General features: G+C 44.1%; 3 protein-coding genes across 10 annotated transcripts in view; 2 read left to right on the top strand and 1 right to left on the bottom strand.

Moving 5' to 3' along the window:
* The first annotated feature begins 33,200 nt into the window (after positions 1 to 33,200).
* On the top strand, positions 33,201 to 45,507 carry LOC115114681 (RING finger protein 212B). 8 transcript variants are annotated; one of them, XM_029643125.2, is made up of 14 exons: positions 33,225 to 33,336; positions 33,657 to 33,783; positions 33,897 to 33,949; positions 34,091 to 34,165; positions 34,295 to 34,401; positions 34,500 to 34,560; positions 34,690 to 34,718; positions 34,824 to 34,867; positions 35,027 to 35,051; positions 35,204 to 35,267; positions 35,402 to 35,465; positions 35,718 to 35,748; positions 37,347 to 37,435; positions 41,134 to 44,409. In XM_029643125.2, the coding sequence occupies exons 2-13, from the start codon at positions 33,678 to 33,680 to the stop codon at positions 37,429 to 37,431; spliced, it is 744 nt and encodes a 247-aa protein (XP_029498985.1). In that variant the 5' UTR covers positions 33,225 to 33,336; positions 33,657 to 33,677; the 3' UTR covers positions 37,432 to 37,435; positions 41,134 to 44,409. The 8 variants fall into 8 exon arrangements, with proteins under 8 accessions (XP_064869648.1, XP_064869651.1, XP_029498985.1 ...); XM_029643124.2 differs by lacking the exon at positions 41,134 to 44,409 and adding an exon at positions 45,003 to 45,092 and having other exon boundaries at positions 33,228 to 33,336; XM_029643123.2 differs by lacking the exon at positions 41,134 to 44,409 and adding an exon at positions 37,627 to 39,015 and having other exon boundaries at positions 33,228 to 33,336.
* On the bottom strand, positions 39,443 to 41,650 carry LOC115114680 (homeobox and leucine zipper protein Homez-like). The gene has a single exon (XM_029643121.2). It carries the CDS (start codon positions 41,648 to 41,650, stop codon positions 39,569 to 39,571), a length of 2,082 nt encoding a protein of 693 aa, XP_029498981.1. The 3' UTR covers positions 39,443 to 39,568.
* A 24,263-nt stretch (positions 45,508 to 69,770) lies between the features above and the next one.
* The window catches only part of LOC115114676 (putative leucine-rich repeat-containing protein DDB_G0290503), a 23,977-nt gene continuing 21,658 nt past the window's right edge, over positions 69,771 to 72,089 (top strand). Inside the window, 5 exon segments of the mRNA XM_065013573.1 lie at positions 69,771 to 69,904; positions 70,066 to 70,196; positions 70,592 to 70,621; positions 71,630 to 71,654; positions 71,936 to 72,004. Of these exon segments, the coding sequence (XP_064869645.1) occupies positions 69,829 to 69,904; positions 70,066 to 70,196; positions 70,592 to 70,621; positions 71,630 to 71,654; positions 71,936 to 72,004 (331 nt within the window). The 5' untranslated portion in view covers positions 69,771 to 69,828.

The raw sequence follows: 72,089 nt of genomic DNA, 5'->3' as shown, positions 1-72,089 counted from the left end.
GATGACCGCAGCTGCTTTCCAATCTTTGGGAATCTCAGACGACACGAAAGAGAGGTTGAACAGGCTAGTAATAGGGGTGGCAACAATTTCGGCAGATAATTTTAGAAAGAAAGGTTCCAGATTGTCTAGCCCGGCTGATTTGTAGGGGTCCAGATTTTGCAGCTCTTTCAGAACATCAGCTGAACGGATTTGGGAGAAGGAGAAATGGGGAAGGCTTGGGCGAGTTGCTGTTGGGGGTGCAGTGCTGTTGACCGGGGTAGGAGTAGCCAGGTGGAAAGCATGGCCAGCCGTAGAAAAATGCTTATTGAAATTCTCAATTATGGTGGATTTATCCAGTGCAGTGGGCAGCTGGGCGGAGGTGTTCTTATTCTCCATGGACTTTACAGTGTCCCAGAACTTTTTTGAGTTAGTGTTGCAGGAAGCAAATTTCTGCTTGAAAAAGCTAGCCTTGGCTTTTCTAACTGCCTGTGTATAATGGTTTCTAGCTTCCCTGAACAGCTGCATATCACGGGGGCTGTTCGATGCTAATGCAGAACACCATAGGATGTTTTTGTGTTGGTTAAGGGCAGTCAGGTCTGGGGAGAACCAAGGGCTATATCTGTTCCTGGTTCTAAATTTCTTGAATGGGGCATGTTTATTTAAGATGGTTATGAAGGCATTTAAAAAAATATCCAGGCATCCTCTACTGACGGGATGAGATCAATATCCTTCCAGGATACCCTGGCCAGGTCGATTAGAAAGGCCTGCTCGCTGAAGTGTTTCAGGGAGCGTTTTACAGTGATGAGTGGAGGTCGTTTGACCGCTGACTCATTACGGATGCAGGCAATGAGGCAGTGATCGCTGAGATCTTGGTTGAAGACAGCAGAGGTGTATTTAGAGGGCAAGTTGGTTAGGATGATATCTATGTGGGTGCCCGTGTTTAAGGCTTTGGGGAGGTACCTGGTAGGTTCATTGATAATTTGTGTGAGATTGAGGGCATCAAGTTTAGATTTTAGGATGGCTGGGGTGTTAAGCATGTTCCAGTTTAGGTCGCCTAGCAGCACGAGCTCTGAAGATAGATGGGGGGCAATCAGTTCACATATGGTGTCCAGAGCACAGCTGGGGGCAGAGGGTGGTCTATAGCAGGCGGCAACGGTGAGAGACTTGTTTTTAGAGAGGTGGATTTTTAAAAGTAGAACTTAGGGAGGAGGCTTCTGGGGCGGAGCTAGCATGTTGGAGTGAACGGCTGTGCGTGAGAGGCTCCTGCAACTTTTTTGCGAAATAATCTAATTTAACCTACTTTATGGCACTTTTTACAACAAACGTTTCTTTCTAATACAAGATTGTAACTTTTTATATGAAAATGCCGAGTAATAAGCGACCAAAGGACAATAAATCCACAGCGGAGGCCTACTCCCCACTAAACAACGAGACAGACATGGCGGGAGGCACATGCAACAACGTGACACTTACAGAACTTACCCGGGCTTTGGGGGAGCTACGTGTTACTATAGCTGAGGATCTTAAGGCCACTATTGCTGAACTGGACACCAAAATCGAGAGCATCATTCGAACGGTCGCTTCGCATGGCCAGAGTATTGTGGACCTTGAGAAAGCTTCTGAATTCAACGCTGGTAGGATCGACGAGTTAGAGAAGCTATGCACGTTATTGCAGGATACTGTGCAGAGGCTTTCTGTGAAAGTGGTGGACCTGGAGGGCCGATCCAGACGTAATAACCTTTGCGTTGTTGGTCTGGCAGAGGGGATAGAGGCGGGCTCTCGCCCCACCGACTTCTTCGCCAAGCTATTGAAGGATGCAATGGGATCGGGTGTTTTGGATTCGGATTCCCAGCTGGACCGCGCACATCGCTCCCTTGTCCCAGTGCCTGGACCGGGCCAACGTCCTCGCCCAGTAATCATCTGTTGTCACAGTTTCAAGACCAAGGACCTTATCCTGCGTGAAGCTCAAATGAGGGGCAACCTGTCACATAAAGGGCATCCATTCCGTGTCTATGAGGATTATGCGCCCGATGTGGCAAAGCATCGCGCCGACTACAGAGACGTCATGACCAAACTCTACAAACTCCATCTTCACCCAGCCTTACTCTTCCCTGCAAGACTAAGAATTACCCTGCCTTCCGGTGAGAAGATTTGGCTCTCCTCGGTTTTGGACGCAGAGAAGTTTATCCGGGGATATACACCAATCGCCCGTACAGGTTAGAGTGCCTTGTTATTGCGTGTTAGGGTCTGCTCATGGACTCGAATCCATACTATACCATATTGGGTGAAAACGTATTAAACGGGCTCAACAAGGGCTACCGAGCATGTAAGACGCTGAGCAGACCAATGGATGGCGGTCAGAGCTCTCATTTAACGTTAAATTCACTTTCATCCCGGCTGTGCTCAGCGATGCATATTTTTTACTTCCATGTTTGATCACTGACACCTTCGGACGGATATACTTATATTCCCCCACCTTTGTTTTGTTTCGTTATTTATTTTACAATCCTTACATTACTCTTACTACCATACCATTTATTTATTGCTTGCAGGGGACTGGGGTGGTGGTTGGGAGGGGGCAGACACCTGGTTAGCAAGTTGATGTTTTGTGCCGTTCTGCCTTTGTCTAGCCGTGGGCCTCTCTCCAGACTAGAGTCCCACCAGCCCTCTGTAGTGCTTATGTATGTGTAGGTGTGCGTACATATAATTACTATTTGTACTTTATTACTATCTTCTCTTAGACATTTACATTACATTTAAGTCATTTAGCAGACGCTCTTATCCAGAGCGACTTACAAATTGGTGCATTCACCTTATGACATCCAGTGGAACAGTAGTGCATCTAAATCTTTTAAGGGGGGTGAGAGGGATTACTTTATCCTATCCTAGGTATTCCTTAAAGAGGTGGGATTTCAGGTGTCTCCGGAAGGTGGTGATTGCCTCCGCTGTCCTGGCGTCGTGAGGGAGTTTGTTCCACCATTGGGGGGCCAGAGCAGCGAACAGTTTTGACTGGGCTGAGCGGGAACTGTACTTCCTCAGTGGTAGGGAGGCGAGCAGGCCAGAGGTGGATGAACGCAGTGCCCTTGTTTGGGTGTAGGGCCTGATCAGAGCCTGGAGGTACTGAGGTGCCGTTCCCCTCACAGCTCCGTAGGCAAGCACCATGGTCTTGTAGCGGATGCGAGCTTCAACTGGAAGCCAGTGGAGAGAGCGGAGGAGCGGGGTGACGTGAGAGAACTTGGGAAGGTTGAACACCAGACGGGCTGCGGCGTTCTGGATGAGTTGTAGGGGTTTAATGGCACAGGCAGGGAGCCCAGCCAACAGCGAGTTGCAGTAATCCAGACGGGAGATGACAAGTGCCTGGATTAGGACCTGCGCCGCTTCCTGTGTGAGGCAGGGTCGTACTCTGCCGATGTTGTAGAGCATGAACCTACAGGAACGGGCCACCGCCTTGATGTTAGTTGAGAACGACAGTATTATGTATGTGTATATTTTAAATCAGTGTAGATTGTTATTCTGGGGTATGAATGTTTGTATGTGTATGTGTGCATATGGATGTATATACATATTCTTTAAATATATATATGATTTTTTTGTGTGGGTATGTATACATGCATGTATATGTATGTATATGTGTGTGTGTGTGTGTGTATGTATATATATGTATATATAGGTATGTGTATATGTATGTGTGTGTATGTATATGTGTGTGTGTGTGTATATGTGGGTATGTATGTGTGTATGTATGTGTGTGTGTGTATGTGTATATGTATATGTATATGTATATGTATATATATATAAGGTATATATTTTTATTTATTTTTTATTAAACATGTTTTTTTATGGGGGGAACGTTTAATTTAACAAATCCTTGTTCCGATCTCCTGACCCACAGTATGTAAAGGTACGGCTGACTATGTCGGTTGCGGATGGTTTATTTTTTCACCGGCAGTGCTTAGCAATATAATCTTGAGGCTATATCTTGCTTATCTCTGGGATTGACCCAGGATGACGCTTAAATGCGCAATATGTTTAAGTTGAGTTATTAAGTTAAGTTATTTTTATTTTTCCTTTTTTTTCTCTCCTGTTTGTACATGCCTGTTAAATGTGGGTTGATGGGGGGGCTAAGTGTTGGGGAAATTAGGGGAACAGGGTGGGAAGTAAAGGTGCTTGCAGGGGGAGGGTGGGTTGGATACTGCTCGGGTGTAGGTGCTACATATGCTGATCGTGATGGTTTGGTGCGCTTTCTTACCTTTTTATCAAGTTACATGGTATGCAGGCCACCATAGGAACTACAAACGAGAGGAGGGCGGGGCTTACATTCACTTCCTGGAATGTCAAGGGTTTAAACGAACCAATTAAGAGGGGCAAGGTCCTAGCCCACTTGAAAGCACTCTCGTATGATATTATATTTTTGCAAGAAACCCATCTGAAGAATAACTCTCATAGCAGACTTAAGTGTAGGTGGGTGGGGCAAGTGTATCACTCTAACTTCTCTGCCAAAACGAGAGGCACAGCGATTCTGGTACGGAAAGGAATTCCCTTTCTACATAAAACCACTATTGCGGATAAAGAGGGTCGGTATGTGATCGCAATAGGAGAAATCCACTCTACCTCAGTAACTCTACTAAATATCTATGGGCCAAACATTGACAACCCCTCTTTTTTCAAAAGAGTCCTTGCCCTGATTCCAGATATCTCCCATACTAACCTGGTCATTGGAGGGGACCTTAACTGTGTGCTAGACCAATATTTGGATAGATCCTCTACCCGGCGAACCCCTACCTCCTATTCAAATCTGCAAAATTGTATTATTCGCCTACCTCCTCATGCCTTTTGCACACATTGTATATAGACTGCCCATTTTTTTCTACTGTGTTATTGACTTGTTAATTGTTTATTCCATGTGTAACTCTGTGTTGTCTGTTCACACTGCTATGCTTTATCTTGGCCAGGTCGCAGTTGCAAATGAGAACTTGTTCTCAACTAGCCTACCTGGTTAAATAAAGGTGAAATAAAAAAAAATAAAAAAGCGAATTCTTGAATACCTACATAAAAAATTCAAACATATTTGATATATGGAGGATTGCTAACCCTACGGGTAGGGAATACTCCTTTTACTCTCATGTTCACAAGGTTTACACTCGATTTGACTACTTTTTGTTGGATGCTAGACTACTCCCCTACACCTGTAATGTGAGGTATCATGATATTATAATCTCGGACCACAGTCCACTCACCTTCTCCCTGAGATTGGGTGACATTGTACCAAACGAGAGGGTCTGGAGGTTGAATCCTCAGCTCCTCACAGAACCAACATTCTGTGAATATCTTAAAGACCAAATTACATTTTTCTTTGATACCAACGACAACACAGAGACCTCCCCAGCATTATTGTGGGAAACACTGAAGGCTTATCTGAGAGGCTGTATCATCTCCTTTCAGGCTGCCAGGAGTAGGCAAAACAGAGGAAAACTGGAAGAACTAGAGGGACAAATTCACTTACTGGATAGGGAGAATGCTAGCCACCCATCTATGGAGAAACATTAAAAAAATACCTCTTTAAAATGTGAATATAATCAGATTCTCTCAGCTAAAATTGCTAAATCTTTTCTCTATGCCAAGCAAAAATATTTTGAGTTTGGTGACAAACCACACAAATTACTCGCCAGACAACTTCGAAAAAATGTGAGTGACCGAATGATTCACAGGGTTAAATCTGCATCTGGGGAATTACTCTCTTCCCCCAAAGACATCAATGACAGATTTCGGCAGTTTTATGAGACTCTATATACATCTAAAGTGGATCCTAACCCCTTAATTATGCAAACATTTTTGGAGGACTGTACCAAAAATGCCCTGAACCAGGAAGATTCCAACTTCCTGAATAAGGAAATATCTCTTGATGAAATTCGAGAAACAATTAAATCTCTAAAGAGTGGCAAGACCCCGGGCCCAGATGGATACCCTGGTGAATTCTATAAAACATTCAGCAACATGCTCTCTCCCTATCTGCACAAAATGTTGATTCAGGCCAATGAGGATGGAGCTCTCCCTTCTACTTTGGACGAAGCGTTCATTACAGTTATACATAAGAAGGGTAAAGATCCAGAAGAGGTAGGGTCATACAGACCAATATCTCTCCTTAATACAGACCAAAAGATTTGAGCAAAAACTCTGGCTAACAGGCTTAGCACTTTAAATGGCAAATTGGTCCATTCGGATCAGACCGGCTTTATCCCTAACAGAAACTCATTCTTCAATCTCAGGCGCCTCTTCAATATTATGTATTCTCAGAGGTTACCCAACGTGGACCTTGCCGTCATATCTCTTGACGCCGAAAAGGCCTTTGACCAAGTTGAGTGGCCCTATCTATTCAAGGTCCTACAGAAATTTAATATTGGAGATAGGTTCATAAATTGGATCCAGCTTTTATATAGGAACCCCTGTGCCAGAATACTCACTAACCAATCATTGTCGCCCGATTTAACCTCAACAGGGGGACAAGGCAGGGTTGTGCGCTGTCGCCTATGCTCTTTGCCCTAATTATCGAACCGCTCGCTCAGACGATTAGATCTCATGCAGCAATACACGGCTATAATACTAAAGATACTCTAAATAAGATCTCCCTATACGCAGATGACATCCTCCTCTATGTAACAGAACCCCAGGCTAGTATCCCAGCTATTCTTGATGTGATCAATTTGTTTGGTACCTTCTCGGGATACAGAATAAATTGGAACAAGAGTGAATTAATGCCCATACAGTCGCAAAATACCTCCTGGCTAGAACATCTCCCATTTAAGTTATCTTCAGAAAAATGTACCTACCTAGGAATTGTAGTTACCAAACAATACTCCTTACTATTTAAAGAGAATTTCCCCTCTCTGATACAAAAACTATTAACTATTTTGGAGAACTCTCCCAATTTCTCTGCTTGGAAGAATTAATGCCATTAAAATGGTCTTCCTCCCACAACTGCTCTACCTATATCAGAACATCCCAGTATTCATACCTAAATCCTTTCATAAACAACTGGACTCAATAATCAATCCTTTCATCTGGGATTATAAAACACACAGGATAGGTAAAAAACACCTCTGTAAATCCAAGATGGAAGGAGGATTGTCTCTCCCAAATTTTATATTTTATTACTGGGCCGCTAACCTCCGCATTGTTACGTTTCTGTTGGATGACGTACTCCCGGCATCCAGCTGGCTTAGTATGGAGCGTGAGGAGTGTCACCCCTTCTCTATTGGCGCTGTGATTTTGTCGCCTGTCAATCTGGAGATGTCACTTTATTGTAACAATCCTATTATACATAGCACAGTCCGAATCTGGAAGCAAATTAAAGTCCACTTTGAGTTTAGACCAATGTCATTCATGCTCCCTGTCGCCAGGAATCCCTCCTTTGCCCCTTCTAACCTTGATAACACCTTTGAGCGATGGGGAGAGTTGGGGATAAGTACCATAGGGGATTTATACATAGAAGGGACCTTTGCTTCCTTTGAGTTGCTGAGGGAAACTTATAATCTTCCCAGAAGTAATTTTTTCAGATACCTACAAATTAGAGACTACGTTAGAAAACAGCTCCCAACATTTGGGAATGCTAAACCTTCCATGTTTGACGGATGCATAAAAATATGCCCCACCTCAGATAAACTGATATCGCGTCTATATGATGCTTTTCAATCTGTTAGCACACCTTCTACTGATGCCATCAAGGCAAAATGGGAGGAAGAACTAGGGACTGACATCTCGGTGGCAGACTGGGAAGAGAGCTTGGAGTATATCCACACATGCTCCATTAATTCCAGACATCGTCTCATACAATTCAAGGTATTACACAGATTACACTATTCCAAAACTAAACTGCATAGGATATTTCCTGACACATCCCCTACATGTGATAAATGTCAGGCTACGCAGGGTACACTACTCCACTGCTTTGCCCTATGCTCTAGCTTGCATGGTTATTGGTGTGGAATGTTTAGGATCCTCTCTGAAGTTTTGGAGACTTCAATAGATCCAGACCCGCTTCTGATAATCCTGGGAGTATTTGAGTCCCTAAACGGATTAACCAACCCCCAAAAACAACTAATCTCGTATGGTCTCATCTCGGCAAAAAAACTAATCTTGTTGTTTTGGAAAAGGAGGGAAGCGCCCTCTACCAAATTATGGCTCAGAGAATTGGCAAACACTGTACACTTAGAAAGAATTAGATATATTCTGAACAACAAATTATCAACATTTGATCAAATCTGGCAGCCTTTCCTCTCCTACTTGGACGAGTCGGCGCTGTGAATTTGTACTTATTAACGCACTCTCAATTGTAATATTTTAATCTACCTTTGGGCAGCATGTGCTGGCCCTGTCACCCGAGCAGTTGGGAGGGGGGGGGGGATAGGGGATGGGGGGGGGCATCTTCCCTCTTTCTTTCTACGTGTCCTTGTTTTGTATGTCGTGTTTTGTATTATTTGTTCTGCACCCAGAACTCTGGGTCTTGTTGTTCCTGTATGCTCTTTTATGTTTAGATAAGAATTGTATACCTGTCATGTATACCTATACACCATTCTTGTGTGTGTTTAATAAAAATATTTGAAACAGGGAGGAGGCTTCTAATGTTAACATGCATGAAACCAAGGCTATTACGGTTACAGAAGTCGTCAAAAGAGAGCGCCTGGGGAATAGGAGTGGAGCTAGGCACTGCAGGGCCTTCACCTCTACATCGCCAGAGGAACATAGGAGGAGTAGAATAAGGGTGCGGCTAAAAGCAATAAGAATTGGTCGTCTAGAACGTCTGGAACAGAGAGTAAAAGGAGGTTTCTGTGGGCGATAAAATAGCATCAAGGTATAATGTACAGACAAAGGTATGGTAGGATGTTAATACAGTGGAGGTAAACCTAGGTATTGAGTGATGAAGAGAGAGATATTGTCTCTAGAAACATCATTGAAACCAGGAGATGTCATTGCATGTGTGGGTGGTGGAACTAATAGGTTGGATAAGGTATAGTGAGCAGGACTAGAGGCTCTACAGTGAAATAAGCCAATAAACACTAACCAGAACAGCAATGGACAAGGCATATTGACATTAAGGAGAGGCATGCTTAGTCGAGTGATCAAAAGGGTCCGGTGAGTGGAGAGGTTGGTTGGGGGTCACGGCGATTTAGACAGCTAGCCAGGCCATCTGTAGCAAGCTAGCATAGGATGGAGGTCTGTTATTAGCCACCTCTTGCATTACGTCAGTAGATTAGTGGGGTTCCGTGTGGTAGAGGGGATTAATCCAAATCACACAACAACAACAAAAATAAAAACAATAGATATAGTTATAGAGGCCCAAGAAGAAAACATAATAATAATAATAAAAATAAATAAATTGTCCGATTGTCTATTCAGATAGCAGCCGATAAGACAGCTAACGGTTAGCAGGCCGCAGATGGGCGTTCAGGTAACGTCGCGACGGAGGAGCCAGCCGGATAACTCCTTCAGGTAGATAACGTCGGCGGTCCAGTTGTGAAGGCCCGGTGGGGCTCCGCGTAGGCAGTAAAACGGGTCCGGATAGGTGACTGCAGCCCAGGAGTGATTGATGGAACTCAGGAGTGATTGACGGAGCTGGCTAGCTCCGGAATAATTGATGTTTGCTCCGGAATCGAGGAAAGCCGATAGTCACACGGATAGCAGCTAGCTAGCTGTGAGATCCAGGTATGAATGTCCAGAGAGCGGTTGAAATCCAGGGACATGGAGAGAAAAATTGGTCCGGTATGTTCCGTTCCGAGCCGCGCTGCGCTGCGCCGTACAAAACTGGCGATAGATTTTCGAGCTAAAGGATAGCTGATGACCACAAACCGTGGTTAGCTGAATACTAACGATTTGCCAGTAAAGAAGCTAACTAGCTTCTGAACTAGCTTCTGATTATCTTCTGGATTAGCTTCTGGGCTAGCTTCTGGCTAGCTCCTGGCTAGCTTCTGGCTAGTTTCTGGCTAGCTTCTTGGAGGATTACAGATTTGAGGTAAATAATACTTTTTTATAAATATAAATTGGTGAGGCGGGTTGCAGGAGAGTGTTTTGAAGATGAGTTGATGGAAAATGTAAAAAATGTATGTGAAAAAAAGTTGTAAATATATATATATATACGGGACACGACAAGACGAGTTCAAAGCACGGGAATGCATCCAACTAGTTAGGACTTCACAACTGGTAAATTCAAATCTCCCACTTGGTTACAAACGCAGCATAAGTGTCTGATAATTAATTGCAAGCCTGGAATGAGTTCATACTAATGATTTCCAGATCAGTGATTGATTTCCTGTGTAACAGGTGTAAAATGTACTTGATGTATCTCACCAAAAATCCCTCTTATTTATTTAATTTATTATGCAAAGGTTATTTTAAGATGTATTACATTACTTTCAAGAGTGAATTATTTTTATTGTATTTCATTTCTAAATTGTGTTAATGCTGTGATGTCATCAACGGGAGCCATGCTCTTACTCCTCAGTTTGCTCAGAGCGTGATGAGGAGAGGCAAATATACTTGTATGGAGTCCAGACTGCAGCAGTAACTTTTGCCTTGTATTTGTATCCGTTCCATGCAGTCATTAAAAGAGAGACAACTGGCTGAATTGTGTCCAAAGCCTTATCTTCCACCTACACCTTACCAGAACCCAACGCAGAAAGGTACCGGTGCAGAACCGGTTACATTGGTGCCGTGGCCCGGATCAACGTGGATCATTGTGAATCGCCGTTGATCAACACCAGCTTGGTCACCAGGTGGCCAGTCCTGACTTTGGAAATCTTATCACACAACTAGTCCATCAGATAGGACAGTCTATATCATCTCAAATTAGGAAGGAAGGTGAGAAGAAGGAGGACATGCTCAGAGCTCCACTGCAGGCCAGACATTCACTGACACACCCTCCCTTAATTTATCCGGTATGAACTTGGTCATGCAGTCTGACGTGAGAGAGCCTCCATGTTTCAGAGGGGATGGGTCTGACAAGTACTCAGTACATGAATGGGAGGAACTCATGGACGTTTCCCTGAGAAAGAGGGGCTTGCCGGTCATAGAACAGTCACAGGAGATCATGTCCAAGCTTATGGGGAGCGCTAGAGACATCATAAAGATAACACTCAGCAGCAATACATCTCTGAAACCTCACGAGACCCCCAAAGTGATAATAGATATACTGAAACAACATTTCAGTGAGTTGACATATTCATCCATGCCTCTTGACGATTTTTATAACACTTTGCCAGTACTAGGAGAAAATGCCATGGAGTACTGGATCCGGTTGAACAAGGCAGTAGATGTGGCCGACGAGTGTTTGAGGAGGCAGGGTCGGAGCACCGAGGACTCCAGCCGAGAGGTAATGATGATGTTTGCGAAACACTGCCCAGATCCTTCTCTTTCTGCGGTTTTAAAGTTCAAAAAAGCTGATAGGTGGACAGCAGCTGAGATACAAAACGTCTAGACGAGTATCAGTCTGAAATGAAAGCCCAAATGTTGACCAGGTCAAAGCACCCTGCTGCTGTGAGACAGGTGGTCACACATGTCCAGATGCCTGAACTTGAAGATGAAGTGACATCTTGTCCAGTGTCTCCTAACCAGAGTGAGGTAATTGTCACACCCTCTAATCAAACTGAAGGAAACTGCATGCAAACCTTGATAAGCTTACTTGATCGCAGAACACTCAGACAACAGTAAGACCGCAGCACCCACCTAACCAAGGGTACTCTTACAGGAAATATTGCAAGGTGTGTAACGGTTCAAACCACTCTACACTTGCACACTGTAGAAGGGAGGGTCTGTGTTGGTAATTATTTGAGTCAGGTCACTGGAAGAAAAACTGTCCGAAGTCTGGGCCTAGATACAGTGAGGAGGACACACGAGCAACCAATGGAGCGGCGCCGTTAAACTAGCGGGCCCGCATTTGGAGGGGGGATATGCGGGTGAAGAGAAACAAACCCTCGAGTGTGATGAAGATTTAGAACGACAATATGTGAACGCATGTAGTACAGCACCAGAAGGGGTTCGGGTCATAGCGCAGAATATACAGAGTAGCGCCATTTGATGAACTGTTTTATGCCCCAGTCACTGTAAATAACCAGCTCCAATTGAAAGGGATGCTTGACACTGGCTCCATAGCCTGTTCTTGTCATGTGTTACGAATCCCTTTTGGCCCGACAGTCTAGGGGGGATGGTAATGAGACCCGTAACATAACTCATGCAAATTATTATTGTGACAAAGTAAAAGTGTGAACGAAATAACCACGACAACAGAAATCTACCGTCAAACTCTAGGTTTATTTATAAACACACGGTAATGGGGGGAGCAGGAAAAGGGGCTGAGCTGGACCCAAGGAAAGAAACAATAAGTATTCAAAAACACCCCTAAGCTAGACTAGCCTACTTTAACAACAGCTAACTAACTAACCAAAAATACAGTGGGTGGTCCGCCCAGTTCTAACTAGTGTATTTAACAAAGTTCACCTACGGGTAGTGTATGCCCATGGGCGACTTGTCTTGGTTTCCCCCTTTTCCCACCAGCAACAAACACAAACACCATAACCAAAAACAATACTCACAGGTGATGACAAAGTGCTATGGAGGTGCTTAAACAAAAGAGAGGTTAAGACAAAAAGCGAGAGTGAAACACAGAGACCTACAGACATGGCATTTACAGAGAGATTGAGCTAGAGATTGAGCTAGAGATTGCTCTAGAGCAAACAAATGATGGGTTTTTTTAAACCATGGGGAAGGAACTGTGATAGGGTAGGAAATAGGAGGAGGTGTGTCTTCTGATTGATGATTGATTGTTGACTGATTGGGGAGTGATGGTTTTCACCTGTGAGTGGAGAAGGAGAGAAAAGAAACACACACAGGATACACACACACACAGGATAACTGTATCCATAACACTCCCACCCTTAAAAGAGCAACCCTAGGGGTTGCGACTACAGTATTTCAATGAATACTCACAACCTTGCAAAACATACAGAAATCATTTTCACACACGAGACAAAGCATCTGCCAACACATTATCAGAACCCTTTTTGTGGCGGATCTCCAAATTATAATTTTGTACAATCAGCGCCCAACGCATAAGGCGCTGGTTCTGGTTGTACATTCGGTGGAGAAAAACTAAGGGGTTATGGTCAGTATATACAATCACGGGTAGGGCACTGGAACCAATATATACTTCAAAGTATTGCAGAGCCAACAACAAAGCAAGAGCTTCTTGTTCTATTGTCGCATAGTTTGTTTGACATTTATTACATTTACGTGAAAAATAACAAACGGGATGATCCACTCCACTCTTGTCCTGCTGCAGTAGAACAGCACCAGCACCTCTGGCACTAGCATCTACCTCAAGTTTGAACGGTTGTTCAAAATCTGGAGCAGCAAGTACAGGTGTACTACATAAGAGTGCTTTCGCTGATTCAAAAGCTCTCTTACAATCAGGGGACCACACAAATGATCTAGCCGGACTAAGCAAATCGGTCAATGGAGCAACTACCGCAGAGAAATTTTTACAGAAGCTACGGTAGTAGCCAACCATCCCTAAAAAGCGGCGTAGCTCTCGTCTGGTGGTAGGTGCAGGGAATGCAGTTATAGCCAAGACCTTGGCCTCAACAGGGCGCACCTGTCCATGGCCAACCTCTTTACCGAGATAGGTAACAGTAGCCTTCCCAAACTCGCACTTTGCCAAGTTCAGGGTTAGAGAAGCAGCTGCCAACCGTTCACATACTACCCTTAGCGAGTCAACATGATCTGACCACTCAGACGAATAAATCACTAGGTCATCAAGGTATGCACTACAATTAGGAACGCCAGCTAATACGGAGTTAATCAGTCGTTGGAAAGTGGCTGGTGCATTTCGCATCCCAAAAGCCATGACTGAGTACTGTAGGAAGTTGTCTGGGGTCACAAAGGCAGAAATCTCAGAAGCACGTGAAGTTAACGGAACCTGCCAGTAACCTTTTAAGAGGTCTAACTTGGTTACATACTTAGCAGCACCAATAGTGTCGATACAGTCGTCCAGTCGGGGTAACGGGAACGAATCTGGCATTGTGACAGAATTTACCTTTCGATAATCCGTACATAACCTGGACGTACCATCAGGTTTAGGAACCAGAATGCAAGGAGAACTCCAAGGGCTTGAACTTGGCTTAGCCAGGTCATTCTCCAACAAATATCTCACCTCATCCCTCATTATCTTCCTCTTGGAAGCATTGATACGATATGGGTGTTGCTTGATAGGTGTAGCATTTCCAACAATAATGTCATGTTCCAACACATTTGTGCGAGTAGGAACGTCATTAAAGAGACATGGAAAACTGTGTAGTAGCCTCACAATATCATTGGCCTGTCCTTCCGTTAAATGAACCAGACCGGATTGGAAAGACAGCAACATTTCTGAGTTGGGCAATCTAACACACTGCTGCTGAGTATTGCGCAACTCCAAGCCATCAACATCATCAATATGACAGTCCACTATCATAGCAGTAGTAGCAGAGGAGACAGCAGTCCCTTCCTCTGTTTTTGAACTCTCTAACTGTGTGATGGGTCGGGTGTGGTAAGCTTTCAACATGTTAATGTGACACACACGAGATTGGCGTTGTCTATCAGGAGTTTGAAGCACATAGTCAGTTTCACTTATTTTCTTTTCAATTAAATAAGGACCCGAGAAACGAGCTGACAGTGAAGATCCTGGAACAGGTAATAACACCAGTACTTGGTCACCTGGCTGTAGTGGACGAGAAACAGCCTCTTTATCATAGTGTCTTTTCATGCTCCTCTGTGAGGAAGACAGAGCTTCCTTTGCGAGAGCACAAGCTTGGTGTAGGCGCTCACGAAAGCGACTAACGTAGTCCAATACATTCTCATCTCTGGTACACAACTCTTGGGACAAGAACTGTTCTTTAAGGACTTTCATTGGTCCTCTCACTGTGTGACCAAACACCAGTTCAGCCGGGCTGAAACCTAGGGACTCCTGCACAGTTTCACGAGCAGCAAACAAAACTAGAGGAACTCCCTCATCCCAATCTTTCTCAGATTCCAAACAATATTTACGTAGCATAGACTTCAGTGTCTGATGCCATCTTTCAAGTGCACCCTGAGACTCTGGGTGATAGGCGCTTGACACACGGTGCGTAATTGACAAGGATTTTAACACCTGCCTGAAGAGCTTGGATAGGAAATTGGTTCCTTGATCGCTTTGTACCACCCTAGGTAACCCGAATGTCGTGAAGAATTTTATTAAGGCTTTACTCACTACCGGGGCTGTAATCCTTCTCAGAGGAATGGCCTCGGGGTATCTTGTAGCCATACACATTATCGTTAACAAAAACTGGTTACCCGATTTTGTCTTCGATAACGGTCCGACACAATCAACCACCACATGCTCGAATGGTTCACCTATGACAGGTATGGGACAAAGAGGAGCGGGAGGAATAACCTGATTTGGTTTTCCTGTTATCTGACATGTGTGGCATGTCCGACAGAACTGAGCCACATCTTGTTTTAAACCCGGCCAAAAGAAATGTCGAAGGATCCGATCATAAGTTTTTGTGATTCCTAAATGACCAGACCACTGGTGATCATGAGCAAGGGATAACACATTTTGTCGAAAGGCTGTAGGAATCACTATTTGGTAAACAGCATTCCAATCTCCATCCGCGTCAACATGGGATTTCCATTTACGCATGAGGAGATTACCATCAATGAAGTAAGCCACGTTCTTCTTCTTCACATCTTCCAATGAGACAACACTAGAAAAACATTTAGCAAGCTTGTTGTCAACCTTTTGGTTAGCAATCAGCTGCTCACGAGTGACTGGTAACTGTATTGCATCAGCAATAAGTTCAACGTTCTTTGATTCTTTCTTGGGCTGTTTGTCAGAGGTGATCAGCTTCTCAGAGGTATCACACAATCCATCTTCTTGATCAACCTCTTTGAACAGAACAGTGTTCGACAAATCTATCACGTCACCCTCTTGTAGTGCCTGAGCACGAGTGACAGCACAAGCGGGGAACACATGTGGATAACTCTGTGCCAGCTCATTAGAGAGAGAGTGGTCACTTTTATCCATTACTTCCAATACGGGTACTACCTTTCCTCCGGCAATATCGTTACCCATTATAAAGGTCACACCTTTCACTGGCAACATAGGGCGTACCCCCACTCTGAATATTCCACTGATTAACTCAGAGTGTACTTTCACAAAGTGCAATGGCACTGGGACAAAACCCATTTCAATACCCTGCACTAACACACTGGAACCACAGTATGTATCGTCAGATAAGGACAACACATCTGACAATATAAACGACTGCGCCGCACCAGTATCTCTAAGGATTTTAACCGGTCGTTGAGACGCTTCGTCATTCGTTAGGGACACAAACCGCTCGAAAATGAATGGTTCATAACTGCGGTCGGGGATTGAGACTTTCAAACTACAGTTACCCTGAGGCACCTGTTTTGTTGCAGACCTCACAACCGTACGAATTAGAGCAACACCTGTTGGTGGCTTGGCACGAAGAGGCATCCCTTGTTTGCGTTTAAGCAGGAAGCAATCATTAATCATATGTCCTACTTTATGACAATAGAAACAGGGACGCTCATTCTTCTGGCGTGCTTGATATACTACTGCTGGCCGACTAGGGCTAAAGGTAGGAAACTCAGTGGCTCTACTCTCAGTTTGAGCCGAAAACACACTCTTGTGCGTCAACACAAACTCGTCTGCCAACACAGACGCTTCTGCCAGGGAGGATACTTTCTGTTCGTTTAGGTAAACTACAATGCGTTCGGGTAAGCAATTTTTAAACTCTTCCAACAAGATTAACTCCCGGAGAGAGTTGAAATCAGTTACCTTACTAGCAGCATGCCATTTATCAAACAGATTTCCCTTGTCTCTAGCAAATTCCACATAAGTCTTACTAGAAGACTTTCTATGAGACCTAAATCTCTGTCGGTATGCCTCAGGCACAAGCTCATAGGCACGAAGAACAGTAGCTTTGACCACTTCATAATTCAAACTGTCCTCCAGAGGTAACGCTGACAAAACCTCTTGGGCTTTACCAGTTAATTTACACTGAAGTAATAGGCACCATACCTCTTCAGGCCATTTCAATGCTACGGCTATACGCTCAAATACACAAAAATAGGAGTCAACCTCTGACTCTCTGAACAAAGGTACTAAGGCAATCTGCCTACTAATGTCAAACGTGTTTGATGACACAGTAGGTGAGGACGGCTCACAAACAGGCACAGTAGGACCGGAGGCTAGCCTCGCTGTCTCTGCCTCCAGTTCCATCTGGCGCATTTTGAACTCCAACTGCCTTTGTTCTCTGTCTGCCTCAATTTTACACATCTCCAAATGCCGTTGTTCTCGTTCTTTTTCTGCCTCTATTTTACATATCTCCAACTGGAGAGTCTCTCGCCTAATTTGGGCTCTCTCTTCCACCTCCAGTTGGAACTGTGCTAAACGGACATCCCTCCTGGCATCACCATTTGACAGTGGGGAGAGTGGATCAAAACGGGACAATGTGGCTGGTGTTTTAGCCTCTCCCTCATTATCAGACACCAATGGGCTTACAGGAGCAGCAACATCCGCTACAGGGGTAGTAGACTCAGGCAGCGGTAACACAAGCACCTGCTCTTCCAACAATACATTTAACACTAGCTGTTTAACCTCCGCCTTAACTAAACTCTGCGGAATCGATACTGAATAATGGTCAGCCAAGGTCATTAAATCAACTCTACGACATTTGTCAAAAACCTCCCACGAAGGGTTATCCAAAAAGGATTTCAAATCAAAAGTAGTCATTTTACACTACTTCACAAGTGCCAAAGAAAATAGCAAACACTAATGCTACTTCAGCTATGACGCTCAACACTGAACTATACCACTACAACAATCTACATGAGCGGCATGGGTGTCAGTTATGACAGATCCCGGACGAGGCTCCACTTATGTTACGAATCCCTTTTGGCCCGACAGTCTAGGGGGGATGGTAATGAGACCCGTAACATAACTCATGCAAATTATTATTGTGACAAAGTAAAAGTGTGAATGAAATAACCACGACAACAGAAATCTACCGTCAAACTCTAGGTTTATTTATAAACACACGGTAATGGGGGGAGCAGGAAAAGGGGCTGAGCTGGACCCAAGGAAAGAAACAATAAGTATTCAAAAACACCCCTAAGCTAGACTAGCCTACTTTAACAACAGCTAACTAACTAACCAAAAATACAGTGGGTGGTCCGCCCAGTTCTAACTAGTGTATTTAACAAAGTTCACCTACGGGTAGTGTATGCCCATGGGCGACTTGTCTTGGTTTCCCCCTTTTCCCACCAGCAACAAACACAAACACCATAACCAAAAACAATACTCACAGGTGATGACAAAGTGCTATGGAGGTGCTTAAACAAAAGAGAGGTTAAGACAAAAAGCGAGAGTGAAACACAGAGACCTACAGACATGGCATTTACAGAGAGATTGAGCTAGAGATTGAGCTAGAGATTGCTCTAGAGCAAACAAATGATGGGGTTTTTTAAACCATGGGGAAGGAACTGTGATAGGGTAGGAAATAGGAGGAGGTGTGTCTTCTGATTGATGATTGATTGTTGACTGATTGGGGAGTGATGGTTTTCACCTGTGAGTGGAGAAGGAGAGAAAAGAAACACACACAGGATACACACACACACAGGATAACTGTATCCGTAACATCATGTATTGTCATGTTATGTCTTGTTCCTGTTCTTTCTCTTCACTTCGTTTCCCCCTGCTGGTCGTATTAGGTTACCTTCTCTCCCTTTCCTTCCCCCAGCTGTTCCTCATCTCCTCTAACTACCTCGTTTACTCTCTCCCACCTGTTCCCTTTTTTCCCTCTGATTAGGTCTCTATTTCTCTCTCTGTTTCTGCTTCTGTCTTTGTCAGATTCTCGTTTGCTTCACCCTTGTCCCGTCCTGTCGTAATCTGCCTCTTCATCAGATGCTACGTGTGATCAGGTACCTCTGTCCTCTACAACCCGCGCCTACCCGGAGAGACCAGCAGTCTGTTGCCGCTAACCCTGCTATTCTCCTCTGCTGCTAGAAGGGGACTCTCCTGTAAAGATCAGAGGACTTTATGATTTATTTGTCGCCCTCTCTGCGGGTTGTCTATTTTGTCAACCGATACATCTGAAGAGGATTTATGTCTTCCCTGTGTTTGGACATTAAAAGACTCTGTTTCTGTTAAACCGCTTTTGGGTCCTCACTCACCTGCATAACAGTTCTTTAAGCGAAGCAGCAGAACAAAGAATGCTGGCGGAAAATATTAGTCTAGAGAAGAAGCCACTATCAGAGCCAGTCATTCTCGTTGGTTTAGGGGGAAAACAAAATGCATGTATGAAGTTGACCTTGATGTGTATGGGATTAGTTGTTTAGTCCCTGTGCTCATAGTCCCAGGTCAGCATGATGATCTTATCCTCGGTACAAACTTGATAAAACACCTTTTGCATCAAATTAAGGGTACTGACGAGTACTGGAGCCTCATATCAGAATGTGCTTCGCAGCCATCATCTGCAGGTGAATACTTTTTGAACATGATGACTAACCTGACATGTTGGCAGAGTGAAGAAATGCCCAGAAAAATAGGGACAGTCAAACTCAACCAGGCTGTCACACTCCTCGCTAAACAAGAGCAGCTAGTATGGGGAGGCTTCCCAACAGCGTGCCAATGTCTACAGGGAGCACCATGCCATGAAATATCATGGTGGGTCGAGTCATCACACCCATGTGGGGCGACAAGGGGGTGCCCATGAAAGTCACTAACCTATCGGACAAACTCTAAAGACAAATTGCAACCTGGCTGATGTGTCTCCCTGTCTGGCTGTGGAGGACTTCATCGTTTTCCAAGGCTCCTGCAAAATGGAAGGGGGAACTCTAGGAAAGCAGCCCATTACAACCGACTCCGTGGATTTGAAGCAGAAACTACTTGATGTAGGGTTGGGAGAGATTGACATCAAACCCTGTAAAACCAGTCAAGCATCAAGAGAGGAATTAGTTCAGTTACTTCTTAACTACAATGATCTGTTCTCCAAGAGCGCACTGCATTGTGGCAAAGCCAAGGGCTTTGAGCATTGCATTCGACTCACAGATGACAGACCATTTCGCCTACCATATCGGAGGGTTCCGCCTGCCCATTACCAGAAACTACGACAAGTGTTGGTGGAAATGGAGGAACAGGAAATAATCAGGAAATCTGTTTGCGAATATGCTTACCCTCTAGTAATGGTGTGGAAGAAAGATGGTGGGCTTCATATATGTACAGATTTCAGATGGCTAAATGCAAGGACACACAAAGATGCACATCCACTTCCACACCAATCTGACGGTCTTGCAGCTCTAGGGGGCTACACCTACTTCAGTACGATGGACTTGACATCAGGCTTTTACAACATACCTATGTGTGAGGAGGACAAAAAGTATACAGCCTTCACTACCCCACTGGGTCTGCATGAATACAATCGAATGCCGCAGGGCCTATGCAATAGTCCAGCTTCATTTATGAGGATGATGCTTAGCATTTTTGGAGACCTAAACTTCAGTAGCCTGCTGTGTTACCTAGACGACCTCTTGGTGTTTGCACCAAGCGAAAGACAAGCCTTGGATAGATTGGGCTGGTGTTCCAGAGACTGAGACAGCACAACCTGAAACTGAGTCCAAAGAAATGCAATTTCTTGCGGACGTCTGTGAAAGTTTTGGGTCATGTCATTAATGGTGACGGGGTGGCTGTGGACCCAACCAAGGTGGATGTGATATCCAAAATGACGAAGTCGGATCTAATGGAGGAAGATGGGTGCACTCCTTCAGTACGAAGGATCAAATCTTTCCTAGGAATGATATTCTACTATCAACATTTCATTCCAAACTGTTCTGCTATTGCCAAGCCACTCTTCGCTCTCACCGCAGGTCAGAAGAGAATGGGGAAGGTGAAGCCTGAGAAGCAAGCTGGCAGCTTCAGAAAGTTGAAACCTACTGACTGGACTAATGGGTGTGATTCTTCACTTAACAGCCTTAAGGAGAAGTTGTTAAACTGTGCTATTCTTGGTCATCCGGATTTAACAAGGCCATTAATCCTGGCAATTGATGCTTCCCTGGACGGGTTGGGCGCTGTACTGTCTCAAATACCTGCGGGTAAAGATAGAGCACGTCCCATCGCTTTTGCCAGTAAAACATTGAGTGGCTCACAAAAAAGATATCCTGCCCACAGACTTGAGTTTCTGGCCTGTGTGTGTGAAAAGAGTGTGTTTGAAAAGTTTAGCCACTGGCTCAAGGGACATTCATTTACAGTTTGGACTGATAATAATCCCCTCACATACATAATGCCGAAACCAAAATTTGACGCCTGCAAGCAACGATGGGTAGCCAAATTGGCGCCCTACTCATTCGATCTGAAGCACATAGCAGGTACAAAGAACGTTGTGGCTGATGCCCTCAGTAGGGACCCATTTGCCAAGTTAGTTAGTCACAGGCTGATCAGTGAGAGCTATGTCAGTCTGCTTGCTGAAGACGATGCTATAGGAGAAGATGGGATTCAAGATGTGTTTCGCTTGAAGGTCCAGAGTCACATAGTGAAAAAACAAGCAGAGACAATCTCTACGAATCAGTCTGACAGTTGTCCTTTAACCTGTGGCTCTGCAGTAGTGTAAGGGAATAACCCCCTGTATTGGACAAAAATTAATGGGATGTCATTGGCATCGGACAAACCATATACACATTGTCCAATACCACCCAATTCGGCGTTGATTCATCCAAAGTGTATTGCAAATGCCATATGGCAATTGCCAGTTGTAACACTTTAAGAATCCGCTCCACCTTGGTTTTTCATATTGGAAATGTAACCCAAGTCAACATCCAAAAGCAAAATTTTGAAAAAATTGTTTTTTTGTCAAAAACTTATCACCCCTTAAAAAAGTGCTTTCTGGACCTTTTTTCGAAATTATTTCGAATTTTGTGTCAATTACACACGTATAAGAACTGTATCAACATACTTTTGTCCAATTTTATTATCATAATTGTTTTTTTTTACATGCGCATAAGGAATATGTTTTGTCCATTTTCAATATGATTTCATAGGAAGTCAAAAGTCAAAGTCAAAAGTCACTTTTTTTGGGGCCAAATGCCATAAGAAATTTGACATGCTCAAAAATCCTGCAGAAATGCAAAATTGACTGGCCTGATGAACACAGGATGGCCTGGCAGTGATAGTTGCTCCTTTCCATCGCTCGTTGTGTTGACTTCATCATGTCCATTTTGTGATGTTTTTTCACTGTTGAATCATATTGCAAGTGCACGTGCATTTGCAATATGGTTCAATGGGCATTTACCATAAGAAATTTGAAATGCTCAAAAATCCTGCAGAAATGCAAAATTGACTGGCCTGGTGAACACAGGATGGCCTGGCAGTGATAGTTGCTCCTTTCCATCGCTCGTTGTGTTGACTTCATCATGTCCATTTTGTGATGTTTTTTCACTGTTGAATCATATTGCAAGTGCACGTGCATTTGCAATATGGTTCAATGGGCATTTACCATAAGAAATTTGACATGCTCAAAAATCCTGCAGAAATGCTAAATTGACTGGCCTGATGAACACAGGATGGCCTGGCAGTGATAGTTGCTCCTTTCCATCGCTCGTTGTGTTGACTTCATCATGTCCATTTTGTGATGTTTTTTCACTGTTGAATCATATTGCAAATGCACGTGCATTGTTGTGCAACTGGTAACCCAAAAATAAAAATATGGTGATTTCATTATGTCCATTTGTTTATGTTTTCTTACTTTTGCAAAGTCACTGTGCATTTGCAATATGGTTCAATGGGCAGGTACCATCACGAATTTGTCATGCTATAAAAATCCTGCAGGAATGTGAAATTGACTGGCCCGATGAACTCGGGATGGCTGGGCAGTGATTCTGGTTCATCTCAATGGCTCGTTAGGGTTGATTTCAGAATGTCACTTTGGTGATGGTACCTCACTGTTTAAACATATTGCAAATGTACAAGAGTCACCAGCAAGTCACCGTCCATCAGTCAATTAGATATCATTCTGACACCAAACTGATACAAACTGACACCAAACCCACTTTTTCCAACTCGTTTAGTAGCCAACTATCACATACTTCAGAGCTGGCCCAAAATTCACAACGCCTTCGGTTCAAACCATAAAAAAAACATAAAACACGTAGTTACGTTCTAGCTGCGGGTCCATTCCTTATGTTATGTGTAGGCCTAGCTGAGGCGACCCCGAATCCCAAGTTTCGGCTCGATCGGTCATTTGGTGTCCGAGCAAAATCCTAATTGGTGCAGAAAATCCACTTTTTTCCATGACTTGCTACGGGGTCCTTGAATGAGCTATCGGACAGAAACGTTGGGGTCTGTCTATATGGGCCGAGACGGTCGGAATGCACCTAGTCTTGCGACTCTGGGACATTTCTAAATGTCGTCATTTTCGCGATGCAAAAATGAATTGAAGTCATTGCAAATGTACGAGGCTGTTTCTCGGTCCGAGAACCTTCTAGAGCCACCTAACTAACACTATCGACCTGAGGTCTAGAACAGGTTTCTAAAGTTTCGGAACTCTAGGTCTGACGGTTCTTTAAAAGTTCCAACAAGGTTAACTAATGCAGGCAGTGTATGTCTCTACGCACCCCAATGGGTCCCTACTTCCAAGCTGTGTGTGTGTGTGATTGCCTAATCACATATATGAAGTTTTGGAAAGATCTGATTTTTTTAACCCCTCGAAACAGCCCCTGAGACACCAATTATGGCACTTCCGGTTGGCACAGGAAGCTATAAGTCAACACATATCCTCATTGGGGTATGCTTTTACAGAATCCTGAGTTTTAAGTCCTTATGTTAAGAACTGACTGATTTACACAGGGTTGAATGCACTATGTCTATCAAACTGCAGGCAGGGTATGGATATACACTTTTAGGGTGATTTTAACCACTTCCGGTTGGTCCAGGAAGCTTATAATCAACACAGGTAGACCTCGTAGTGGCCTGATGGACTGTCATCGAAGACAGGTTCATACGACATTCATAACCCACATAGGCTTCAGGTTGAATTTAGGGGTGCAGGCAATGTATTCCTATGGGGAGAGAAGTCAATTCTCACCCTAACGGTTCTCTCACTGTCACCCAAAAGCAAATGACATTGAGGGCCAGCCTTCATTTTGGGCCTACTTTTCTAATGGTCGCTGTGCTTAGACCGAGCGAGCTACGGTCAAGCGGGATATCTCGTTGAACTCGGCACGGCCTAGAGAATATGGAAATGCCATTGTAGGCTTTGTGTGTCTTTAAGCATCGCCCTTTGTCACTCCATCCTTGCTGTGTGTGTGTGTTTCTGTGTGTGTGTGTGTGAGAGATTTTCATTGACATCTGTTGGGAGAAATGACTGACTTACAGTTTATGGGGGTTGCCTAATCACACATATGAAGTTTTGAAAAGATCTTTTTAACCCTTGGAAACTGCCACTGTGACACCATTTAAGGCACTTCCGGTTGGCACAGGAAGCTATAAATAAACTCATATCCTGATTGGGGTATGCCTTTACAGAATCCTGAGTTTTAAGTCTTTACGTTAAGAACTGAGTTATTTACGGAGGGTTTAGTGAGTGTGTGTTATTTCAGAAAATCATAGAAAATCACAGAAATCTCGCAGAGCTCCGCAGCACACTTTAAAAAGATTCGTAAGAACACCCTGCAACTGGATCTGTAACCGTTGAAAAAAAAAACACCTATCCATGAACATCACCAATCTGTCATTGTACGATTTCTCTTAAATGACGATAGATAAATGGCTGGTTCTTTTTTTATTGACACCGGAGGCTCCTTGACTTTGACGTGAAGTTGAAAAATAATTTCTCTATTTTCATTTTGGACTTTTAATCCCAGATAAATGGCCATAACTCAGAAACCGTTGAGGCCTAGACGCCATCTTGTTCGGGGCCAACTGCCCATTATGCCAAACCTACGCTCACCGAGTTTCGGCTTCGAAATATTTTACGTTTTCGAGATAAGGCCCCGTCGTGAATCGTGATGTTTTGTCCAATAGCAATATGATTGCTTATGCCCTCTTGTGGGATTTTCCGGGACAGCGGAAAAATGACCAAAATGTGATTATTTTTGTAAAACGGAAACCGAATGTCCGACAAAGTTCATTTGATGACTTCCCGGTAGGTCCGGCCCTGCCGCTCGGCCCGACGCCGTCCGCGAATTTTACAAACGTTTTCGGACGTCTAGTAAGGGACCGTACATTTGCAATATGGACTTTCTCACTAACCATACAGCAACTGCCGAAATGTTCCCTTAAGGTATGAAAGCGATCTGTGAAGTCTATGATCAGTGTGATGTAGCGACCGAAGCTCGAGCAGTACAGTTAGTGCAGTCTGTGCAACTACTCATATCTCCAAGCCATGAGTCCCTTCCTGCGATCTCTTTTGAGACGCTTCAGCGGAGTCAAGAACTTGATCGTATGATTTCTAAGGCTATCCTGTTTGTCATCCGCAAAAGATATCTTTCAAGACGAGAGAGGGATGGATTTGATTCACAAACCCTTGCACTCGTCAAGCAGGGGGAAAGGCTCAGGGTCCAAGATGGATTTACAGGGTGACAAAGGATCCCCTGAGCAAACAAAAGAGTGTGTGATGCCCAAAAATATGAAGGAGAAAGCATTGAGTGGTGTGCATGACCATGCTGGCCACCAAGGGCAAGCTAGAACTCTTCATTTGGCAAGGCAGCATTTCTTCTGGCCCAAGATGGAGTATGTCAAGTGCTGTCGGAGATGCATCCTGGCTAAGTCTCCTGAGCTGTCTGCTCGACCTCCCCTGGAAAGCATCAGAACCTCAGCTCCTATGGAGTTGGTATGTCTCGACTTTTGGCGTGCTGAGGACAAGCTACGCTCAGTGGATGTATTGGTTCTGACAGATCACTTCATCAAGTTAGCTCACGCCTTTCCATGCTCAAATCAAACGGCAAAGCAAGTTGCCAGAAAGATATGGGACAAGGTATTTTGTGTTTATAGATTTGCTGAGCATATCCACACGGATCAAGGTGCCAATTTTGAGAGTGAGCTAATCACAGAACTTCTCAAGCTCTCTGGTGTCGCCAAGTCACACACAACTGCGTATCATCCCATGGGGAATGGGGGAACGGAAAGGTTCAATTGAACTCTGGGAAATATGCTTCGCTCACTCCCTCTAAAAGCTAAATAGAAATGGCCGCAGCAGATACAAACTCTAACGTTTGCCTACAATGCTACTGTACACGAAACCACTGGCTATGCTCCATTCCAAGTCATATTAGGTCGCATTCCGAGACTCCCTGTTGATATAATGTTCAAGCAAGTTTTGAGGGATCCTGTGCTTGTTGACTATAGTAGCTATGTTAACTATAGTAGCACATATATAAGGTGGTGGATGATAAAGGAAACACCAAGGTGGTACATCGGAACCTTCTTCTAGACATCAGCTTTCTGCCGGTAGAAACACCTAAGGATGATTCACGTTTATTTTTTTATTTCACCTTTATTTAACCAGGTAGGCTAGTTGAGAACAAGTTCTAATTTGCAACTGCGACCTGGCCAAGATAAAGCATAGCAGTGTGAACAGACAACACAGAGTTACACATGGAGTAAACAATTAACAAGTCAATAACACAGTAGAAAAAAAGGGGAGTCTATATACATTGTGTGCAAAAGGCATGAGGAGGTAGGCGAATAATTACAATTTTGCAGATTAACACTGGAGTGATAAATGATCAGATGGTCATGTACAGGTAGAGATATTGGTGTGCAAAAGAGCAGAAAAGTAAATAAATAAAAACAGTATGGGGATGAGGTAGGTAAAAATGGGTGGGCTAATTACCCGATAGACTATGTACAGCTGCAGCGATTGATTAGCTGCTCAGATAGCAGATGTTTGAAGTTGGTGAGGAAGATAAAAGTCTCCAACTTCAGCGATTTTTGCAATTCGTTCCAGTCACAGGCAGCAGAGAACTGGAACGAAAGGCGGCCAAATGAGGTGTTGGCTTTAGGAATGATCAGTGAGATACACCTGCTGGAGCGCGTGCTACGGATGGGTGTTGCCATCGTGACCAGTGAACTGAGATAAGGCGGAGCTTTACCTAGCATGGACTTGTAGATGACCTGGAGCCAGTGGGTCTGGCGACGAATATGTAGCGAGGGCCAGCCGACTAGAGCATACATTTCGCAGTGGTGGGTGGTATAAGGTGCTTTAGTGACAAAACGGATGGCACTGTGATAAACTGCATCCAGTTTGCTGAGTAGAGTGTTGGAAGCAATTTTGTAGTTGACATCGCCGAAGTCGAGGATCGGTAGGATAGTCAGTTTTACTAGGGTAAGTTTGGCGGCGTGAGTGAAGGAGGCTTTGTTGCGGAATAGAAAGCCGACTCTTGATTTGATTTTCGATTGGAGATGTTTGATATGAGTCTGGAAGGAGAGTTTACAGTCTAGCCAGACACCTAGGTACTTATAGATGTCCACATATTCAAGGTCGGAACCATCCAGGGTGGTGATGCTGGTCAGGCGTGCGGGTGCTGGCAGCGAACGGTTGAAAAGCATGCATTTGGTTTTACTAGCATTGCAGGCCTATTGCATTTTTAATTTGAACTGTACTAGACCAAAAAGCAGCAGATGTTAGTTTGTAAAAAATATTTTAAACAATTATCCTACCAGATATGGCAGAAGCCCTGATTCAGTCACTCCGATGCAGGGCAGCCAGGTCACAGATCGATCCCTCACTCCTGTCTGGGAAGTTGTTAGCCTCCCCAGCAGAGACACTGGAGAGATATGTTCCATGTGGCACTAAATGACCACCTTCAGGAGGATGGTAGGCTTTAGCAAATGTACCCATGTGTATTTGGTAAGATTTTAGGGTTGTTTAACTCTCCTTCCTCACTACTGGGGACACACTGATGTACTTGAATGAGCTGACCTATGTCTACTCCCAAAGCTCACCTGAACTCTGACTTTCAGTCTTACCCAGTTGTTTGTCTATGACAGGTGAGATGTGGCTGTTTGTGTACCCCTAAGGAATATAATAATTGTTCTGTTGTATCATGTATGCTAATGCTGGAGAACTCTTCCAACCCTGAACTTGCACGGTCAGCTACATGTTTAATGTATTTCCTTTGTACTGTAGATTGAGCACCTCCCATACTTGACCTAGTGCTGTTTCATACAAATGGTGAAGGAGATGTGGTCTACCACATGGGAATTATGACGGATAGGTTTCTGAGACTACTAGTAAGCTTGATGTTAACAGATGCAAGACTGCCCATATGATGTGTATCCTGCAGATGACTTCTCTGGATCATATCTGTCTAGGGAATACCTCCTTGGCGCCTTCATCCACATCTTGGCAACAGTGGAGCAGAAGGACCATCAGCCCTTGCTGCTGAGTGTGTGGCGACCAACACCAGAGCTGCATCCGGTGGGCTCCGTGTACCTCTTCGCCAAGGAGTTTTACAATTGGGTTATACAGCAGGATGTGACTGGTGCTTTTGTGCGATGTGGATTCATGTGGCGAACCATTCCTGATGGATGGCAAACCATTTGACATGTCTGGTGGATAGCATGACTTCAAACTCAATTTGAACCAAGACAAGACATTTCTGAAATCCGTCTCTCTGCAAGCCTTCAAGTTTACCGTTGCAGTGGTAAACTTATGTGACTTACATTTTGACACTGATGAATCTGAGCACTGATCCCTAATCTCTTCTCAGGTCTATATACACAGCAAACTTTTGGCCTGGAACCCCAGCGGCCTTGATACCAGCAGGAAGGCCTGCCATTATGTGCAAGGGCATGGGTAAAAAATATTGGTTACGCCTATTCAATTGAACTACTTTTACTGAAAGGAGGGACCTCAACTTGCCCAAAGTATCTAATTTGGAGAGAAACCGTGCCATTCAAATCTTGACTTAATTTTTTAAAAATCAGTTGGGACCTCGATGACCCCTCCCATAGTAACATCTGTAGCTGCTGTGACTTCAGCTGCAAGTCCCAGAAGGGGAGTAACATCAGGTTTTGCATGACTTGAGTGGGGTGCAGAAAGATTAATTTACTTATCGTCCCAGGGCACTAGAATGGGATGTCAGGGGGTAAAAAAGGCATGTCCAGCCACCCTTTTCAATGCTTAAACTCTTTTTTTTTTAGGTCAACTCAAAATGCTGTCCTTGGACCACTTATAACCACTGACAATTCACTGGCCTGTGATGTGAACCTGGTTTTGTTAAACCCCAAATGATCATGTCAAAGTTCATTTTTGTATATTCTGTTTCATTGACATGTTAGCCGAACTGTACTTGTGTTTGTTTCAGGTGTGACCCTGAGTACAGCTGGGTTTCCTGGGAGATGGGCAGCCATCTACCGTGCATGTCCTAACTCTGGAATGGCTGCCGTTGATGTGATTTGAGATAATGTGTCGCTTTTTCTTGGTTTTATTCTCACTTGTTATCTAACAAGAACCTAAGGTCAAGCACATTAAACTTGACTGTGCCATGAGTTTAAACTCTATTTTGCAAGCAGGTCATTGTGCCGATGTGATACAAGTAAATGGTTTGAAGCCTTTTATTAAACCAAGCGCGCGCTTAGGCAATTGTATAGTTCAACTATGCTTAAAAGGAGATCAGAAATCCATGGATTGTACTAGACTTGTCTTCATGATCTCAAACCAGATTACTTGTTTCAAGGCTCACGTAATTCTCTCTCCAGTTGTAGCACCACTGCATTGTTTGTAGTCGCCAGCGTTTTGATATTCATAGATGCTGTTTCTACGACAGCCTAGATATGTGCTTCATAACCGCCGCTATTGACTCTGCAGTACCTTCACTGTCTGAAAATGCCTGTATTTGTGAAATAATTGAGTGCCGTTGTCTTGGTTATTACAATGGTAAAAATATGCAGATGAGTCTGTAAGCGTTGCAGTATTTAAGCTGTTTCTGTAGGTCAAGGTGATGTCCTGATTGGCGGGCCTATATTGACCTAGCAGAGAAGGCAACCTTTTATGAACTGAGGTATTTGTTACAGATCACTAACCAGTCACGGGAAGCCGGAGCCAAAGTCACTCCAATACACTATTTTGAAAAACAAGTCTCACTTTCAGTCGGATGAATGTTTATTTTAATAGTAGCTGAGCTTTCAGTCAGTTGCTCTGCAGAGCATATCTCTACAGTGGGACAGAAATAATTTGACACCTGTGGTAATCTGAAGTACCCAAAAAATCCACTCACACAATCAGAAATAGAAATACTAGATGAATATTTCCACTACAAATACTAGAAAAAATGATTTGTATAAGGAACCCATGCTTTCAAAAAGAGCAATAGCGCAACAATGGAAGAAACAAAATATGCCTTTTCCCACTATTGTTCTGATGGTTTACTACCTGAAAGTTCAGCTACTATTCAAATTAATTTAGGATCTTACTGGAAGTGTTCTGAGGTGTTTTGTATTTTGCCTCCTGCACCTTCACTAATCGGTTTTGGGTGTGCTGGAGATTCTGCCTATTATCCACAAAATATTTTACCTTAATTTGCTCTCCAGTTCTTCTGCTAGGTGTTCACTTGCCTGTAGTCTGGCCTCAATGGCTTTCAGTTCAACATCTTGTGCTTAAACACGCAAGCAAAACCAATCAATATCACACAAAGGCTATTTAGTTGTAATGCAGTGTGTAGGCATGTAGCTCAGCAGCTGTGAGATCCCCTACCTTCATTCTGTCTGATCAGGTCTGCCACCTGGTTTTCAGGCTGACTTCCACTTCAGCAAGTTCCATCTTGGTGTATTTCAGTTCAACCATTTGCTCTACCAACATCTCATCTGTCTCAGCTCATTCCAGATGTCAGGCATGGGCTGCTGCCAGGTGATATCATTCACTTTGTCTGCCACTGACAGACGGCAGCACAGTACCAACAGAACTACGGTGGTCTCCATACTATAGTAGGCCTATACCTAACCTCAGTGGTGTAAAGTACTTCAGTAAAAATACTTTAAAGTACTACTTAAGTAGTTTTCCAGGGTGTCTGTACTTTACTATTTATATTTTTGACTACTTTTACTTCACTACATTACTAAGGAAAATACCCGTTACATTTTGAAAGCTTAACAGGACAGGAACATTTTCCAATTCACATACTTTTTTGAAGAAAACATCCCTGGTCATCCCTACTGCCTCTGATCTGGTGGACTCACTGAACACAAATGCTTAATTTGTAAATTATGTCTGAGTGTTGGTGTGTGCCCTTGACTATCCGTTAAAATAAAAAACTTGTGCCATTTGGATTGCATAATATAGTAATTTGAAATTATTTATACTTTTACTTTTGATACTTAAGTATATTGTTGCAATTAAATTTACTTTGATACTCAAGTATATTTTAAAACCAAATACTTTTACTCAAGTAGTATTTTACCAGGTGACTTTCAATTTTACTTGAGTCATTTTCTATTAAGGTATCTTTACTTTTACTCAAGACAATTGGGTACTTTTTCCACCTCCACCTCACTTAAAACCTTTTGAGTCATAGCATTCCTTTATACAGTGTATTCAGACCCCTTCACTTTTTCAAAGGAATTCTCCGTAGAGCTCTGAGACAGGATTGTGTTGAGGCACAGATCTGGGGAAGGCTAGCAAAAAATGTCTGCATAATTGAAGGTCCCTAAGAACACAGTGGCCTCCATCATTCTGAAATGGAAGAAGTTTGGAACCACTAAGACCCTTCCTACAGCTGGCCAAACTGAGCGATTGGGGGAGAAGGGCCTTGGTCAGGGAGGTGATCAGGAAACTGATGGTCACTCTAACAGAGCCCCATAGTTCCTCTGTGGAGATGGGAGAACCTTCCAGAAGGACAAACATCTCTGCAGCACTCCACCAATCAGGCATTTATGGTAGACTGGCCAGACGAAAGCCAATCCTCAGTAAAAGGCACATGACAGCATGCTTGTAGTTTCCCAAAAGGCACCTAAATGACTCTCAGACCAAGAGAAAACAAGATTCTCTGGTCTGATGAAACAAAGATTGGACTCTTTGCCCTGAATGCCAAGCGTCACATCTGGAGGAAACCAGGCACCGCTCATCACCTGGCCAATACCATCCCTAAGGTGGAGCATGGTGGTGGCAGCATCATGCTGTGGGGATGTTTTTCAGCGGCAGGGACTGGGAGACTAGGCAGGATTGAGGGAAAGATGAATGGAGCAAAGTACAGAGAGATCCTTGACGTAAACCTGCTCCAGAGCGCTCAGCACCTCAGATTAGGATGAAGGTTCACCTTCCAACAGGACAATGACCCTAAGCACACAGCCAAGACAACACAACACAGGAGTGGCTTAGGGACAAGTCTCTGAATGTCCTTGAGTGGCCCAGACAGAGCCCGGACTTGAACTCGATTTAACATCTCTGGAGAGACCTGAAAATAGGTCTGGAAATATGCTCCCCATCCAACCTGGCAGAGTTTGAGAGGATCTGCAGAGAAGAATGGGAGAAACTCCCCAAATACAAGTGTGCCAAGATTAGTGTCATACCCCAAAAAACTTGAGGCTGTAATCGCTGCCAAAGGTGCTTCAACAAAGTACTGAGTAAATGGTCTGAATACTTATGTAAATGTAATTTGTACTTAAAAAAAAAAATAATTATACATTTGCAACATTTACTAAAAACCTGTTTTTGCTTTGTTATTATGGGGTATTGTGTGCAGATTGACTAGGGGAAAAAAACTATTGAATCCATTTTAGAATAAGGCTAAAATACTTTACCAATGCGCTGTGCAGGCCTACACAATGTGAAAGACTAACAACAGGATTAATGATTAGTCACTGTTCTTAGTTTAGTCATTTTTCCTGGTTAAACTGGGATATTTTGGAAATTCAAGGTGAAATTGAGCAAACAATGACCAGGGTATTGATACTGTTGTGACAAGTACATCTGTTGCGCACCTGTTTTTGCTCAGTCTTGTCATACAATATTGACAATGGAATACACTTTTAATATTTTATAAACCATATAGTTATCATCAAAGACATATCTTAGCGGGAGTCCAGGACATTTTGTTCACTGGGATTTCTCTCTGTACGGTTACCGTATCATGTGAAGGGATGAAATTGGGCAACCATCCAAACGTCTACTAATTTAGCGCGCTATGGAGGACTCGACCAATCAATGACGCGCGCGCATTCAACGGTACCAACACCCCGCAGTGCAGGAGAACAGGACTAGTAGCTACAGTAAAAATATAAAATAAAGCAGACTTTTCAGCTCCTCATCTTCGGTTGATGGTCAACATTTCAAAACTAAGGTAGTCAATATTTGATTGTGTCTGACGTGTTTTCTCTCCCCTGCATCACTTTACAACCTTATACTAGCTAGCTGGTTTGCTAGGTAACGTTAGCTGCTAAGCTAGCATTACTGGCTAGTCAGACTAGGTTTCAAACCAGTCATTGATCATATATAATGTTAGCTAGCTGGCTAGTTTGCTAGCGACACAAAAGTCCAATTGATACGCAAATTTGAGACAATAAACCTGGTTAAAATGCGTGAACATAACTAGTTAACTTTATCATGATGGAATCCAGTCATCCTGAATTCTAACCTTTCTCTCCGCGGTTTTGTGTCAAGAGTCAAGAACAAGGCATTAGGATGGACTGGTTCCACTGTAACAGCTGCTTCCGAAGAGAGGGGCAGAACTTTGCTGTCTCCAGCTGTGGTCACATCTGCTGTGAAGGCTGCATCAACCCTAATAAAAGTATGACTGTTGTCATTTCCCTGTCCCCCGCCCACACCCATCCTATGGTCCCAGATCTGTTCTTATTTCATACTGTTGTGTTGTCTCGAAATGTTGCCTTTTTTCCCCCTCAGAACATTGCACTGTGTGTGGAGCCAGCTGCAATTACCTGGCTATCTCAGACCAGGTTGGTTTAATTTGTTCAATTCAATGACTGTCACTGATTCATCAACAGCAACATGTAGCCTACCCAGTAAATCAAGTGTCCCTCATCTCTACATACTTATAACACTTTCTTTTCCCTACATCACTCTTCCTATATTGGAAGATGAAGCCTCAGGAGCAGGTGTTCTTCAAAGACCCTGTTAAGCTCATTCAGTCTCGTCTGGAGCACATAGCACAGGTTCAACTCTGTTTTACATTTTGTGTTAGGTGTATTTGATATAAAAGTTGCAGGGTAAAGTTAAACACATGTTTATTATGGGCCTACCAGCGCAATACCTATTTGAACAATGATATATCTGCCTGTCAGATTGCTCTATTCCAGCGAAGGCAGAAGGAAAGGGTCATTGTCTACTTCAAAAACAAATCTATGGAGCTGGAGAGGAGATTGAAGGATGTCACAGATCAGTGTTACAGGTTCAGTAACAACAACTGATAGTATGTTACTATTATTCTTCTGTCTTACTTCAGTCAATTACAGTGACATTTCTTTCTCTCGCATAACCTTTATGCAGGCAAGTTTTAGAGCTGAAAAGAGAGAATGCCGAGTTGAAGAAACCTCTCTCTCAGAGGAGGGTATGATTTTCAGTGTGTTTAGCATCGAATGTCTTTGAGCATTAGTAAAGACTGTCTTTTGACTTTGATTAATCAAGTACGCTATTGCTGTCACAATACTCATTTTAGACTTTCCTCTTTTTTTCACAGGCATCACCTGGACAATTTCAAACAAATGGGTATAAGTCTAAAATATTTATCACATCTGAGAAATATATTTTCGATATGTTGTCATTATCTCATTAGTTCAAAGCGTTGACTGACAACTGATCTGTTTCCCCTAGCAGTGCCCAAAGGATGTCTCTCCCAGTGGCTGTTACCTCCCCAGGTAAAGATGAATGTTGATGGGTTGTGGTCAGAGGCATTTCAGAGATCTTAGCAAGGTGATACAATTGAAATGAATCCCCAATAGGATAAATTCCAATCCATTTTAAACCTCAGATGAGCAATGGTGTGTAACTTTCCTTATCTGTTTTTACACTTACAGTCACCCCTCGCTCACGTCCTGTTAGGTAGGAGATATATGAATGTGGTTGCACAGACAAGTATGTATGCATACACACATCACACTGACTGTCTAACAGCAGTCTTTCAAACACAATGTCCTATATTCTCTCAATTTATTAAATTCAGAGATATTTTCACCTGTCAATAACTGTTTCAGCCACCAAGGCTTTGCTGAAACCCAGGAGAGATTCAGAGATAGAAACCCTAGGCTCACCCTCGCAGTGAGTTTTCATTCCTTCTTTGCTAAAGCAGTTTTAATTTCCCTTCTCTGTCTTAACTGTAGCAGACTGAGAAACCCTCCTCCAGTAAGTGTATTTTCTTATGGTCTCTGTTTCTCTCCTGCTCCCGCTCTCAGACTCCGCCTGGTTCTGCCACATCAATCTCCAGCCTTGGCTCTCTGCACGAGCGTGGTGGCTTCAGTGAGTGGCACACAACAGATTAACTTAATGTCATGAAAAAAATAATCATTGGCACATTTTCATGCCAAACATTTTTGAAAGATGTCACAGAAACATATCAACAATCCACAAACAGATGGTTACAGATTGGCATAGAATTGTCTTAGCATACCATGGTAGTTCATTCAAGCAACACAACTATTTTTCTGTAAATCACTTTGAACATCAAACTGTCTAATGTGGGACTGATTTTTTTTCTCTCTCTTCTCATAGGGACTCCCACCATTATTAGCACTCCCACCCGGTAAGAATTTATGCATATCAGTTGATTTCCATTTCCATGGTGCATCGTTGAAAGTAGTGGTAAGGGTGGATTTACATTAGTAATGTTGTAGTAAGATCGCTCTTCAACATCAGATTTGCTACTTTTCTGTTTTCACTATCCTTACTTCATCCTTTGGATGTTCTGTGACCAGAGCCACGTTCCTGCTTCATGCATGTGTGTGCACCTGTTAGCGTACCGTAAATACCATAGTATATAGACAAACAAAATAAGGAACGCACATCAAACTATACAGGAGCTTCTCATCTAAACCATAATGTTGCACTCTTGGTTAATGCAATGATTCACAAATGTGTTAATATTTTAAGCCTTTAATTAGCAATTTGGCTAACAGCAAAAATGCTATCTACTGGTATTAAGGTAATTCTTACAGGTACATGTAGTGTGGGAGATTCTCATTTGGATAAAAGTCAGCCAGAAACTGATAATTGGTTGAGTGTCAATTACACTGAACAAAAATATAAAAGCAACATGTAAAGAAATTTTCATACGCACAAAAAGCTTTTCTCTCAAATTGGTTTACATCCCTGTTAGTGAGCATTTCTCCTTTGCTAAGATAATCCATCCACCTGACAGGTGTGGCATATCAAGAAGCTGGTAAAACAGCATGATCATTAAACAGGTGGACCTTGTGCCAGGGACAAAAAAAAGGCCATTCTAAAATGTGCAGTTTTGTCACACAATGCCACAGACGTCTGAAGTTGTGCCATGCTGACTGCAGGATTTTCCACCAGAGCTGTTGCCAGATAATTGAATGAACATTTCTCTGCCATAAGCTGCCTCCGTCGTCATTTTAGAGAATTTGACAGTACTTCCAACTGGTATTACAACCACAGACCACGTGTAACCACGCCAGCCAAGGACCTCCACAACTGGCTTCTTCACCTGCTGGATCGTCTGAAACCAGCCACCCGAACAGCTGATAACTGGGTTTGCACAACAGAAGAACTTCCGTCTTGGGAAGCTCATCTGGGTGCTCGTCGTCCTCACCAGCGTGTCGACCTGACTGCAGTTTGTCGTTGAAATTGACTTCAGTGGACAAAACTCACTTTCGATCGCTACTGGCACACTGGAAAAATGTGCTCTTTGCGGATGAATCCCGGGTAACTGTACCGAAACAAGATCCTGAGGCCCATTGTTTTCTGATCCATGCACCTACCTTTTTTATTTATTTTTTAAGTATCTGTGACCAACAGATTCATATCAGTATTCCGAGGTATGTGAAATCCATAGATTAAGGCCTAATGAATTTATTTAAAATTGACTGATTTCCTTACATGAACTGTAACTCAGTAAAATCTTTGAAATTGTTGCATGTTGGAATATTTTTGTTCATTATAATTAATAGGCGAATGGAGGATTATCCTCACCTCAGATCTATGAAGCACAACTGCCCTACCTGAATCCTTTGCAGAATAGTTGTGTGGGAGACATCTCTCAAACAGAGAGTTGAATCTAGATCTGTCTCTTTATACTACAAAAGTATCGTTCCTGGGACTGTGTCGTCAAAGTAGTTTAGTGTAAAGCTAAATGAGCAAACCTCTTTCCCCAATTCTCAGGTCTGAGAATCTGACTCCAAACATTTTCCAGTTCTTGACTGGGTCATCACTGCACTCCCCAAGGCCTTTCAGAAATGGCCAGTAAACTGGTAGGTTATTGTTTCATACTGTCTCATACTGAATTAATTTCAATTCCAGTGACAAAATTGAGATCCAGTTAAATATAGGTTTTAAATTAAGTAGCTCCTAAAGTGACTGGAGTTGAAATGGCAAAGACCCAACTTTGATTTCAGTACGTGTCCTTAAGCATTTTGGCATAGTTCTTACTTTTTTTCTGCAGAATCTGATGAACAGCTGACCCCGATCTCAGAAAGTGCAGGGAAGCAGTTAACACACACAATGTTTTTTTAAATATTTTTTTTTACTTGTTTCGAGTGATGCAGTTGTGCAAATGTTAAATTGAACATAATACAACATTAAAAAGACATGCTCCGGTACTTTGGCAAACAAAGTATATATATATTTTTTAACCTCCCGCTTTGGGATGTGTCAAAGTGTAGTTCATATATGCATAATCTATGAGCAGAATTACTGTCTTCAATTCAATTAGCCACAAAATCCCTAGTTTGAAAATACTTTTCTTGAAACTGTGCAGCACCATTTCCCCTACATTTCACCCCACGTGGGCCAGCCCCTTAACAATTTGAGTTCTAGCCCTTGCAATGAGTGGAAGCTAGCAAGAGGCCTGCCCAGCATTATCCAATGAGGTTGCAGGACGGGCCCAACAACTCAGGGGAAACAGTAGAGAGCAATGAGGTGGTGCACATATGTGACGTAGTACGCAATTTTCAGGGACCACTTTTGGCTTTGGAGTGTTACTTTCACAACTACTAGATATAAAAGATACAAAAGTACGGGAGAATCTGACTTTTGAAATGAGTGCCATGTGTCCAGTTAAGTAGAACATTGAAAAACTGTTTACAACTACAATTAAAGGGATTGGCAACTGAGAATAGTGTTCAGACAAACATTTCTCCTTCAGCATTCTTGTAGTTCCTTTGTAATATTCTCATAGCTAATAGAAAAAACATTTACACTGTAGAAAATGTTGCTTAATGTTGATTAAAATACTTTTACTGGTATACCTGGATGACTGTAACAAGTAATTTTCCTCTCGGGCATAGAAAATGGCCTGCACAAAACACTATTTATTGCTTTGGATTAAAGTAGACGAAAACAATCTATTATGCTTCAATCCCTTCTCTGCTGAACTGAATTTGGTTGGATTACACAATTCCAGTGACTTCTTTTGCCCCTCAATCACCTCACACAAATGCTCAATATAGGAAGAATACTGTCCCCACTAATCTGGGGCATGGACTAGGTGAAATCAACTGAAAACCCAATGATAAAATAAGCCTGTATTGCAGCCCTTCACAGGTAAACAGAAATTGAGACAGGTGAGCAGAGTGAAAAATACAGGATTATACCGGACCAAAGAGTGCAGTGCTTCAGTTTATCCAAAATATGGTTTGAACTTGTCTTTGTGGACATTGAACTTCACTTTAAAACATTGCAGGTCAGTGCAAACTGCATAACAATTTTAATAGGAATTCAATTTTTCTGAAAAGGAATGCATTTAATAAACATTATCACAGCTAAAATGTTAGGGCTCAAAAATTAAAGTGCAACCTGTCTATTCAGAAGTATTACGTGTGGATGTCCAGTTTGTTGTTGTAAAAAGGACATGTAGGTTGTAAAGGAATGATTTCTACATTAAGTGATTAATCAGTGTCTTTACCCTAAGACTCAAATGATATGTTTAGGTTTTCCCAGTGCAGTTTCACTTCTGTAAAATACAGAACTAAACTACAGTACCTAAGGAGCTCCAACCAATACATACTGTTTATCCAGTTAATATGTTGCTACAATACTGGACTACAAATGATACAGCACAAACAAAATAGGTGGGGGGTTGAACCAGTGTACTATGTACTGTCCTGTCTACAGTAGGCAGCACCATCAGGATTTAAAGTCCAAACTTATGGGGGGAAAAAAAGAGAATGCAGCAATAATTCAGCACAGTCGCAAAATCTGTGCTGATACTAAGCATTTAAGAGTCACACCTGCTCACATTAAAGCAAAGTAATTCAATATGAAAAGTTTGTCAAATTTATGAGAAATTCTGGGTAAAACATGATCAGTCTTGTCCTCAAAAAAAAAAAAAAAAAAAAAGACACACTGCTATTTTCCAACTCCTACCATTCCACAAGTTCCTCATCTCAATCAGTAACATTGGCCTCTGGGTCAAATGCCTTGCTCTCCTGAGATGCAAACCAGTCCCGCACCTGCTGGTAGCTCATTCGTGACTTTTTGCAAAGGGCATCTAGGTCTTTCTCATGAAGAACCCCTGTCGAGCGATGGTAAACCTCCAGCGGATTGATGTCCGGGGAATCTGCAGTGGATGTTGGTGCTATTGCGCCATTCACTTGAGACTTTCGTTTGCGGCTACCCGTAACCCGAGGAGTTCCACTGGAACCGTTTCCACCACTGCCATTTTGCTGTGTGGCTAGTTCAGCCAGGAATTGCTCTCGGAATTGCTCACGGACCCCCTGCACCCAACGTAACTGACCATTTTTAACAGCATAGCGCGTATCCCCAAACCACTGGCTGACGTCTGCACGAGGCAAGCCTGTGAGCTCTACCAGCTGGGTGTAGTCCTCACTCTTAGGCCACTGGCAACGCAAGAAGTGCTCCTTTAGTATGTCCAGTTGTTCCTTGGTCTTCCGTGGTCGGCCAGCGGGTGTAAGAAGAGGAGATGAGGATGAGGAAGGACTGGAGAGAGACAGGGCTGTCAGTGAGGCTTTGGCTGAGCGAGCAGACCTCTGCACCGTGCTAGTAGAACTACGCTTATTAGCGGTCAAAGTTGAAGGGGTGGTAGAATGCGAGGGGGGAGGGGAAGTGGAGATGGTAACGGCTGATGGTGGTTGTTTAATCTCTGGGTTCTTACTGCCCCTAAAGTGTAGAGGCTTTTCTTGTTTCACCACCGCCTCGTTCTCTTCCTTAACAGTTTCAGTGTGAACTGAGGCTTCCTCCGCAACCTCGTCCTCCTCTGCCTCCACTCCCACTGCTCCCTCCCCAAATGCCTCCAAGCTGTTTGACAGAAAGTTCTGGAAGAAGTGTGAATCTTTCACCCCGTTGCTGCGAGCTCCCTTCTCTTGAGCCCTTCCCTGCATTTCAACACCATTTTCTTGATCCCGAGGCCTGTGTGCTACGAGTGGAAGAGGTCGAAGTTGCTGAGACTCGTTCTTTGCTTCTCCTGTGGTCAACTGAGGATAGACCATGGATGTTCCAAGCAGTCCACGCCCATTTCTAAGCTGGTACCGGCTGTCGCTGAACCACTTGCGAATGTCATTGCGGCTCAGGCTGGTTTCCTCTTGCAGGCGTCGGAGCTCAGTCTCTGCGGGCCAGTTTTCCCGCAGGAAGCTGCTGCGAAGGACTGCAAGTTGGGCTTTGGTCTTTTTGTAGCGTCCGCGTTGTTGTTGCTGTGGAGAGCCAAGTGAGGTCTCAGAGAGGCTCAGGGAAGAATCAGTTGCGGTAGTTGCTGGCATGTCCACAGGAGGGCGGTAGTAGTATGAATCCTGAGGGGGTGGGAGAGAGGAACTGAAATGTTGGACAGTGGCGGCTGGTTTGCAGGGTTCTGGGGTCTCATGTCTGGCTCGTTTTCTTGGGTGAAGCAGATAGGAGTGAAGACCATTATTAATTTGATCATCATCCTCTGCCTCCACAGATATTGCCCCACACCCATTACTCATTTTTATCTCCTTCTCATTTGCATTGTCGTTAGTCCGCTCAGGTCCGGCCAACTTGCGACGCGTCTCCTCAATCTCCTCTGAGGCCCAGCTGATACCGTATTTGATTCTCTGCACCATGAACCAGACCTTGACTTTGTCCAGAGGCAGGGCACAGAGCCGTGCCAAGGCATTCACCTCACGAGATGTTGGGTATGGGAACACATTGAATGCCTGGACCAGCTCTGGGATGGTGTCAAGCTCACGTGTCTGATCTGACTGTGTCCATACTAGCTTCAGGCCCTCGGAGACCAAAGGTAGGCACACCACAGAGTTATGGTTGGTGCTGAAACTAACACCCCCATCTCTGCCCTCACTTACATCACTGTCTGTTGCACTGGGGTCAGAGGATAGAGTGCTCTTTCCATTGGTGATCTGATAGTGTGAAGTCTTGGAGAAATGCAGGGAGGCATGCTTGCCTTCATTCTCTGTCCATGTGACATCACACTGGGATGACTCCTTCATGTTTACCTCCAGTCCTATTCTCCTGTTACGGTCAACCTGTGTTGCCATCGGTGATGTCACCGCCCGTCACTCCAGTCTGGTAGAGATATGATAAAGATATCAAATACATTGTGTGCTTTATACATTTATTATAACATTAACAGTGAGAAATCACACTGGAGGTTGCCAATGTCTAGATACTATAATGGTGTCATGTGCTTTAGGGGAAAAGGTGTCAAAGGAGCAGTATATGAGTCAGTCTAGATGAAAGTATCTAGAGGAGGACTTTCTATTCCCAAAGTCAAAGACCTGACAGCTGTTTCCCCTCCCCCCTCTAAGTCACACTCCCTTCTCAAAGTCTCACCATGAAACTGGTTGTATACCCTCTGTCCAGATTGTGCTCCCCTCCCCCTTGGAACCAAAGTGTGGTGATTGACTTTTGTGTTGTGAGGGCGGGGTGTGAGAAATCTGCCACAGGCGCTTCTCTTACCCTTTCCAGCACTGGCTTTGTTCCGTCGTCCTTGTTTCCCTTCAAGTCGTCAGTCCTCAGAATCAAGTTTGACCCCCCCAGCAGAAACACCTATGGAAAGACAAAAGAGATTGAGCAATTGACATATTCAATGTGTCGGCAATTCATACATGATAAAATATATACATAAATAAAACATTGTCATTTATATAGGAAAGTATTGTATAATAACCTGCATTATTAAAAAACATCTGAAGCAGAGGCATTGACTATATACAAAAGGCCAACTTGAGACCGGCTATTTGAAAGAATTTATGTGCAACCTCTGTCCTTATCTGACCAAAAGCATAAGTTCATTGCCAATTCACAGAGCAAACTATGACATGCAACAGGTGTAAATTTAAAGTAATTTCCCCCTGACAAACACACAAAACTGGGATTTATTCCAAGTGCCCATACTCAAGCGGTCTATTTACCCTGGCGGGCCGCAGTGTGCATGTCCCAGACTGGCAGTGTAACACCAGATTCAAATTACTTTGACGACCAATACCTAAACTTTGTTAGCGGAATCAGGTGTGTATGATGAATGAATAAGTGTGCAGGACTGTGACAAATAACGCACACCCTGTGTCCTTCCAGCTAGGAGTTCACATGATGATTACCACAGCACAGGGTTTCCCAAACTCAGCCCTTGGTCTTCCCAATGATGCACGTTTTAGTTTTTGCCCTAGTGCTACATAGCTGATTTAAATAATCAAAGCTTGATGAGGTGATTATTTAATCAGATGTGTAGTGTTAAGGCAAAAAACAACCAGTACACCACTGGGAGGCCCCAGGACCGAGTTTGGGAAACCCTACGATTGCTTATAATAACAAACAAATTAACACGAAAAGAAACTGGGAGTCAAGTATTTGAAAAATTAGATCAAGTTATGTTGACCAATTTAAGAGCCTGTGACGGTCAGGAATATCTAGTATCGGAACCCAGAACCAAATCACTCAAGTGATTTAGCGAACTAAATGTATCCTGCTGTGGTCTGTTGGAACTCTGGTTCTCGGAAGTTATTCGTTCATATCCCAAAAATGATTGGGCCAACCAGGGAGCGAGCAAACTAATAGCCCGTTAACATTTTATATTGCCGACGACAGAAAGATATTCATCGCTTTTACTAACGGTAACCAGGCCTCATATCATACATCAAGACAGCATACGATGTTAAACAGCTCACAGGTTGGAGTAGTGGCCATGACAATAGGCCTACCCTTCCGATGTCTTGATCCTTTGTGGCGTACTAGCTAAAATGGTCAGACTGCACAAGCGCACTCACACGGACACGCTTCAGTAATAACAAAAAATAAAAACTTACCGGAATCGTGTACTTCACCCCTTCACTCTGGAGTTGGGTAAAGTGAAAACAAAATATCCCAATCTTCTCTTTTGTTAATGGCTGAAGTTGGAGAACAAAACGGGGGAACAATACTGTTTGTCTGACCCTGATGCTTTATTTATCCGTCGAACCTCAAAACGGGTTCTCGTTTCGGAAACAATTCTAGAACTTTGTAGCTGTCTCAAGTTGAGACCCAAACTGATACTTGATATGATACGCCTTTAAAATTGAATAATCGATTTGTTAATTGTTTGAAATTGGTTCCTTACTGTACCTACCCCCCTCGGTCCGTTGTTGCTTTTGTTCTGTAAATCCGAAAGTGTGTCGTGTCCGGCCAAATCGAGGCTAGGAGGACCAGGAACTCAGAGCACCCCCCCTCCCTCAGTATCTCCTGAGTGACGGTAAAGAGGGTGTGCCATTCTATGCAAAGACAGGGATTGGAGGAGGGAGGTGCCGGTCATTGGGACTGGTCGGCAAAATAACTCTTTCATTACACACTTATAGGAATCGCAATCGCCATGTTTGTAAGGTTATCTTAGTTGTTTAGAAAGAGTACGTTCAGATTCCATTAGACCAACGATGGTCTATTATATTGACAAGATAGTCAAGTGACCACTAACAATAGAAGTACATGTCATCGAAAGCAGACGGGAGGATCGAGATCAGGTGGGACCATTCTAGCCAATGAGAGGGCAGAGACGCGTGTGAACAACAGGCCATAGAGATAGATGACTCATCTTTGTATCTGTGCCAATATAGTCCCTGTGACAGCATGGGCAGCGCAATTGAGCAAGGCTTAGTCAATTTTCTTAATTTGCTGATTGCTTCCAACTCATAGGACTCCCTACCTAGTTTACTACATAAAAAATGTGTAAGCCCTCGATGGCAATGTCCATGCTAAAGTGGAGCTGCGTTCAGTACGTTTTTAAGCTCTGGGACGTTCAATTGAACGGAAACGTTGCTGTACTAAACCAGTTGAAAAACGGGGAGGAGTTGTGGAACGCTGTCTGCATGGCCACTGCCCTTTAAACACGTTACTTCAAGCCACACCTCACCACACCCACCAAACGGGCGCAAACATACCTCAAAGTATGTTCAAGAATGTTTTGGAGAAACATGTCGTTCAGCACAAACCGTTCGCAAGGTAAACCTCTGGTTATATCCACGATGACTATCTCCATGACCACAGGCACAATTCAGATTTAAAAGTCGTTTTTTTCCCTAAATTGCCGGAATGCAATGTGCGTTCACTTACATCAGTACATTAATAACAACCTAACACTTTCCGAACTTCTATTTCATCAAATAAGTCTTATGTAGCAAATTAGCAATTCCATTTTTGTTGACCAAATGCAACACTCATTGATATCCCAAAAAATTATTATTATTCCTCACCTCATGGGCTTATTTTTCGTGTACAGATTTTGGGCTGAGTAAAACATCTGGCTTCACATTCCTCTCTGATGACGCTATTAATAAAACATTTAAATAACTGTTTAAATAAGTGCTGTGACGACCCTCCCACTCCTGCCATATTCTCTCTTTGTTCTTGTTTCCTTATTAGGATACCAGTGGGAGGAGTTGGGAGGGTCGTCAGCTACATGGGAAACACCTGGGCCCGAGTGTGTCCCAGGATAAATAGACCTCTTCCAGATTCATTGGGGGAAGACTCTCTCCATGCAGACGCCTTCATAGATTTCACATTTATGCATGCAAAACACTCAATTACACTTATGATTACACACACCCCATTGTTAATTGCATCTAGGTTACCTTAGTTAATATATTTTGTTATTCCTTATCTCCACATTGTCTCCCTTTTGTTACCAGCTTCAAGCTGGTTCGTGACAGTGCACAACAAGAGCCCAAAGTAAACTCATGCAATAACAATTACCCTGCTACACACAACATATTAGTGTTAAGTGGTATAGGAATGTAGACACTTTTATTGCTATCGGTATTACAAAATACATTCACATTTAGTTAGGGTTTTTAGGTGCAGCTAAAAATCACAGCTGGCATGTCTCTTCATACAATGCTCATTTGAATAAAGTATGCTTTATCAGTCATTTTGTGTTTAGACGTGGTAGCATCTCCCAACTTTTGTAAATCTAAGGCAATAGTTTGGCAAGGTTAATCACATCCATGCTTATTAATTGGTAAAACTCATACTCAATAAACAACAACGGTGTAGATCCTCCATAGGAATATGAACACAGAATTATAATGATTTAGTATTCTATGTATAGGAATACCGTGTAATGTACTGCCACTGCAGTAGTCCATGTGTCACGAGTTTGAGGAGTCTCAGAAGCGTCCATGGTGAGGGTAAGAACAAATTGAGGAACCCGGAAAAATGTGGGTACCACCTAGGAGAGCCAGGAAAGATATAGGACCTGGGTAAGGAGGAATTTGAAGGAGGTGTGGTCTGTCACACTCCGACCTGAAAATAGAGGTAGTTAGAGACTCGTGTATAGGCCTATGTACATTTCAGTTCAGCGTGCAAATAGATTATCTCACTAACGTCAACATCTTGTAGCCCCTAACCAGGTCAACACGTTTCCTGACAGCGACATCAGGTTATCTTCAAATTGGAAACGGAATGCAAAACAGAACTTGAACTTTGAAAAACATCTGCAAATCAAAAAACAGTTCAGGTGAGAGCCCAGATCTAAAACAAACAAATCTTCAAAAGGATATTCAGCCTGTTTTGTTAAGGCTTTATAATTAACTGCAGAAATACTCACTAGACAGTTTATTAGGTACACTCATCTAGCACTGAGTCGAGACCCCCTTTGCCTCCCGAACACCCTGAATTCTTCAGGGCATGGAAACATTGCTCAATTGGTATCAAGGGACCTAATGTGTGCCAGGAAATCATTCCCCACACCATTACACACCCACCACCAGCCTGTACCGCTGACACAAGGGAATGCCAATTCCTGACTGCTATCAGCATGATGCTACAAGAAACGGGATTTGTTGGACCAGGCAACATTTTTCCACTCAATTGTCCAGTGTTGGTGATCGTGTGCCCACTGGAGCCACCGCTTCTAGTTTTTTGCTCATAGGAGGGGAACCCGGTGTGGTTGTCTACTGCAATAGCCCATCCGTGACAAGGCCCGACGAGTTGTGCATTCCCGAGATACTGTTGTGTTGTGCTGTTATTTGCCTGTTTGTGGCCTGCATGTTAGCTGCATGTTTCTTAACATTCTCATTCGACCTCATCAACTAGCTGTTTTCACCCACAGGACTACCACTGATTCAAATCTAAATCAAATGTATTTATAAAGCCCTTCTTACATCAGCTGATGTCTCAAAGTGCTGTACAGAAACCCAGCCTAAAACCCCAAACAGCAAGCAATGCAGGTGTAGAAGCACGGTGGCTAGGAAAAACTCCTTAGAAAGGCCAGAACCTAGGAAGAAACCTAGAGAGGAACCAGGCTATGAGGGGTGACCAGTCCTCTTCTGGCTGTGCCGGGTGGAGATTATAACAGAACATGGCCAAGATGTTCAAATGTTTATAGGTGACCAGCAGGGTCGAATAATAATAATCACACTGTATGTCGAGGGTGCAACAGGTCAGCACCTCAGGAGTAAATGTCAGTTGGCTTTTCATGGCCGATCATTCAGAGTATCTCTACCACTCCTGTCTCTAGAGAGTTGAAAACAGCAGGTCTGGGACAGGTAGCACATCCGGTGAACAGGTCAGGATTCCATAGCCACAGGCAGAACAGTTGAAACTGGAGCAGCAGCACGGCCAGGTGGACTGGGGACAGCAAGGAGTCATCAGGCCAGGTAGTCCTGAGGCATGGGCCTAGAGCTCAGGTCCTCCGAGAGAGAGAAAGAAAGAAAGAGAGAGCATACTTAAATTCACACAGGAGAAATACTTCAGATATAACAGACTGGCCCTAGCCCCCCAACACAAACTATTGCAGCATAAATACTGGAGGCTGAGACAGGAGTGGTCGAGAGACACTGGCCCCATCCGACGATACCCCCAGACAGGGCCAAACAGGCAAGACATAACCCCACACACTTTGCCAAAGCACAGCCCCCACACCACTAGAGAGATATCTTCAACCACCAACTTACCATCCTGAGTATAACCCACAAAGATCTCCGCCACGGCACAACTCAACGGGCGCCAACCCAGACAGGAAAATCACGTCAATGACTCAACCCACTCAAGTGATGCACCCCTCCCAGGGACGGCATGGAAGAGCACCAGTAAGCCAGTAACTCATCCCCTGTAATAGGGTTAGAGGCAGAGAATCCCAGTGGAGAGGGGAACCGGCCAGGCAGAGACAGCAAGGGCGGTTCGTTGCTCCAGTGCCTTTCCGTTCACTTTCATACTCCTGGGCCAGACGACACTCAATCATAGGTCCTACTGAAGAGATGAGTCTTCAATAAAGACTTAGAGGTCTTTGGGTAGGTAGACCATTTCATAAAAATTGAGCCTTTTTGGAGAAAGCCCTGCCTCCAGCTGTTTGTTTAGAAAATCTAGGGATAGTAAGGAGGCCGGAGTCTTGTGACCGTTGCGTACGTGTAAGTATGTACTAGAGGTCGACCGATTATGATTTTTCAACGCCGATACCGATTATTGGAGGACCAAAAAAGCCGATACCGATTAAATCGGGTGATTTATTTAAACTTTGTAATAATGACAATTAAAACAATACTGAATTAACACTTATTTTAACTTAATATAAAACATCAATAAAATCAATTTAGCCTCAAATAAATAATGAAACATGTTCAATTTGGTTTAAATAATGCAAAAACAAAATGTTGGAGAAGAAAGTAATATGTGCCATGTAAAAATGTGTGCCATGTAAAATATGTGCTGTGTAAAAAAGCTAACGGTTAAGTTCCTTGCTCAGAACATGAGAACATATGAAAGTTGGTGGTTCCTTTTAACATGAGACTTCAATATTCCAAGGTAAGAGGTTTTAGGTTGTAGTTAATATAGTATTTATAGGACTTTCTCTCGATACAATTTGTATTTCATATACTTTTGACTATTGGATGTTCTTATAGGCACTATAGTATTGTCAGTGTAACAGTATAGCTTCCATCCCTCTCCTCGCCCCTACCTGGGCTCGAACCAGGAACACATCAACAACAGCCACACTCGAAGCATCGTTACCCATCACTCCACAAAAGCAGCGGCCCTTGCAGCGCAAGGGGAATAACTACTCCAAATCTAAAAGCGAGTGAAGTTTTAAACAGTATTAGCGCACACCCAGCTAACTAGCTAGCCATTTCACATTGGTTACACCAGCCATTAGGCTGATAGGCTTGAAGTCATAAACAGCGCTGTGCTTGCAAAGAGCTGCTGGCAAAACGCACAAAAGTGCTGTTTGAATGAATGATTACGGGCCTGCTGCTGCTCAGTCAGACTGCTCTATCAAATCAGACTTAATTATAACATAATAACACACAGAAATACGAGCCTTTGGTCATTAATAAGATCGAATCCGGAAACTATCATTTCGAAAACAAAACGTTTATTATTTCAGTGAAATACGGAACCGTTCGGTATTTTATCCAATGGGTGGCATCCCTAAATCTAGATATTCTTGTTACATTGCACAACCTTCAATGTGTGTCATAATTTGGTAAAATTCTGGCAAATTAGTTTGCAATGAGCCAGGCAGCCCAAACTGTTGCATATTCCCTGACTCTGCGTGCAATGAACCAAGAGAAATTACACAATTTCACCTGGTTAATATTGCCTGCTAAACTGTTTAACTAGTGATTATGATTGATTGTTTTTTTATAATATAAGTTTAATGCTAGCTAGCAATTTACCTTGGCTTCTACTGCATTCGCGTAACAGGCAGGCTACTCTTGGAGTGCAATGGTTGGAGCGTTGGACTAGTTAACTGTGCAGTTGCAAGATTGGAACCCCTGAGCTGACAAGGTGAAAATCTGTCGTTCTGCCCCTGAACAAGGCAGTTAACCCACAGTTCCTAGGCCGTCATTGAAAATAAGAATGTGTTATTAACTGACTTGCCTAGTAAAATAAAGGTACAATTAAATTAAAATTGACTGCCGCTTTTAGTGAGTTTGTTACACATCCGGTGGATAGAGAGCCGTTTATTATGTTCAACATAGGAGGGCCAAGCACAGGAAGCAACTCTTTCAGTAGTTTAGTTGGAATAGGGTCCACTATGCAGCTTGAAGGTTTGGAGGCCATGATTACTTTCATCATTGTGTCAAGAGATATAGTACTAAAACATTTGAGTGTCTCCTTTGATCCTAGGTCCTGGCAGAGGACCGAGGATGTTTTTGGTTTGTCGCACCATTTTCAGTAAACCCAGACACTGTTGTGCGTGAAAAGTCCAGGAGGCCGGCTGTTTCTGAGATGCTGGGACCAGCGCGCCTGACCTGATGATCATACCACGCTCAAAGTTGCTCAGGTCACTAGTTTTGCCCATTCTAATGTTTAATCAAACAGTAACTGAATGCCTTCATGCTTGTCTGCCTTCTTTATATAGAAGCCACGACCACGTGACTAACTGTCTGTAGGAGCTAACCATTTTTGTGAACGGGGTGGTGTACCTAATAAACTAGCCACTGAGTGTATAACGGTGCATGACCATGTACATGCTGTAGTATAATGTAAATGTAATGTACCTTTCCGCCATCTCACAATGCACTTCCCACTCAGCTCTGTGGTGTCTTCATTGGCAAATACATCTCTGAATTGAGAGAAACGGGGTAATGCCTTTATCAAAGTCACTACAGTGAAATGATAAGAACTAGTAAAGCCTATGAAAATGTATAATTCAGAAAATCATGAAGAAAACAGCATCAGTCTTTCAAACTCATATTGAAGAGCAATACTGTCAAATGGTTTATCATCTACCTTAGGATCAATACCTGGTGGAGAATCCTTCTCAATGATGATGAGTTGAGACACCAACTCTGTCTGAACTACTCAAGGTCATAGACTGACAGAGGCCACTCCCCTTCTCCTCAGCTCAATGGCTGTGTCTGCAGCTAGCCTGTCACACTGAAGAGGATAGGATACGAATATCACAGTCAAGATAGAAAGCATGGGGGGTTTGGTAAACTTGTTTAAAGGTGACCAAGGGGTCAAGATGGCAATTTTAGGATTTTCTCACAAAGTTTATAGTTTTAAGCTGCAGTTGCAATTTGTTTGTTTTTTCACAAACAAATTATATCTAACCATACAATGTAGCTATTTTGAATAATTTTGTAATTAATCAAACCATTGAAATATATTTTTGACGATTTCCAACGAACAAGCTAACGTTAGCTATCGAAAAGTTTCAGCGTGTGTAGTTAAATTAGCTTGCTAACGTCTTCATAGCTAGTAGCATGGAATCAGGACATGACCAAACTGTTGCTGAGATAATGGATGTTGAAACTTCCAAGGAGAAAAGACACATTGTTGAAACTCACTCATATGTTTGCAGTGTAAAAAAAGGGGGTAAATGTGATTCATACCTGAATACCCCAACCAAAGAGCAACTTCCAAAGAAGCTGAGAAGTGAACCATCACTGAGCCAGCTACAGGACATCGTCCGTATCCTCACGGTTAAAATCAAAGAGAACGCAGATGAAAACACGGATTTGGTGAAAAGGAACACTGTCAGTATCGTTAACAGTATCGTTTTTCCTAGCCACCGTGCTTCTACACCTGCATTGCTTGCTGTTTGGGGTTTTAGGCGGGGTTTCTGTACAGCACTTTGAGATATCAGCTGATGTACGAAGGGCTATATAAATACATTTGATTTGATTTGAACATGAAGAAAGCGATTGATTTCAATGCTGATGAAGTACAAACTGAAGCAGCAGAACGCAATATTAAAAATTCAGGTTGCAAAGCAGGAGAAAAAACTCACTGAAATGGAGTCAAATGTAAACAAGAAGGACCGGTATGGTCGGAGGTGGAATCTTCGAATTTATGCAATAGCAGAAAAATCAGACGACAACATCAAAGCAAGAGTGAAGGACATTTGCAGGGCAATAGTCGCGGAGGAGGAGCGAAATGTTGTTGCAGGTTCTCTGGATGTAGTGCACTGCCTGGGAAGGGTGAGAGATAGGGAAAACAACCAGTGATCATGAGATTCATCTCCAGGACAGCGAGGGATATGACATGGAAAAGTGCAAAGAAAAAGGACTATTTAAAGAACAACCTGAGGATCTGACAGCATTTGACAAAGAAGCTCGGAATCATCTGTGGAGGATGATTGACAGAGGAAGGAAGGGAAAAGTGCATACTTTGCGGGAGCCATGGCTTTTGCTAATCAAAGGGAAATTCACGCTGATGCCTAGCTTGTTGACTGCTGAATTTATCAAGTGAGTGGTGCATCACTGAGTTTTATTTGCATCTGATAAAACTTTATATTTCTTGAGGAAAGAGCATTGTTTGTGTGAGCAAAACTTTTTTTATATATATCTATTTTTATGGCAGGGAAATTCGCACTGACAATGTTATCTTGATGGCTATTCGTTTTACCAATCTATGGTACAATGTTATTTGCAATTGTATAAAACAATATATATATATTGTAATGACCTGACTAGATCATAAATGAACAATTGTCCAGACAGAGGCTTGAGTTTGCGAATTGACGGTTTATTGAACCAACTTTACACAGGCTACTGTTTGGGCCGTAGCACACGCCAAATAGATGACAGATAACCCACAAGCCAATCGTGACCTTCTCTTGTGAAGCCCAGACGTAAGAGAGAGAGAACAAAGGCTGAACCTGGTCTTAACTTCCAATGCCCAACCCCCCTCCACGCCACTCCGCCAACCACCAGGATGCCCGGTTTCAGAACATTCCAGGCATTCCCGTGATTGGCAGATAGCAGGTTGATTGACATGTCGGACCCCGCGAACACCGGGTACTGGTCAGTACAACACAACCACCTCCTAGCCTAGCACATAACACACAGCTGTCTGTGCGGGTCGCTACACAGCCCCCCCACCACAAAGTCCCTCGTCCCCGAGGGAACAAACAAAGTCTCTGAAGCGACCCGGAGGTCTCCTTTGCCTGCGTGGCCGTGATGGTCGCAGAGTGCCCCTCTGGGAACCAGGGGATGAAGGCAGGGATATGGGGGACAAGGAAGCGGGAACGGGTAATACAGTCCGTGGTTCTGGGGAACCACGCGGTGACACAGGGGGAGGCAGGGGGAGTGGGCTGTCTGGAGCCTTGTCTGCGGCACCTGAGGGTGGGTGCCTGGAGAATGTCATTGCCAGAGAGGGGAATTGTGGGGGTTCCTGGGGTTTGGGGAGAAGAGGCCCCTCTGTATGGGGCTAACCTGTCCCGGTGCAGTGCCACCTTTCTCCCCCTGGGAGGAAGCTGCACCCGGTACACAACCTCCCCTACCCTCTCCAGGACACTGCAGGGTCCCACCCAGTGACTGTCCAACTTGGGGCATCTGCCTTTTTTCCTTAGGGGCTGTAGACCCAGACCAGCTCCCCAGCCACAAAGTGCCTTCCCGGGTGTGCACGTCATAGTTCCTTTTCTGCCTCACACCTGCATTCACCAGCTGCTCTCTGGCGAAGGTGTGGGCTGTCTCCAGGCGGTCCTGGAGTCTCCGGGCATACTCCGGCCCCGGAGGAACATGAGGGCTATCCAGGGGCCGACCAACGCCATCTCCGCAGGGGTGCGGATCTCTCCCCAGCATGAGGAGGGCAGGCGTGCAGGAGGTGGAGTCTTGGACAGCGGAGCGGCATGCCATGAGGACCATAGGCAGGTGTTTGTCCCAGTCACGCTGGTGTTTGGAAGAGACGATGGCCAGCTGCTGTCCAAGCGTTTTGTTGAAGCGCTCCACAAGGCCATCACTTTGAGGATGGAGAGGAGTAGTGCGGGTCTTGTGCATACCCAGCCTCTCACACATGGTGGCGAACACACGGGACTCAAAGTTTCTGCCTTGGTCGCTGTGGATGGACTCTGCAGCTCCAAACCTGCTGAACATCCCCGCTGTCAGGGCGTCGACGATGGTCTCTGCCTCCTGGTCAGGCAGAGCATAGGCCTCGGGCCATTTTGTGAAATAGTCCATGGCCGTGAGCACCCAGCGGTTTCCACTGTCTGTGGTGGGGAACGGCCCAACTACATCCACTCCCACCCTCTCCATGGGAGCCCCCACTGGGAACTGTTGGAGCTGAGCATGAGAGTGGCCTGGGGGCCCTTTCTCGCTGTGCAGTTGTCACAGCGGCGACAAAAGTCCTCCACATCCCTCTTGTGCTGCCCCCAGTAGAAGCCCTGACGGAGACGGCGCAGTGTTTTTGTGACCCCAAAGTGTCCAGTCCCCACCCCCCCATGAGTACTCTGGAGCACAGCCTCCCACAATGCTTTTGGGACCACCACCTGCCACCTCTCCTCTCCCGTAGCTGACTCCTTCCATGCCCGCTGTAGCACGCCATCAGCCAGCCGCAGTCTCTCAAACTTCGACCACAACCCTTTGGTCGCGAGTGAGAGCGCTGTCACCTCTTCCCATGGTGGCCTCACCTGCGCCTCTACCCACTGTAGCACTGGCTGTAGGTCTGTGTCCCGTCCCTGCTGCTGCCGCCATTCAGCCACGTCGACAGTCTGCAGCTCACAGCAGACAGGCCCGCTCGCCCGACACACTGTGGCACAGACACCCTCCTCTGCCCGCAGCTCTCTCTCCCGTCCCTCTCTCCGTTCACAGTGGCGGCAGCCGTCTGCAGTACAGGGCCGACGGGACATGGCGTCGGCGTTGGAGTGGCGTGCCCCTGCCCTGTGCACCACCGTGAAGTCATACGGCTGAAGCTCCTCCAACCAGCGTGCCACCTGCCCCTCTGGCTCTCTGAAAGACATGAGCCACTGGAGAGCAGAGTGGTTAGTCCTTACAGTAAAGGGCAGACCACCCAGGTAGTACTTGAAGTGTTTGACGGAAGCCACAACAGCCAAGAGCTCCCGGCGGGTGACACAGTAGCGGCGCTCATGTTTGTCAAATGTTTTGCTGAAGTACGCCACCACTCTCTCCCCCTCTGGCCCCACCTGGGCCAGCACCCCACCCATGCCCACATTGCTCGCGTCTGTGTCCAGGATAAAGGGCAAGGTGAGGTCAGGGGGGGCGAGCACGGGAGCCTCGATCAGTGCACGTTTGAGGGTGTTGAACGCCTCCTCACACTCCACTGTCCAAGTGAAAGCCTTGTCCTTCGGCAGCAGGCGGTTCAGTGGAGCAGCAACGCTTGAGAAGCCCCGTACAAACCTCCTGTAGTACGAGGCCAGGCCCAGGAAGCTCTTCAGCTGACGCTGGTCGGTGGGGGTGGGCCAGTCTCTGACAGCCCCTACCTTGTCCTCCATGGTGCTGATCCCCTCCTTCCCCACTCGGTGGCCCAAGAAGGACACCTCTCTCCTCATGAAGTGGCACTTCTCGGGGTGGAGCTTCAGACCTGCGGCAGCCACCCTCTCCAGCACACGCCGTAGCGCCCCCAGGGCTGACTGGAAGGAGCTGCCATGGGCCAGGATGTCATCGAGGTATACCAGACACTGCTGTCGGGGGATGCCATCCAGCACCCTGTCCATCAAACGCTCAAAAGTAGCTGGAGCGTTGCACAGGCCAAAGCACAGGACCTTGAACTGCCAGTGTCCTCTGTTAGTGGAGAACGCAGTTTTGGCTCTGGCCTCTGGGGAGAGGGGCACCTGCCAGTAGCCGCTGCGGAGGTCTAGTGAGGAGAACCAGGAGGACCCCTAACCAGGTCCAGCGACTCATCGATACGTGGTATGGGGTATGAGTCCTTCCTGGTTACCTCATTCAGCCGCCTGTAGTCCGCACAGAACCTCAGCTTGCCCCCCTTCTTCGGAACCATGACGACTGGCGCCGCCCAGGGGCTGTCTGAGGGCTCAATGAAGTCTGCCCGCTGCATCTCCAACACAGCCTTGTCTGCCGCCTCCTGGCGTGCCAGCGGGATACGGCGGGGACGCATCTTGATGGGTCGAGCATCACCTGTGTCGATCTCATGCTGCACCAGATGGGTCTGACCCACCTCTTCCTCACTCAACGCAAAGCTGTCTCTGAATTCAAACAGCAACTGCCACAGCCGTTCCTGCTGCTCGGGGTCAAGACCAACACAGTTCCTCCCCCATATCTCCCTCACTGCAGACAGTGTCCTCTCCTCTCCCATCTGGGGTAGCTGGGCTGGGGGGTGCGGCCCGGGCTCACAGAGGGCTGTGTCATGGAGGTAGCTGGGGAATGTAACACACCGCCGTAGGTGACAGGGGGACTGGGGAAAAGTCACACACAGCTGTGGGGGAGGGGGCGCAGCCATGAGTCTCTGCTGCTTTAACTGTTGGAGTAAAGGGTTTGTTGGGTTGAGTGAATGTGACATTAGGGGGGGCCATGGTGACTTCCGTCCCTCCCTGGAAGCTCAGTGTGCCCCTATTTAGGTCTAACTGGCAGCCTGTGCTTCTAAGAAAGTCCAACCCCAGGATACAAGGGTCCTGCACAGCCGCCACCCACACAGGATGACGCACAGTCCTGCCCCCTACTGTCAGAGTCATTATTCCCTTCCCTTTCATGGGTGCCAGCTCACCTGTGACTGTGCGGAGCTGCACAGTTGTAGGCTCACACTGAGTCCAACCTGGCACAATATCTGGCCTCACCAGGGTTACTGTGGACCCAGTGTCCACCAGGGCGGAGCAGGGCACCCCCTCCACAGTGACAGGGACATGACAAAAGTCCCCAACACAGGTCCGGCCCACCACAACAACAGGCTCCATCCGCTTGCCCTCGTCTGCTTCTGGGGGAAGTGGAGCCTTGCTTCCCCGTCTGTGCCGGTGGGCTCCTCCTGAAGATGATGGTGGTTGGGATAGAAAGCCAGGGGTCCGCACTACCCGGTCTATGTGGACCCCGAGCCGTTTCCCTGCGCTCTGGGGGACATGGGGCAATCTCGGCGCAGATGGCCTGGCTGGCCACAACCCCAGCAGACCCTGGGACCAGGGCTTGTGTTTCGTGCCGCCTGTAGCGACACAGCCCGAATGAGTTCTGTCATTTCGGCCACCCAAGCAGGCTTTTCCGGCTCCGGGCTGCTCTGCCCCCAGCTCGCACAGAGGGTGTGTCTCCCTGCACCCCCACCAAAGCCCCAGCTGAAGCCCCAGCCCACACCAGCTCCCTCTCCAAAGCCATCTCCAAGGCTGTCTGCAATGACTCAGGATGAGCCAGCTGGGTCTGTATGCGCAGCTCCGTAGGGAGAGCGCCTGTATGAACTGGTCCCGTGCTAGCTCGCTCTGCACGGAGGGGGCATGTGAGCATATGCCCGCCGAGAGAGGCTCTCAATGTCATTAGCTAGCACCCGTAGAGGCTCTCCAGGCTGCCTGCGTCTATTACTCAGTTCGGAGCGCAGTAGCCCGGGCTGTACACACTGTCCATAGCGCCTCCTCAGTGCTCCCACTAGAGCACCATAATCGTGCCTGTCCTCGGGGCTAATCAATATCAAACAGGCCAGAGCTTCATCCGTGAGGCATAAAGCCAACTGCAGTGCTCTTTCTTCATCCGACCACCCCCTAAAATGAGCTAACAGTTCAAACTGAGCATGAAAAGCTTCCCAATCCGCCTTACCGGAATACTTCGGGGTCTTAACAGATACGGACGCAGCCGGGAACTGGGCGCCGCCATGTTTGTTTACATCCTGAGCCCCAGATTCCTCGTCACGCCGCGTCGACGTCGCCACTTCGGTCCGCCCACCAGAATCCGCGCGAAATACACTCGACGAAGCACTCATGCCCGCTTCAGCGGCCATCACTCTAACGTCCTCCCTCAAGCGGCCTCTGCGCTCCGACGCCCTGGCGATCTCCTCAGACAGAACCCCCGACATCCATTCACACGCACCTCCTTGGCCATAATCGTCCCCTACCTCCACCTTCACTTTCGGATTCCCTCGAAGCATTTTCAATCCCCGTTCTCACCTACGGTAGCTAGCCACATAAGTCAGCTAGCTAGCTGGCTAACTTGTATCAACGTTTTTACTTCTGACACCAATGTAATGACCTGACTAGATCATAAATGAACAATTGTCCAGACAGAGGCTTGAGTTTGCGAATTGACGGTTTATTGAACCAACTTTACACAGGCTACTGTTTGGGCCGTAGCACACGCCAAATAGATGACAGATAACCCACAAGCCAATCGTGACCTTCTCTTGTGAAGCCCAGACGTAAGAGAGAGAGAACAAAGGCTGAACCTGGTCTTAACTTCCAATGCCCAACCCCCCTCCACGCCACTCCGCCAACCACCAGGATGCCCGGCATCAGAACATTCCAGGCATTCCCGTGATTGGCAGATAGCAGGTTGATTGACATGTCGGACCCCGCGAACACCGGGTACTGGTCAGTACAACACAACCACCTCCTAGCCTAGCACATAACACACAGCTGTCTGTGCGGGTCGCTACAATATATATATATATATATATATATATATATATCATTTAGGTCAACCACTTGCGTGGTGCATAGGACTGTTTTTATTTGCAACTAGTAAGACCTTTTTGTGAGAACCCGATTCATGTGAAAACAAGTGTAATGTTCTTCATATAGTCACTGTGATAGTAAATGTCAATTTCTGTTTTTTCTATTAATGCCAGGGAAATCCGTCATATTTTGAAAAGGAAATATTTTTTTTGTATTGTAAGGGTAATAGTGCTGACTTTTATTTCATTCAAGAAACTCATGCCTTTTCCACAGATACTGCGTTTTGGAAGTGTCAATGGGGGGAATGATATTTGGTTTTCATTTGCTACTAATCGGTCAGCAGGTGTCACTATTTTAAAAGGCAACTTTAAGGGTCATATATTGAGTCATGAAGCAGATAATACAGGGAGATGGATTATACTATTGGTAGATGTCAACCACACTCAATTCATTGTTGTAAATACTTATTCTTCCAATAACAAGTCAAGTAACTGTATTTTATTTCGAGACATTGAGAGGAAAATAAGTAAAATTGTCTAAATATAAGAGCGTCTGCTAAATGACTTAAATGTAATGTAAATGTAAATTTCCATTGGCCTAGGTAATACTTGGTGTAGATTTTAATCATCTAGGTAATACTGGGTGTATTACATGATCATCTAGATAGATGGCCTCCTAAGGATAGCAATTCTGTTTGTGAGATAAGGAATATATGTCTAAGGTTAGGTGTTCTAGATATTTGGAGACAAAAGAGCCCAGATATTATGTTTACATGGGGTACCAAAGATTTATCTATTCAATCCTGTATTGATTTCTGGCTGATATCTGAAGAAATGGCTGACAATGTTGATATAGTCTCGATTGAACCATCGATTTTTAACAGACCACAAAGGGATCTCAATAAAGATAAATATGCATGTTTTGTCAACAAAAAAAGTTAGTAAATGCTACTGTAAAATGAACAAGACTTAATTAACTAGATAATGAATTATTTAAGAAGGAAGTAGCAGGAATTATTGATAAATACTGGAATTGTGCCTGTGTTATGAATACGTTTTATGAATACGTTTGGAAGTTACTGGGAGCTAGTGAAATTTGATATAAGGCTTTTGGCTATTTCAATGGGGAAATAAATTGCTCATGTCAAGAGAGTGAGAATGTGACATCATAAAGGGAATAATGGATCATACTAAAAAAACTGAACTAACTAATCAGGAATTACTGGAGCTATCATTGCAAATACACTTAGACTGTATCTACGAGGAAAAGGCTGGGGGAGCATTTGTAAGATCAAGACGAAAATGGATGGAAGACGGAGAGAAAAATACAAAATATTTCTTTAATTTAGAAAAAAGGGCAGGTGAAAATGTGTAAATGAATGATTAAAAATACTCCCAATGAAAATCCAAAAGTGTCACAGTCGTCTGAATAATTATTGGACCAAGCTGCAGCGCGATATGGTTTCCACATATTATTTATTAAAAATGAACAAAACAACAAAGACAGAACGAAACAAACAACGAACCGTAACTAAGAGGTGTAACATACACTAACTCAAAACAATATCCTATAAAACATAGGTGGAAAAAAATTCTACTGAAATATGATCCCTAATTAGAGACAACGATAGCCAGCTGTTAGTGTATGTTACAGGTCATGCTCCAGCAGTCGCCCATGTACCTTATGCACCAGAGACACATGCGCCGCGCGTGTGGCAGAATAGATCAAGATGTCATCAATGTACACTACCACTCCCTGCCCGAGCAGGTCTCGGAGAATCTCATCTACGAAGGATTGGAAGACGGCTGGAGCATTCTTCAACCCATATGGCATGACGCGGTACTCATAATGACCAGATGTAGTACTAAATGCAGTTTTCCACTCATCTCCTCCCCGGATACGTACCAGATTATACTCACTCCTCAGGTCCAGTTTTGTGAAGAAGCTCACCCCGTGAAATGATTCCACCGCCGTAGCGATGAGAGGTAGTGGGTAACTAAACCCCACTGTGATGGAATTTAGACCTCTATAATCAATGCACGGACGCAGACCTCCATCCTTCTTCACAAAAAAGAAGCTTGAGGAGACGGGTGATGCGGAGGGCCGAATGTACCCCTGTCCCAGTGATTCAGCAACATATGTTTCCATCGCTACTGTCCCCTCCTGGGACAATGGATACACGTGACTCCTAGGAAGTGCAGCGTTCTCCAGAAGGTTTATCGCGCAGTCCTCTCGACGATGGGGTGGTAATTGGGTCGCCCTCTTTTTACTGAAGGCGATAGCCAAATCGGCATATTCAGAGGGAATGCGCACGGTGGAAACCTGGTCTGGACTCTCCACCGTAGTCGCACCAATGGCAACTCCTATACACCTGCCTGAACACTCCTCTGACCACCCATTAAGAGCCCCCTGTCGCCAGGAAATCACCGGGTTGTGTTGAGCTAGCCAGGGAATTCCCAACACCACTGGAAACGCAGGTGAATCTATAAGGAACAGACTAATCTGCTCCTTATGACCCCCCTGTGTTACCATGTCCAGCGGCACCGTAGCCTCCCTAACTACTCCTGACCCTAATGGTCGGCTATCTAAGGAGTGCACGGGAAAGGTAGGTCTAACGACACCAGGGGAATCCCTAGCCTTAATGCGAGCCCACGATCTATGAAATTCCCAGCTGTGCCTGAATCGACTAGCGCCTTATGCTGTAGAGAGGGAAGAAACCCAGGGAAATAAGTTAACACATACATATGACTGACAGGAAGCTCTGGGTGAGTCTGGTGCTTACTCGCCTGAGGTGATCGAGTAGTGCTCCGCCTGCCCTCCCGACTCCCAGACGAGTTCCTCCAGCACCGGTCGGCCGTGTGCCCTCGCCGACCACAACTGGTGCAGGAGGACACTCATCCTCCGGTCCCCCTCGAAGCCGCCCCTCCTAACTCCATAGGGATAGGGGCAGGAGGGCTGGGAAGTGGAAACGACAGGACCTGATCCGAACGCCCGTGGGCAGCCAGCCGGTTGTCGAGACGGATAGCCATGTCAATGAGTTCATCCAGTGTGAGGGTGGTGTCCCGACATGCTAGCTCCCTGCGGACGTCCTCCCTGAGACTGCATCGGAAATGATCTATCAGGGATAATGATCTACCCTGTCGTTCCACCCTGCTCTTGCAACCAAGGTCCTGAACTCCAGGGCAAAGTCCTGCGCGCTCCTGAATCTCTAGATTTACATGAAAATATATTAATTGGCAATATTAACATCAACTATTAAATGTAGTAATAAACAGATTAGGAATATTGTTTGTGATACTACAATTCCCTCCGCAAGATTATTTTGGTCAAATATCTATGGTGATATACAATGGGGGAATGCATGGAAAATTGCTAGCAAATATTGTATCAGTAACAAGGTTTAATTTAAAATGTTACAAAAGAATTTATCCGGTGAAACATGTTTTGGAAAGATTCAAGCTGAATATTGACTATAAATGTGATTTCTTTGGAATGGTGAAGAAGACTTCATTTTGCATTTGTTTTTTGCCTGTATTTATAGAATTTCTTGGATTGACATACAGAATTTTGTTACAACAAAAAAATAGGACGGTTGTACTATTTAATGGTTTTGATATGATTTATTTCAGAAATTCTGACATAGATAAAGATGTAGTATATTTAATTAATCTGCTAATAATACTAGGTAAATTTCATATTCACAAATGTAAATGGTCTAATTCAAAAGCTAACTTTTCCCACTTTATATTAAAAAAAGTGTACTCTAGGCCTGAAATGCCCCATAATTCAATTCGCGATGATTGTACATCTGCTAAGAAAAGTCTGCCAAAACTTTAAAACCTCAATGTCAATATGGAGTCGACATACAAGTGTAAGTAAAAACGAAAGTAAATAAGTTAGAAATTGTGCTACTAATGCACAAATACGTCTCGTAAAAGTAATGTTTTTGTTTGGTTAGCGTTTGGAAATTGTAGAAATAAAAATGTTTCCTTCATCAGAATTAGTTAGGCAGGTTAACTAGCTAATTAATTTGCTAGATATCATACGTATATTAATCATTATATAGTTAATATAAGTCGACATTCAATCATAATTGACTAGTGCATATAAAGCACCCACAAGCTACCAGTGGCTGAAAACACAATCGTCGCGGGACGAAAGAGTGACGAATTTCCGGGCAAGGGCGGTCCATTTCAAGTTAATTATTTCCTCCCTCGCCCATGTTTTAAGTTAAACAACAAATCAATACAAATAGTACATGGGGAACACAAGTGTATATAGAAAGAATATATAAAGGACATTTGGGCTCCGTTCTTGTGTATTTTATTCCTCTTGTGTTACTATTTTACGCCTCACTGCGGTCTTTGTTCGGTTAATTCGGCATGAAGCATTCAAAACAGGACGTTTAAGCGGTTGTCTTGCTCTTTACTGTAATCAGGAGGCTAATTTCAATTCTATGTATGCAAGACTCCCTTGGCTAAAAGTAGAGTGACTGACTACATCACTTTTTGTTTATAGAAGAAGCATCAATTAAATTTCAAATCGTTTGCATAGTCAATGTACACACACACACACACTGACACACTTTAATTGCATGTAGTTCTGTCCTTAAAAAAAGTTGTTCTTGTCTATTCATGTTCTGTATTATGTCAAGAAGACCCCAGGAAGAGTAGTAAAAAACATTTAGTCACTGTCACTAGCCGGCTACCATCCGGTTACTACCATGCACCTTAGAGGCTACTGCCTTATGTTCATAGTCGTGGAACACTGGTCACTTTAACAATGTTTACATACTGTTTTACCCAATTTATGTGTATATACTGTGTTCTAGTAAAGGCCTAACCTATTTATCTATTGCTGTACATAGGCTATTCTTCAGATATACTACTTATTCTATCCATATACTGTCCATATTGTCTATACATCCCATCACACATACATACATACATACACACACATATATATATACACTGCTCAAAAAAATAAAGGGAACACTAAAATGGGTTGAGTGGGTTGAGTCACTGATGTGATCATCCTGTCTGGGTTGGCGCCAGACAAAGATCTCCGCCACGGGTTGTGCCGTGGCGGAGATCTTTGTGGGCTATACTCAGCCTTGTCTCAGGATGGTAAGTTGGTGGTTGAATATATCCCTCTAGTGGTGTGGGGGCTGTGCTTTGGCAGTGGGTGGGGTTATATCCTTCCTGTTTGGCCCTTTCCGGGGGTGTCCTCGGGTGGGGCCACAGTGTCTCCTGACCCCTCCTGTCTCAGCCTCCAGTATTTATGCTGCAGTAGTTTATGTGTCGGGGGATAGGGTCAGTTTGTTATATCTGGAGTACTTCTCCTGTCCTAATCGGTGTCCTGTGTGAATTTAAGTGTGCTCTCTCTAATTCTCTCTTTCTCTCTCTCGGAGGACCTGAGCCCTGGGACCATGCCTCAGGACTACCTGACATGATGACTCCTTGCTGTCCCCAGTTCACCTAGCCGTGCTGCTGCTCCAGTTTCAACTGTTCTGCCTTGTTATTATTGGACCATGCTGGTCATTTATGAACATTTGAACATCTTGGCCATGTTCTGTTATAATCTCCACCCGGCACAGCCAGAAGAGGACTGACCACCCCACATAGCCTGGTTCCTCTCTAGGTTTCTTCCTAGGTTTTGGCCTTTCTAGGGAGTTTTTCCTAGCCACCGTGCTTCTACACCTGCATTGCTTGCTGTTTGGGGTTTTAGGCTGGGTTTCTGTATAGCACTTTGAGATATCAGCTGATGTACAAAGGGCTATATGAATATTGATTTTATTTAAAATAACACATCCTAGATCTGAATGAATGAAATATTCTTATTAAATACGTTTTTCTTTACATAGTTGAATGTGCTGACAACAATATCACACAAAAATTCAAATCAACCCATGGAGGTCTGGATTTGGAGTCACACTCAAAATTAAAGTGGAAAACCACACTACAGGCTGATCCAACTTTGATGTAATGTCCTTAAAACAAGTTAAATGAGGCTCAGTAGTGTGTGTGGCCTCCATGTGCCTGTATGACCTCCCTACAACGCCTGGGCATGCTCCTGATGAGGTGGCGGATGATCTCCTGAGGGATCTCCTCCCAGACCTGGACTAAAGCATCCGACAACTCGTGGACAGTCTGGTGCAACGTGGCGTTGGTGGATGGAGCGAGACATGATGTCCCAGATGTGCTCAATTGGATTCAGGTCTGGGCAACGGGCGTGCCAGTCCATAGCATCAATGCCTTCCTCTTGCAGGAACTGCTGACACACTCCAGCCACATGAGGTCTAGCATTGTCTTGCATTAGGAGGAACCCAGGGCCAACCACACCAGCATATGGTCTCACAAGGGATCTGAGGATCTCATCTCTATACCTAATGGCAGTCAGGCTACCTCTGGCGAGCACATGGAGGGCTGTGCGGCCCCCCAAAGAAATGCCACCCCACACCATGACTGACCCACCGCCAAACCTGTCATGCTGGAGGATGTTGCAGGCAGCAGTTCTCCATGGCATCTCCAGACTCACGTCTGTCACATGTGCTCAGTGTGAACCTGCTTTCATCTGTGAAGAGCACAGGGCGCCAGTGGCGAATTTGCCAATCTTGGTGTTCTCTGGCAAATGCCAAACGTCCTGCACGGTGTTGGGCTGCAAGCACAACCCCCACCTGTGGACGTTAGGCCCTCATACCACCTTCATGGAGTCTGTTTCTGACCGTGTGAGCAGACACATGCACATTTGTGGCCTGCTGGAGGTCATTTTGCAGGGCTCTGGCAGTGCTCGTCCTTGCACAAAGGCGGAGGTAGCTGTCCTGCTGCTGGGTTGTTGCCCTCCTCCACGTCTCCTGATGTACTGGCCTGTCTCCTGGTAGCGCCTCCATGCTCTGGACACTACGCTGACAGACACAGCAAACCTTCTTGCCACAGCTCGTGTTGATGTGCCATCCTGGATGAGCTGCACTACCTTAGCCACTTGTGTGGGTTGTAGACTCCGTCTCATGCTACCACTAGAGTTCAAAAGTGACCAAAACATCAGCCAGGAAGCATAGGAACTGAGAAGTGGTCTGTGGTCCCCACCTGCAGAACCACTCCTTTATTGGGGGTGTCTTGCTAAATGCCTATAATTTCCACCTGATGTCTATTCCATTTGCACAACAGCATGTGAAATTTATTGTCAATCAGTGTTGCTTCCTAAGTGGACAGTTTGATTTCACAGAAGTGTGATTGACTTGGAGTTACATTGTGTTGTTTAAGTGTTCCCTTTATTTTTTTGAGCAGTGTATATATATATATATATGTGTGTGTATATATATAACGAGTTTTAATGACTTTAACCTAAGTGTATGTAAACTTCCGACTTCAACTATATATATATATATATATATATATACAGTGCCTTGCGAAAGTATTCGGCCCCCTTGAACTTTGCGACTTTTGCCACATTTCAGGCTTCAAACATAAAGATATAAAACTGTCTTTTTTTGTGAAGAATCAACAACAAGTGGGACACAATCATGAAGTGGAACGACATTTATTGGATATTTCAAACTTTTTTAACAAATCAAAAACTGAAAAATTGGGCTTGCAAAATTATTCAGCCCCCTTAAGTTAATACTTTGTAGCGCCACCTTTTGCTGCGATTACAGCTGTAAGTCGCTTGGGGTATGTCTCTATCAGTTTTGCACATCGAGAGACTGACATTTTTTCCCATTCCTCCTTGCAAAACAGCTCGAGCTCAGTGAGGTTGGATGGAGAGCATTTGTGAACAGCAGTTTTCAGTTCTTCCACAGATTCTCGATTGGATTCAGGTCTGGACTTTGACTTGGCCATTCTAACACCTGGATATGTTTATTTTTGAACCATTCCATTGTAGATTTTGCTTTATGTTTTGGATCATTGTCTTGTTGGAAGACAAATCTCCGTCCCAGTCTCAGGTCTTTTGCAGACAGGTTTTCTTCCAGAATGGTCCTGTATTTGGCTCCATCCATCTTCCCATCAATTTTAACCATCTTCCCTGTCCCTGCTGAAGAAAAGCAGGCCCAAACCATGATGCTGCCACCACCATGTTTGACAGTGGGGATGGTGTGTTCAGGGTGATGAGCTGTGTTGCTTTTACGCCAAACATAACGTTTTGCATTGTTGCCAAAAAGTTCAATTTTGGTTTCATCTGACCAGAGCACCTTCTTCCACATGTTTGGTGTGTCTCCCAGGTGGCTTGTGGCAAACTTTAAACAACACTTTTTATGGATATCTTTAAGAAATGGCTTTCTTCTTGCCACTCTTCCATAAAGGCCAGATTTGTGCAATATACGACTGATTGTTGTCCTATGGACAGAGTCTCCCACCTCAGCTGTAGATCTCTGCAGTTCATCCAGAGTGATCATGGGCCTCTTGGCTGCATCTCTGATCAGTCTTCTCCTTGTATGAGCTGAAAGTTTAGAGGGACGGCCAGGTCTTGGTAGATTTGCAGTGGTCTGATACTCCTTCCATAAAGCTTGGGAAATCTTTTTGTATCCAAATCCGGCTTTAAACTTCTTCACAACAGTATCTCGGACCTGCCTGGTGTGTTCCTTGTTCTTCATGATGCTCTCTGCGCTTTTAACGGACCTCTGAGACTATCACAGTGCAGGTGCATTTATACAGAGACTTGATTACACACAGGTGGATTGTATTTATCATCATTAGTCATTTAGGTCAACATTGGATCATTCAGAGATCCTCACTGAACTTCTGGAGAGAGTTTGCTGCACTGAAAGTAAAGGGGCTGAATAATTTTGCACGCCCAATTTTTCAGTTTTTGATTTGTTAAAAAAGTTTGAAATATCCAATAAATGTCGTTCCACTTCATGATTGTGTCCCACTTGTTGTTGATTCTTCACAAAAAAATACAGTTTTATATCTTTATGTTTGAAGCCTGAAATGTGGAAAGAGGTCGCAAAGTTCAAGAGGGCCGAATACTTTCGCAAGGCACTGTATATATACAATTTCATCTAGTGTGGATGCTTGCAAACACAGGCTGGTGATAATGGCTGGAGTGGGATTGGTGGAATGGTATCAAATACATCATGATGCTGTTCCATTTCCGCCGTTCTTGCCATTATTATGAGCTGTCCTCCCCTCAGCAGCCTCCTTAATTTGCCTCCCCTGTCTCCTTCAGGATTCTTTAAGTAGACATGGTAAGACACATCTGAGTTTGAAAATGTATTGCTTCAGGGTTTTTTCACAGCATATACAGATAGTGCTGTTGGAATAGACTAGAGAGCATTGTTTTGTTCCCCTTATTAATATTTAGTATAGACTCCCCAGTACTTAGTATAGGATCCCGAATCTTCCTGGGGTCCAAACAGGATTAAAACAATTACATCACATCAAAACACAACAGCTTAAGGTCACTAATTAGTAAGGGGCACCCCTCGCCTGGATGTCTTTAATTGAAAGGAAAAACCAAAAACCAGCAGACACAAAGCCCTCCATGGAATTGGTTTGACACCACTGGTCTAAATAAAACAATACATCATACTAGAAATTAATACATTATTAATCTATTAGTACACATTTACAATATCAAGTCCACAATACCACAACACTACAATAAGTGTTGTGAGCAAGGCTTACCCATGGCAGTAGCTCAATTAGCCATAGGCTCCTCCACAGTACAAGTGACCAACATTTCTTCATTCAGTTTCCAAACTGATTTGATCTGGTGTTTACACTGAGTTGTTAGTAGAGTGAGAGAACACGTACTGTAGTGAACTGAAATGAACTGTTTTTGTTGTTTACACATGTAACGGTGAAAATAGTGGACTTGTTAATATTTCCGTCACCGAGCAGCACTGGGTTAGCTGTAGGGTATTACTCTTGTAGCTGTTTAGAGGCTACGTGCCTTGACTACACTGGTTATCTACTGTTTATCATGGCAAATAAGGGTGTTGGTCGCATGATAAACACGAATGTAGCTGGTATTGGATGTGCTTTTTTTCTGCAGTATTCTTCTTGTGCAAGACATTTATGACAGTGCATCATATTTATGATCATCTGAAAATCTCACCTTTTGATGTCAATCCAGGGTCACAGTTGGAATGAATGGTTTCGTAAAGTCTTACTTCTCCATATTTCTGTTGAAAAAGTCATACAAGTGTTAGAGGGCTGTGTTCCTCTATAACCTATGCAGAATCTTCATAATCATCTAAACTTTTTCCATTTTATGTCAATCCAGTGTCACAGTTTGTCAATTTTGTATCTCCATAATAACACTCTGACTCCAGCTAAAGCAATCTTATCTAAGCCATTCATTATTTTAATCTCTCTGCTACCTATCATACTTCTGTGAAAACAGATCCAACTATACTGAATAAAAATATAAACGCAACATGCAACAATTTCAAAATTTTACTGAGTTACAGATCATATAAGAAAATCAGTCAATTGAAATATATTTATTAGGCCCTAATCTATGGATTTCACATGACTGGGAATACAGATATGCACAGATACCTTAAAATAAAGGTAGGGGTGTGGATCAGAAAACCAGTCAGTAGCTGGTGTGACTGCCAGTTGCCTCATGCAGCACAACACATCTCCTTCACATAGAGTTAATCAGGCTGTTGATTGTGGCCTGTTGAATGTTGTCCCACTCCTGTTCAATGGCTGTGTGAAGTTGCTGGATATTGGCGGGAAATGGAACATGCTGTCGTATACGTCGATCCAGACCATCCCAAACATGCTTAATCTGTGATATGTCTGGTGAGTATGCAGTCCATGGAAGAACTGGGCCATTTTGGAATTGGAATTTGGGAATTTTCCAGGAATTGTGTACAGATCCTTGCAACATGGGGCTGTGCATTATCATTCTAAAACATGAGGGGATGGCGGCAGATGAATGGTACGACAATGGGCCTCAGGATCTCGTCACAGTATCTCTGTGCATTAAGATTGCCATAGATAAAATGCAATTGTGCTCGTTGTCCGTAGCTTATGCCTTCCCATACCATTACCCCACCGCCACCATGGGGGACTCTATTCACAACGTTGACATCAGCAAACCACATGCCCACACGATGCCATACACGTGGTCTGGGTTGTGAGAACAGTTGAACGTACTGCCGAATTCTCTAAAACAGCATTAGAGGCGTTTTATGGTAGAGAAATTAACATTGAATTCTCTGGCAACAGCTCTGGTGGACATTCCTGCATTCCACATGCCAGTTGCACGCTCCCTCAATTGCATGCTCCCTGTGGTAATGTGCTATGTGACAAAACTGCACATTTTAGAGTGAACTTTTATTGTTCCCGGCACAAGGTGTAACTGTGTAATGCTGTTTAATCAACATCTTGATATGCCACACCTGTCAGGTGGATGGTTTATCTTGGTAATCGAGAAATTCTCAGTAACAGGGATGGAAACAAATTTGTGCACAAAATTGGAGAGAAATACGTTTTTTTGTGCGTGTGGAAAATTTCTGGGATCTTTTATTTCAGCTCATGAAACATGGGACCAACACTTTACGTATTTTTGTTTAGTATGCAATGAATAAACCGTGATTGTTTGCCCCTAATCGTCCAGTGCCAGCAGCTCCCCTTAATTTACCGCACATCCATGGCCCTTGTCCAGAGGAGTGTGTGGACGCAACCAGACCGCTACCCATTGGTTGGTTAATATAACATATCAGTTATATGAACTTTGGATTCCTGTTCCTGTTTCCCGTCAGCAAGACAATTTTCTGATAAGACTATTTGCTCTAATATTGCTCTAATCTAGGCTGGTTGTCAAGTTCTCTGTTTTCCTGATTTGGAAATAGGTCAAAATTACACAATGTTTAAATTAGTTGGAGAGTATCTTGGATACTTCATCCCCTCCCCCTTGGATGAGGTCTTTAGAAGAGTATTCAGAAACTACGTTGGGAGCAGCCAGCTTTATAAAAGCTAGACGACTGTGGAACGAGCATAAGTCTGTCTGAGAATGATGGCAAGAATACAGACAACTTTAATTTGCCTCCTTCTCCCCTGTCTCCTTCAGGATTCGTTAAGTAGACATGGTAAGACACAAGTTTGAAAATGTATTGCTTCAAGCTATTTTCACAGCATAGACAGATATTGTACTACTGGATAATAGCAATAGAATACAATATATACATTTCTATGTGTCGTTTAAATGGTTAAGGACAGTCATTGAACACTAATATGTTTTGTTTGTCAGTCCCCCATGAAGGTGGCCATGCTTTGCAACCTCGCATCCAGAGAGACATAAAGAATGTAGATCCCCCTGTGGTGTTACAGGGGCCAATAACTCATGGAACGGATGTAGACGCAATCCTCCGGAAGCACAATGTAAGTGTAATAGGTGTGAAATGGCTAGCTAGTTAACTGTGCATGCTAGTAGTATTTCAATCGGTGATGTAATTGTTTTGGGTGGGAGCGATAGTTAACGATGCTACGTGGGAAGGCAGTTGTTAATGTGTTCAGAGGGTCCCTGTTCAAGCCCAGGTTGGGGCGAGGAGAGGGAAGAAAGCAACACTGTTACATAAGAGCCTTATACATTCTGTCTCTTACTCCAAAATACACACATTTTTAAACCAAGCTTGGTCCCTCTTTCGTAGCATATAACAGTTGTTTTGTCCATACAGGTTTGTCTGGTTTCCACTTGCCCGATAATAATGTTCAATGTGATTAGGTTAGAAATTGGGTGTTAGAATGATGTAATGATCTGTTTTTCTTACCTTCAGATCACTTTACCAAATGGCTACCTTGGTCAGGTAAGAACTTGTATGAACTTTGCCTTTGCAACACAACTAACTAAGTTGATTACACAACACGTTTTTACTTAATATACTGTGTTGGCTTAAAATACAAGTCTTCTTATTAATACATGTCTTCTTATCTGCCTTTCGGGAAGTTGTATTTTACTTTCTTTTTTTCAATTGACTTGTCAAGGACCAGTTTATAATCTGATTTATTACAACAGCAAAAAAGTCAAAGGTGACTAAGGACAACATTGATATACTCATACAAAATAACAACTTTACAACATTCATGTGTCCATATACAAATAATTTACATAGTTGAGCAAAAGTCGATATTATAGTTCATCCAACTTAAAATGTATAGTTTAGCTGATGATATATTTTCATATGGAAGTTAAACAAGACAAACAACACATTGTGCTAACTCAGGATTGTACCGGTAACCATAGCTGCGGGAAGTAGGGGTGCTGAGGGTGCTGCAGCATCCCCTGAAAAATCAGAATAAAAACAAAAATATGTGTTTTTGAAACAATTATTTTTATTTTACAAAATTAGTGCACCAGGCCTTTATTAGTCCTGTATTAGCAGACCTGTGTAGTCTTCTGTGGCACACTGAAAATTCAGCCCTCCCCTGCAGGGCAGGCCATTATTTTGGCTACCATGGTTATGCCTCCATAGGATGACAATGCCCCCATCCACAGAGCACGACATGAGTGGTCACTGAATGGTTTGATGAACATGAAAACAATGTAAACCATATGCCATGGCCATGTGTCACCAGATCTCAACCCAATTAAACACTTATGGGAGATTCTGGAGCGGCACCTGAAACAGCTTTTTTCACCACCAACAAAAGTGTGCCCTATTAAGGCACTTTATGTTGATGTTTCCTTTATTTTGGCAGTTACCTGTATGTTAGCAAAACATTCCTGCCTCAAAGTTGAGCAAACTAGAAATGATATGGCAGCTGGTTGCCTTAATTAACAAAAAAATTGGATCAACTTACATTTTTCTTTACAGTGCACTGTTGTGAACAGCTGTGAGGGTGAGTACCTTGCTTTTGCAAACACTTCTTCATATCAAATCTATTATTATACTGGTATCATAAGATGCTGCACATTGTTCACCAATTTTACAGCAATTCAGCGAGGGGTGGGGGGGGGGGGTGAAATACATAATGTGGTAATAATAGATTATATTGTTGCATATGCCTACCTAAAATGAGTGTTGTCATGTAATCATATAATCTGAATAGATGAGACCTGTATGTGATGTGACAAATGATTCTATTGAACCTATGTTATTTTAACACAACTGTGTTCACAGGTCTGAAAGAGCAACTGGAGGACACAAACAGACAATTGCATGAGAAAACCAGCCACACCATTCAACTGGGTGAGCTGTTGTATTGCTGCTGGTCCTACATATCACCTAAAGGGCGGTCACCCTTTTTCTAGCGCCTAGCCAACTTTGCAGTATT

This window comes from Oncorhynchus nerka, linkage group LG9b (assembly GCF_034236695.1).
Source record: "Oncorhynchus nerka isolate Pitt River linkage group LG9b, Oner_Uvic_2.0, whole genome shotgun sequence".
Lineage (NCBI taxonomy): Eukaryota > Metazoa > Chordata > Actinopteri > Salmoniformes > Salmonidae > Oncorhynchus > Oncorhynchus nerka.
The sequence above is the reverse complement of the archived record's forward strand: the minus strand, read 5'-3'. Positions and strand labels throughout refer to the sequence as shown.

What these genes read in the sequence shown, in the direction of transcription:
- LOC115114681 (XM_065013574.1), top strand. Translation starts at nt 33,678, where the DNA reads ATGGACTGGTTCCACTGTAACAGCTGCTTCCGAAGAGAGGGGCAGAAC. An exon ending in GTCTGGAGCACATAGCACAG is followed by an intron (nt 34,166 to 34,294) that starts GTTCAACTCTGT and finishes TCTGCCTGTCAG; the next exon opens with ATTGCTCTATTCCAGCGAAG. An exon ending in GGACAATTTCAAACAAATGG is followed by an intron (nt 34,719 to 34,823) that starts GTATAAGTCTAA and finishes TGTTTCCCCTAG; the next exon opens with CAGTGCCCAAAGGATGTCTC.
- LOC115114680 (XM_029643121.2), bottom strand. Translation starts at nt 41,650, where the DNA reads ATGGCAACACAGGTTGACCGTAACAGGAGAATAGGACTGGAGGTAAAC.